Here is a 72,089-nt window from a genome sequence, read left to right on the forward strand (position 1 = left end):
TTCCCATGTTGTTGGATATTTGGTTCTTTCATACGGGGTAACATGTTATAAAATTTCCAAGAAGGCACAGGTCTGGAACATTAACAGTTTCTGGAGTTCAGCTGTGTGGGAAGCAGCCTGGGATGCGGGGTTCAAGATTCACGAGTTCTCTCACACTGAGACATAACCTAGCATCTCTTAGTCTTAACTTCTTCCCCTGAATTCTAATACCCCAGTTAACATTTACCCTTGGCTATCCCCCAGCACCCCAAATTTGATTTGTGTAACTTACAGGGGTAATAATAGCATGCTCTTAGAACAATTGTGAGAAGCCAGCAGGTTAAATAATGAAATAATACTTTGCAGATTATTCTTAGCTATTATTACTACATACAGACACACATGCCTGTCAGGTTATGCCAACACCCTAAGTTACATTGATCAAAGACAGCAGGTAGGATGAATAATGGGAAGAGAGGGGTATGATTATCCTGTATGAGTAAACCTTATAAACTCTTAGATTTAGCTATAACACAGCCTGTGATATTTTGACTTTTTATTCAGACTTTCTTCCCCAGAACTTTCCTGTTCCTTTAAAAGAAAACTAAAATCTCATTAGTGTAACTGATTTAGTCTGCAATATCAGTTGCTGGGTATTTTGTGAACTTCTTGGTGGAGGGGGAGCTCCATAATCAGGTAAGCATCACCAGATTGATACATGGTGGTTTTGCTATGGTGGGAAGGAATAACGAACCCCCCACAAATAGAATGACCATCCGTGAGGTCTATGTCAGCCAGCCCTCTGATGCTATCTGACTACTTAATGTAACTAGAGGATTACACACACCTGCCTTCATCTCTTTCAGTCACTCCTACAAAATGGTGCAGAATTTCTTCCTCTAAATGTTAGCAGGGTACAAGATTCCCAAAGACTAAACTATGCTGCAAACATTTTAGATATAACATAATGGTGTGCTAATATAAGAATAAAAATTCAAAATACCTACATACAAATCAGATTGGCACCTTGAAAAACAAATTACTTGGGGATATTTTTCTTACTTTTACCTCAGTTACCTTACAACCTATTTTGAAGATGGCAGAAATTCATCAAGGAATACAGAATCAGCAAAATAATGCAGATTGAGACATCAAAGGTGTAATGAAGTCGTGTAAATGTTTCATGAAAGAAGGTAGACAGTTTGTTAATTTCACTCCATTCATTCACTTGGTATATACATCCCATTATTTGCCAGGCACTTGTGCAGCTGCTGGGGTTATAATGGTGAAAAAGACAAAGTCCTGCTTTGGGAGGTTACATTTTCTGACAAGAAGGGAGAAGACAGAAAGTACAACTAGTTAGCCCTGCTGGTGTGGCTCACTGGATTGAGCACAGGCCTGTGAACTAAAGGGTCGCTGGTTCAACTTCCAGTCAGGGCACATGCCTGGGTTGCGGGCCAGGTCCCCATTAGGGGGCACATGAAAGGCAACCATACACTGATGTTTCTCTCCCTCTCTTTCTCCTCCCCCTGATCAAAAATAAAATAAACTCTTAAAAAAAAAAGTACAAGTAGTTCAGTAAGAACGTTAGGCAGTGATATATGCTATGAAGAACACACTGATAAAAAGCACCTGGAAGGACTAAGAGCATGGATCTGGAGCTACCATGTCCATGTACAAACCCGGGCTCTACCACTCAACAGGCATATGATGTGATATTTATCTTCAGAGAGAGGGGAAAGGAGGGAGAAAGAGAGGAAGAAAAACATCGATATGTGATCAATTGCAAGCCCCCAACCAGGGACTTGACCCATAGCCTAGGCATGTGTACTGACTAGGGATTGAACTGGTGACCTTTTGGTTTGCAGGAAGACACCCAACCCATTGAGTTGGCTATGGGTTTTCAAATACTGTTTTCCTTTCTGAGAAACTCACGTTGAGCTAAGACCTAAATATTAGGAAGGCGTTCAAACTAATATGGATGAGTTAAAACAACTCTAGACCAAATGAAGAAGAATTAGACTGAAATGCAGCTCTGTTCTTTATATTTCCAAGTTACACAGTAATAGAAATATGTGAAGATGAGACCACAGCAGCATCTTTCATCACCCGTCTTCACATTCGTCCGAGCTTCCTTCACTTAGCTCCTCGCTGCTTTCTCCTTCACTCTCACCGCTACTGTCTTCTTCACTATCTTTATCATCTTCCTCAAGATTTGGAGATTTCTCTGCCACAGAAAGAAAGAAAATTGCTTAATACATTTCTTAATATTTCTACTCTTTGAAAAGTTGTAATTCTCCTTGCTTCTCCCTCTACTGAGAAATATGTATTTTTGGAACATGAGAACCAAGCTGAATTTTGTTAACTGTATATAGGGTTAAATTAGCAGCACAAATAAAAACATCTTACTGGCACAAAGATGTTTGAGATTTAAAGTAAACTTAAAACTAGGTCTATGAAAATATTTTTATTGTTGTGAATGTAATTCTTAATAGAATAGGATAATTTAACGGGTACTGGCTTTCCCTGGAATTGTGGGATAGTCCCTTAACACAGGGGGCAATTAGCATGTTCTGTTCCCTCTGAAGACTATGGTACGAGATGCCCAGGTCCAGGGAGCCTGCTTTGTCTAGGAGTTCCACCCCCAGAAGACAGGAAGTCATCCTGACCACCCACAAAGGCCAAGCTGGTTTCATTAAACCATCCAAGATAACCATTTAGACTTCTCTTAACCACTTCCTGAGGATGTACTTGGCCAATCTCCTGGGATAATGGGTTTTTAAATAGTGACTGCTCATAGTTCCATGAGAAAGAAGGAATTTCAATTTTTAAATTTACCCATCAGCAACATTTCTTCAATAAGTGACAAAAACTCCTTGGCCTCAGGATTTTCTGGTTCATAAATTAGGACTGAAAATGGACAACAGAAGGTGTGTTATTAACATTCAAAGTGTTTCAGCAAACAGGCTCCTCAGAATGAGGATGAAACTGCCAATCAGAGTAAGTGAAAATGCACAAAGCAATAAACATCAACAATTATACCATGGGTATATTTAAGTGCAAAGAGAAAGTACTCTACTTACCTTAGGTGATTTGTAAGAGAAATCTCATTCTATTTTCTACCTCCTGCCCAAAGAGTCACTATGAGGCTTCCCTCATAGGCCTGAAACCAAGGTGTTTCGTAACTAATTCTGCAAACAAGGCACACATACTGCAAAATATGGATACTTCACTACTAGGAATGTGTGCCTAGAGTCTGTTAATCCCTCATTCCTCTCAGCCTCCCAAAGTTTGCACAACATCCTTTACTAAAGGCCTCGTCAGAACACCCTGAACACAAAGGAACAGGGTTGGTTTGTTTTGTTTCATTTTTTTGTTTTTGTTTTTAGTTCAAGCTCTTCCAGGGTAGAGATGTCATTTCTAAAAACCCATTTTTCAAATAGGAAAACTGATGTTTCTTCTTTGTCTTCATCCTTACAACTTTTACCCTAGTTTGCATCCCAGTCATTGCCTCCCCTATTCATCAGACCCATTGTTTTCAGCACTGTTTATTCCTTTTTGTTTATCCTTTATGTGAACATGTATGCAAATGTGTCATCTTTCCTTTGGACTATACCAATAGATTTTTTAAGGCTTATTGGTATGTTACCAATGTTCTAGAGAGCAGGACGATTTACACCTTTTGTTTGTGAGTTTTCTGGGCTATTTTATTTTTCAGATCTCTCTCTACCGTCTTCCTGCCTACCTTGAGGAGTATTCATAATTCTGCATCATCTATTAAGTTGTGGCTCCTGTGCAATATCTTGATGGCACCCAGGGGGCACTGAAACATCAAGTGTGCTATCCGCCTGGCTAATAGTAAGAGAGAACTGTGGATGATTCAGCCAAGCCCCTCGGCCCCAGATAACCACCCCATATGGCATTCATCCTGACACACCAAACCAGTGTCTTTATTTCTTAACCCACTACTGTAACAAGCTACCAGCAATCTGTGTTAGCATGGCTGTGTACCTGCTCAGAGCTGCTTCTGAGGATCCTATAGGTATTTATACATCTTTCAATGTTTCTAATAAAAGTAACTTTTTATACATTTTAACTTGGACTAAATCTTTCTCTGAGGCTAAGCCTCTTTCTAGAGCAGGGGTTCTCCAACCCACTCCTTGAGAGCTAGTTTCTTAAGATGTGAACACACACTTGGAAAACTAGGTTAAATAAAGTTAACCAGGGAATGTTTACAGTAAGAGGCAGTTGAAGAACTTTATAGAAATATAAACATGCTCATAACTACTATGAATCTTAGGAGAATGTGGTTTCCCCAATTTATTATTCCCATGGGATCCTTTTTGGTAGGACATTTATTAAAAAGTGTTATTAATTTCCTAGTAACACACTTTAGAAAATTTCTCATTGCAATTAGGATTATTCCATGGGATTAGAGTATGACATCAGCTACTCTCATGGTTCAACAAAAACTGCTGGCAGCTGTTAATTTTCAGAGTGAGAGAAAGGTGTCTGCGTTGAAGCTTAGCTCAGCAGTATCCATTCCAGGTGACGAATCAAACATTCTTCTTACTCTTAGACAGGTTAGTAGAGTTTGAAAAAAAGTATGAGAAGCTTCTAGTACATGCAGATGGTATTCTGGGGGCTGTTTCCTAACCTGGGCAAATAAGCAGAGCCCAGTGTGGGCCTTGAAGAAAGACTGTCAGATGTGAATCCAGGCTCTGCCACTGTCTAGCAGTGTTACCTTTAAAAAGTATTTAAAATCTTGCATTTCAGTTTCTTTATCTGTAATAATACCATTGGCCACTTTGGGCTACTTGAATGAATCAATGAGATAATGCAGATAAAGTATTGATAAGATAAAAGTGCATGACAAGAATAAATGTTGATTATTATTAGTTTTCCTGGAACGGTCTGGGTCTAGAAAAAGGCTTGGTTCCTTCCTAAGAATTCAATGGATACTTTCTCCTGGCTGAAGCTGGGGCAGGGAGCCGGGGCTCTGCTGCTGGTGGGGACCTAAGTCCCCCAGGCTGCAGGCTGTTCTAGGGTAGAGCGAATGTTGGTCTTGTTCACCGTTTACATCCCTGGGGTGCCCAGAACAGAGCTATAACCCTCAAAACACTAATAAGTGAAATAAATGAATATAGATAACTGAATAGAAAGCAGTCCTTTTTTTGCCTAGATAAAATTATATCTAGGCTAGTGGGACAGAATGATTTTACTCAAAAAGAAAAAAAAAGTTATAGGAACTATGTTTTCTGAAGATACATCTGTATTTGTGTTAGACTTATAATAATGAGAGCCGTTTTGGCTTTTGGGCCATTTTTCTTAAACGTTTACAGGTATTACAGTAGATGAAATAGGTGCTCCAGGCTGACAGAATCCAGGGCTGCCTGTGAGCAGAAATGTGGTACCTGAGAAGACTGAGTTGCGGATTCCTTCCTACAGGTGAAAAGACCAAGAAATAGGGAGACTGGCACAAAATCTCACAGTCATTCATGAGATGAACTAAGATAAGTACTTGGGACTCTAGACTTTCAGCTCCATTTAAAAACCACGTTTCCAGGCTGCCGCCAGCGCCTGGCAGGAAATGGCAGGAGCAGAGATGCCAGTTCTGCATGAGACAGCAGAAAAATGGGTGTGGAAATATTAGGGCCGCATAAAAACTGAGCGTGGAAGACAGATAAGATTCAAGCCTTCACCAACAGGTAAAATTTCTTGCAGGGAACCCAATACAAATTTTTAAAAGGCAGGACAGAGAAAAGAACCCATGGGTATGTGGGACGCCAGATGGGAAGCTCTTCAGCCAAACAAGATGTAAATGATTGTGCTGTAATCGGACAAGAAGAAAACGCACTAGGACCCCAAGGCTTTGTTCAAGAAAGTAAATCTGTAAAGCATTTCTGAAGGGATAAGCTGCATTATTTCATATAAATTATTTCACACAATAAATACATTTACTAATAAAATAAATATATTAGTCAACCATAGGAGCCATTTCAAACCTGATTGGTCCATAACAGTGTCTCTTTTCCAAGTCTTTGCCTATTTGACCAGAAATAGAAGCTTATTAATAAAATGAGAAAGTGGAAATATGGTAGGAAATCACAGGCTTTCAAGCCAGACCTGGGATCTCATCCAAACTTTACCACTCAGCAGCTGTGTGACTTTGTGTGAACTAGTTCTCTTTGCTAGCCTGTTTCCTCATCTGTAAAGAAGGTTTAATAATATCAGCCTCACAGAATTATCTGAAGAATTAAACAATGTAATATGAATGCCTCCCTAGTGGGTGCTCAGTCCATACATGCATAAATATATAAATACATAATGTATGTTAACATACACAAATATATAAATATCTATAGAAAGGGGGGATGTCTAGAAAAGAGCTAGGAGCAGGAAAAAAGAGACAAAAGACTATCTACACTGTAAGAATGTATATATATATTTTGGGGTCCACGCCATGTGAAAAATTTCGTTTGTCTGTTACTGTGAACACAGAGAGGGGCTGTGGCAGCCCTCGGCCAAGGTTCCTTTGGCACCACAGCACACTAGGACTTCCTTCCCCCCGAGGCAGTCTGCCTTCAGCTCTCCCATCTTCCTTGAACTTGCTTGGCAATGCTAAACCTGGGTCTCCCTACCTTCCTATCAATAGCTACTCCCTGCCCCAAACCCCCACCTCTGGGCCTCTTTCCCCATGTTTCCCATGAGCCTCTTCTTTCTCTTGGGAGCAGTATTCTTTCCCAATTTGCTTCTGGGGTCATGGGGCCTATCTTAGGGCCCTGCGTAACTCCTTTTCCGAAAGCCTAGTCCTTAGTTTTAGAGGCCCACATTTGACACAGAAAGAGTGCGCAGTGGTACTAGATGAGCCAGTAAAGGTGAAAACCAAACCAAATCATGTCTATGTCAATCCCAGAGGGTTTTGAGTATGTGGGCTCTAATTTCTGCTTTCTTTGTAACTCCCAGAACACTGTCTGGTACAGATATGGTGGTCAACATGTACTTGTTGGAAGGAAGGAACGATGGGAGTGAGTGACTTTTTAAAGGGGTATGACCCCATTAAGATAGATCATTCTGACTTTTCATCCCCATTTACCTGGCACTTAATGTGTATTCACTGGCTGCAGTCGGGTCAATAAGCATTTTATTAAGCACCTGCTGTTTATGCAGCACACTGCCGGGCTAACAGCCAAAACTGACCGAGAGACGGGATTATCAGTGCACATATTTTGTAAGCCTCAGCCAGAGGCCTTCTAAAACTGACTGATGAATACTGAAACATGATATATAAATTTTCCCATAATTAGACTCCACAGGAAACTCAGAGAACTGGGAGCTAGAGCTACAGTCACTCACTCCTGCCCTAGCCCCGCAGAGAAGAGAGGTGCCGTGGGAGGAGGGGGCTTGGGTTCCAGGCCGTGCCACCCACTCCGAGTGGGGCTGATGAGGCAGCTTAACCTCTCCTGCTTCAGTTTCATTATTTGTAAAAATAGAGGATTGGACATGATTCTTTCTAAGGATTCCTTCTGATCAGAAATTCTACGTATGAGCCACCAAAAATAGTTTTGATCAAAATATTTTATTCAATGGCTTGTCCAAAGTGTGAAATATGGCTTATTATTTTGGATATAAAATAGGTAGTGTTAAAGCATTCAAGAAACCCATTTTAAAAATTGGCCAATGAGCCCTGGCTGGGTGGCTCAGCTGGTTGGAGCATTGTTCCATACACCAAATGGTTTCAGGTTTGAACAGTGGCCAGGACACATACCTAGGTTGCAGTGTCAATCCCTGGTTGGGGCATGTAGGAGAGGCAACCAACTGATGTTTCTCTCTCCTCCTTCTCTCTTTAAAAATCAATACACATTTCCTTGGGTGAGAATAAAAAAAATTGCCAATGAGTCCAGAAGTACTGTATCCATAGTGGGGACTCTGTGAGGCAAATGAGAGTAGATGCTCACAATTCCTATACTACATATTCACTTCATGGACTTTTACCACGAGACTGAAGTCTAACACCAGTTGATACTTTGAGTCCTATTATCAATAAAGTTTATTGGAGAGTTGCCATTTCATTTTGAAAATTACTATGACAAATGTATTCAAGAAAAAGGTGGGTAAAATAGTTGAAAACATTGTGGACTTCAACAGGGAGCAGGAATCTTTCAAAGTTGTTTAATGGACTTTCTAAAACTGGAAAATACAATCTTTGAAATTAAGAATTCACTGGATATCAGTAAAAAAACTCACCGGATAGTTTTAACAGCAGATGGGACACAGCAGAAGATAGTATAAGTCAACTCAAGTATAGACAAATAGAAAATATCCCAACTGAAGCAGAGAAAAAAAAAGGAAAAACAAAACCCAATACTGACTATCAGATATACATGGGACACCATGAAAAAATGTCTAGTTTATGTGTAACCGAAGATCCAGGAAGAAAAGAGAGAAAGAGAATGGGGCATAAATGACATTTGAAAAGGTAATGGCCAAGAATTGTTTGAAGTTGTTGAAAACAACAACCCACAGAATTAGGAAACCCTGAAAACCTCTCAAACCTCCCTTTGTGTAAAGACAAAAAAACTGTAACTATGTTGAACATCAGGTCAAACCACTATAAATCAAAGATAGAAAGAAAAAAAGGAGAAGTATATTCTTCTACTCAAATGCATCCAACAGTTTCCCACTCAGAAAAACTGAAGACCCTTAAACTGTGGAAAGGTGCAATGCAATCTGCACAACCCCCAACCCAAACCTCTGTGACCTCACCTCCCATCACACTTCCCACTGCTTATTCTGCTCCCATCACACTGTCCTCCTTGTTCACCAGACACTCTCATCTCAGCACATTTCCTCTTAGACCTCCCTGGAACTCACTTCTTCCAGATACCCACTGACTAGTTCTTCAACCTCAGGTCTTTGCTCAAGTCTTTTCATGAGGCCTTCTGGGACCATCTTATCTGAAGTGCTTTGCCTCCTCCAGGTTCTTCCTATTCATTCTTCCCTACTTCATTTTCCTAGATAGCACCTATCTCTCTATATATGAGTTTATCATCTGTCTGAGGTGAGATCATTATCTGTCTTGTTGGCTGCTGTATTTCCAGTGTCTAGAACAGTGCCCAACACATGTAGGCACTCAAATACTTTTGGAACAACTGTATGTTAAGTAAGGGTTGTTGCACTACCTGACATTTCTTTGAAACTAAAGGCACAGATCCTTATCATAAAGGTAAGGATTCTGACTTACTTTCATGGTAAGTAGTGGTAATTAACTAGTCTCTTTCACTTGATCTCACTCAAAGTTAGTCTAGAAGTCTAAATTTGTTCTTATACCAATCAGTCTAATTTACTGTCAAGAGATAACTATTAGAGAAATTCACTTGGCTTATGAACACCAAACTATCTTATATACTATGGAATGTATTTAGAAACAAAGAGAAGATTGGAAAACAAGGTATTTTGTACTTACTCATCTGACATAATTTTTTAGCCAAATGGTAGTCTTGGCACATTTCTGCTCTTAGGAACTGGAAAACATTAAATTTTTCCAATAAGCAGTTGCAGAGAATTTAAGTGTCAATTATAAACTTTCAAGAAAATATTCCATTATTGATTATTTCCCTTTTAACATTACATGTTTTTCCAGGAATGAGTCTATCAATCTCAATTAAAAATATTTAAGGACTTTTCATGGCAAGGCAACATGTAAGTATGATAATTCTACTTTGCTGCCACCACATGATACATGTACTACGGAACAATTTGAGAATACATAGGTTGATTCAACTGGCAGAGATGGTGGACATTAGCCACTTTAATATCCTTTTGATTCAGATTCAGCTTCCATTTGTGAGCTTCGTCCATAATTACATGATAATTCTTAGTTAAAAATGTAGATTTACAATTACATATGTATAGTCACTATTTTCCAGTATTGCTCTCATACATCCTTTTACTATTCCTTTATATTTTTATTACAAATACACGTCTTTGTACATAGAAAATTTAAAAGCTAAATAAATACCTTCTGTCCTGAATTTAAAGGACTCTGTATCTCTACTACCCAGAGATGTTTATTATTACATCTTCATGTACATTGTTTCCATAAATGACCACATATTTACAAAAACTAGGATTGTTCAGTAACATTTTAAAAATAAAAATCATGTTCATGTTCATATATCATAGTTTTCTCCCATGGAATTAACTATTCTTATATGTTTTTATTTATCTAGGCTGCAATTTACCAAACTAATATTTTATTATTATTTAAATTATGATTCCATTGCAAAAATTAGCCTACACTTAGATGATTGTTTTTGCTTCTGTGTGACATATTCTGAAACATATGTAGATACACTAGTTCCACTACATCTGTTCTCTAAGAGACATGAGCATGAGTCATACACAACAACAAAAAAAAACAAACAGCCCTGGCTGGCGTAGCTCAGTGATTTGAGCGCGGGCTGGGAACCAAAGTGTCGTAGGTTTGATTCCCAGTCAGGGCACATGCCTGGGTTGCAGGCCACAGCCCCCAGCAACCACACATTGATGTTTCTCTCTCTCTTTCTCCCTCCCTTCACTCTCTAAAAATAAATAAATAAAATCTTAAAAAAAAACCAAAAAAACAAACAAACAACACTTCTCACACATTTCGATATTTGATAAATACTCAGGGGCCATTTTAAAAAGCAGTTCCCTACCAGTTTTCTAAACTTTTCACAGGAGTATTAGATTTAGTTTTCTAATGTAAACAAAACTCTTCTAGAGGTTTTTCTATAATTTCATCACAATTCCCATTTACTCACATATTAATAATTCTCTTGTATTAAAAAAATCTATTCTTGGCCCTGGCTGGTGTAGCTCAGTGGACTGAGCGTGGGCTGCAAACCAAAGTATTGCAGGTTTGATTCCCAGTCAGGGCACATGCCTGGGTTGCAGGCCATGACCCCCAGCAACTGCACATTGATGTTTCTCTCTCTCTCTTTCTCCCTCCCTTCCCTAAGAAATAAATAAAATCTTAAAAAAAATCTATTCTTGTCTAAGGTTAATTCTTATTTGTAGATTTCTTCTATTTAATTATATCTATGATCTACATTTTTCAAATATCTAGCTCTTAAATTGATTTATTAATTTGATTTTACTTGAATTATTAATTTGTTCCTTTAATTCTTTGTACTTCCCTTATGCTTATGTTGCTTTTCTGGTTTTTGGCACTAATATTTAGTTCATTAACTGTCATTCTTTCTTGAATCATCATCATCATCAAAGCATTTGAAATTAAGCACTTTTTAAATGTTTTCATATTTAGTGTTATGGTTATCGCTACTTTCTAAGTAGGTTATAAGTTTAGATTTTTACTTTTAATTCATGAATTACCTAAAAGACTATCTTTTAGTCTTAAGTAATTTTGTTAATTCAATTATCTTTGTATCTTTAAACTCTTTATAGAAAACTTAAATATACACACAAGTAGAGAAAATTGTGAAAGAAATACATTCTCCCGATTCTCACCTTTAAAAATTAACATTTTACCAATCTGGTTTTATCAATATCACCACAAACTTTCCCCCACTCTGCCTAGATTATTTAAGCAGTGTTATATATGTCACCTCATGTTAAATTAAAAACCCAATCACATTATTGCTATCACACCTAACAAAATTAACAAGAATTCCTTAACATCAACTAGTATCTAGCCTTTTAAATAAAGTATTATATTAATAATACTAATCTCAGAAAATGAAATGGTGCATAGAATCCATTTCAAAGCCTCCTATGCATTGACTTATTTATTTGCATTGATTTTATGTTGTTAACATAAAATATATTTACTCTCAATAGTTGAAAAGCCAGTGAAATTAAGCAATTTGTGCAATGGATATTTGAATAAAGACTTCCATGAGAATTATTTAAGACTTCAAAATTAAGTTGAAGGCAAGTCTTTTAAAAATCGATCTTCTATTAAGTTACTTGTGACATCCAAAATAAATGCTCAAAACCTAAACTCAAAACATGAGTTTTGACAGGACCCTGACTGGAAAATAACCCAGTTATAAGTCATTTTAAAGACAATTGGGAAGTCTCAATTTTAATATAATATACTTTATTACAGAACTGTTGTTAATTTTCTTAGATGTGATAAGGGTATGATGTTACTTTGAAGAATGAACTTATTCTTAGGAGACCCATTCTCACATTTTAGGGGTGAAGTTTTATGATGTCTGCATCTTACTTTCAAACATTCCTTCTATTTCCACTTTGCTGAGAGTTTTTATCATAAATGGGTGCTGAATTTTATCAAATTTTCTACATCTACTGTTATGATCATGTGGTTTTTATCCTTCATTTTGTCATGAATCTCATTTGATCATGGTGTATGATCTCTTTGATGTATTGCTGTATTCAATTTCAATATTTTTAAAATATTTAATTAATTAGTTTTTTTAGAGAGAAGGGAAGGAAGAAAGAGGAGAGAAACATCAATGTGTGGTTGCCTTTCAGGGACCCCTAATGGGCACCTGGACCACAACCCAGGCTTGTGCCCTGACTGGGAATTGAACTGGCATCCTTTGGTTCAGAGGCTGGCACTCCACTGAGCAACACCAGCCAGGGCCAATTTTAATATTTGTTGAGGATTTTAGTGTCAATGTTCATCAGGCATATTGGCCTGTACTTTCTTTTTTTCGGTAGTGTCTTCATCTATTTTTGGAATTAGGATAATTGTGTCCTTGTAAAATGAGCTTGGGAGCTTCCCCTTCTCTTGAATTTTTTGAAATAGTTTGAGGTGTTAGGTCTTCTCAGAATGTTTGGAAAAATTCACCTATGAAGCCAACTGGTCCAGGGCTTTTGTTTGTTGGGTTTTCTGATTACTGCTTCAATTTTGCTAGTCTATTCAGATTCTCTGATTCTTCCTGATTTAGTTTTGGAAAATTGTATAGATTTCTAGAATTTTACTCATTCTGTCTATTCAGATTCTCTGATTCTTCCTGATTTAGTTTTGGAAAATTGTATAGATTTCTAGAATTTCACTCATTCTGTCCAGGTTGTCCAATTTGTTGGCATATAGTTGTTCATAATATTTTCCTACAATCTTTGTTTTTTTTTTTTATGTCAGTTATTATTTCTCCTTTTATTTCTGATTTTATTTATTTGGGTTCTTTATTTTTTTTTTCTTGATTAGACTGGTTAAAGGCTTGCCAGTCTTGTCTTTTTAAAGAACCAGCTCTTTAAAAAATAGATTTTATTCATTTATTTTCAGAGAAAGGGGAAAGGAGGGAGAAAGAGACAGAAACATCAATGTGTGGCTGTCTCTCATGAACCCCCTACTGGGGACCTGGCCTGCAACTCAAGCATATATGGCCTTTACTGGGAATCAAACCAGTGACCCTTTGGTTTGCCAGTGCTCAATCCACTGAGCCACACCAGCCAGGGCAGACCCATCTCTTGGATTCATTGATCTTGTGTATTGTTTAAGACTGTATGTCATTTATTTCTGCTCCAATCTTTATTATTTCCTTCTTCCTGCTCACTTTAGGGTTTATTGTTCTTTTTCAAGATTGTTTAAGTGTAAAGTTAGATTTTTTGTTGTCTTTTTGCTTTAAATATATTTTTTGATTATTAGATAACCATTGTCCAACTCTTTTTCCCATTTGACACCCTCCACTAAGTACCACACATTCCCTTTGGCTTCCCTCTCCCTGCTTAGTTCATGTCCATGGGTAATGCATATTTTTTTTAAGATTTTATTTATTTGGCCCTGGCTGGCATAGCTTAGTGGATTGAGCGTGGGCTGCAAACCAAAGCATCGTAGGTTCGATTCCCAGTCAGGGCACACGCCTGGGTTGCAGGCCATGGCCCCCAACAACCGCACATTGATGTTTCTCTCTTTCTCCCTCCCTTCCCTCTCTGAAAATAAATAAATAAAATAATAAAAAAATATTTTATTTATTTGTAGAGAGAAGGGAAGGAGAAAGAGAGGGAGAGAAACATCAATGTGTGGTTGCCTCTTGTGTGCTCCATACTGGGCACCTGGCCCGAAACCCAGGCATGTGCCTTGACTGGGAATAGAACCCACAACCCTTTGGTTTGCAGGCCGGCACTCAATCCACTGAGCCACACCAGCCAAGGCTGCGTATGAATTCTTTAGCTACTCCATTTCCCGTACTGTTCTTAACATCATTGTATATTCTATACCTACCAATTGGTTCTTCTTACTCCCTGCATCTTTCCCTCCATCTTCCTTTTCCCCTTCCCCCTCCCAACTGATAATCCTCCAAATGATTTCCATATTTGTTTCATTTTTTGTTTACTTAGTTTTTTAGATTCAATTGTTGATAGTTGTGAATTTATTGTCATTTTAATGTTCATAGTTTTGATCTTCTTTTTCTTAAATAAGTCCCTTTAACATTTCATATAAAAATGGCTTGGTGATGATGAACTCCTTTAGCTTTTCCTTGTCTGGGAAGCACTTTATTTGTCATTAAATCTAGCTTTGCTGGATAATCTGGGTCGTAGGTCTTTGCTTTTCATTAGTTTGAATATTTCTTGTCAGTCCCTTCTTGCCTGCAAAATTTTTGTTGAGAAATCAGCTGATGGTCTTATGGGAACTCCTTTGCCAGTAACTCTGCTTTTCTCTTGCTGCTGTTAAGATTCTTTATCCTTAACCTCCAACATTTTAACTATGATGTGTCTTGGTGTGGTCCTCTTTGTGTCCATCTTGTTTGGGACTCTCTGTGCCTCCTGGACTTCTGTGTCTATTTCCTTCACCAAATTAGTGAAGTTTTCTTTCATTATTTTTTTTCAAATAAGCTTTAAATCTCTTGCTCTTTTCCTTCTTCTTCTGGCACCCCTATGGTTTGAATGTTGGTATGTTTGAAGATGTCCCACAGGCTCCTTAGCCTATCCTTGTTTCTTTCTTTTTTGGGGGGTGGGGGGGGATTCTTTACTCTTCTTGTTCTGATTGAATATTTTTTTAATCCTCCTTATGTTCCATATCATTGATTTGATTTCTCAGCTTCATCCACTCCACTGTTGATTCCCTGTACTTTTTATCACTTAATGTAACCTTCATATCTCCCTGGGTCTTTTTTAAGCTGTTGAAGTAGCCAGTGAGTTCCTTGAGCATTCTAATAACCAATGTTTCTTTACTCTGCATCTGATACATTGCTTATCTTCATGTTGTTTAGTTCTTTTTCTGGAGTTCTGTTCTGTTCTTTAATTTGAGCGATGTTCCTTTATCTCTTCATTTTGGCAGCCTCCCTGTGTTTTTCTCTATGTATTAGGCAGAGCTGCTTTGATTCCATCTTAGGAAAGTGGCCTGTAGAAAAGAGCACCCATAACTTGGATGGGGTGGAGCCTTAAGTAATCTTAGTTGGGCAACCATGTGAACCAGGGTGATGGGAGTCTCAGATATGGTGTCATGCTCTGTGGCTCTGTGTGGCGAAAGGCTCAGAAAAGGGACAATGGCTGCTGCCTAGCCTCCAGAGTTTTGTCCTAGAGGAAGCTGTCCCTTGGCACTCTCCCTGATGCCAGATACCTGTCTTCCCATATGCCACTGGTGCCCTTCTAGCTGCTATCCTGCCACTGGAGTGCAGAGGGAGTGAGTCTGTATAATTTCTATTATGCTTGTGGGCCCTATAAGTGATGCCTGATAATCCCACAGATTCTTCTGACCCCCTCCACCCCCAGTATTTTACAGCCAAAAGTTATGGGGACTTAGCTTCCTGGCACTAGAACCCTGGCCTGGGTGGTCTGGTATCAGGGGCATCCCTTGATCCTGAGGTATCCCTCCTGATTTTTGTCTACCACAGGTGAGTGTGGGACCACCCATTCCAGGGCTCCACCTCTCCACCCCTCCTACCCATACTGAAGACTGTGACTTCTTTAAGTCCTTGGTTGTCTGCCTTCCATACAGCTAGATCTTCTGATGATTCTGGGTGATAGTTGTCTTGTATTTAGTTGTAACTTTTTTGTGGTTGTGTGAAGAGATGAGCTGTGTTTACTTATGCCTCCATCTTGACTAGATAAAGTTAGATTGTTTTTTAGCTTTTTCTTGTTTGTTTGGATAGGCTTGTAATGCTATGAATTTCCCTCTTAGGCTTGGTGTCCATGTCCCAGATTTTGGATTGTTGTGTCTCATTCTCAATTGTTTCAAGGTATCTTTTGATTTTTTTCCTTTATCTGGTTGTTGACCCATTCATGGGTTAAAAACATGTTATTTAGCTTCTGTCCTTGTGCATTTTTCAGTATTCTTGTGATTGATTTCAAGTTTCTTAGCATTGTGGTCAGAGAAGATGCTTGATATGATTTCAATGTTAAATTTATTGAGACTTGTCCTGTGTCCTAACATGTGGTCTATCTTAGAAAACATCCTATGTGCATTGGGGTGAAATGCTCTGAAGTTATCAATTAAATCCATCTAATCTAGTATGTTAAGGCACACTATCTCCTTGTTGATTTTGTCTGGAAGATCTATCTATTGAAGCAATTTGGTGTTAAAATCCCCTACTATGACTGTATTTCTCTTGATCACTCCTCTTATGTCCATCAAGATTTGCTTTACATATTTAGGTGCTCCTGTGTTGAGTGCATAAATGTTTACTAGGGTTATACCCTCTTGTTGGATTGTTCCCTTTATCATTATGTAGTATCCTTCTGTGTCTCTTACTATAGCCTGGGTTTTAAAGTCTATTTTGTTGGATATAAGTATTGCTTCCCCAGAGCTTTTTTCCTCTTTCCATTTGCATGAAATATCTTTTTCCATACCTTTACTTTTAGTCTGTAAGTATCTTTTGAGATGAGGTAGGTCTCTTAGAGACAGCATATATATGAATCTTGTTTTGTTATCCATTCAGCTACCTTATCTTTTTGTTGGATAATTTAATCCATTTACACTTAAGGTGATTATTGATAGATATGTATTCATTACCATTTTATTTTTAAACTATTTTCCTCTATTTTCTTCTTCTTCTTAAAGCAAGCCCTTTAACATTTGTTGTAGTACTAGTTTGGTATTAACAAACTCCTTTAGCTTTTTTGGGGGGAAGCTCTTTATTTCTTCTTGAATTTCAAATGATAGCCTTGATGGGTAAAGTAGTCTTGGTTTGTAGGTCCTTGCTTTTCATCACCTTGAGTATCTCATGCCAATCCTTTCTTACCTGAAATGTCTCTTAAGAAATCATATGACATCTAATCGGAGCTCCCGTATATGTAATTCCCTGCTTTGCTCATGAGGCTTTTAGGATTCTCTCCTTGTCTTTTAAGCTTGCCATTTTAATTATGTATTTTAGCATGGTCCTGTTCGGATCCATCTTGTTTGGGACTCTGCACTTCCTGGATTTGTATGTCTTTTTTTTTTTTTTTCATCACACCAGGGAAGTTTTTAGTCATTATTTCTTCAAATAAATTCTTGATCCCCTGCTCACTCTTTTCTTCTTTTGGTAGTCCCATGATGTAGATGTTGTTATGCTTCATGTTGTCCTAAAGTTTTCTTAAGAGTTCTTCATTCTTTTAAATTCTTTTTGTTGCTCTGCTCAGGAATTTTCTACCTTGTCTTCTAGACCAGTGATTCAATCCCCTGCTTCATCTAACCTGCTGCTTATTCCTTCCAGTGTATTATTTATTTTAGATACTGTGTTTTTTAGTTTTGACTAGTCATTTTTTATTGTTTCTGGTGTCTTTTTCATGCTGTTGAGTATCCTTATAATCCTTACTCTAAACTCTGTATCTAATAAATTGCTTGCCTCCATTTCATTCAGCTCTTCTGGAGGATTCTCTTGTTCTTTCATTTGGGGCCTGTTTCTTTGTCTTCCATTTTGGCTGTTTGTTTTTTGTTTCTATGTATTAGGTAGATCCACAAAGACTCTGGTGTAGACCTATGTCAAATGCTGCATGTAACTGGCCCTGGGCAACCTGTTTGGATCTATCAGTGACCTAGAGTGTGTGGGTCCCTCTGCTGTGCCTGATGGTGTGCAGAAAGAACAGGATGCACAGCATGGCTGGCTTTTACCAGCATGTGGCCCAGCTGGTTTCAGAGCTTCAAGAGATCTGCTTTAGTTGTTAAACTTAATCACTGAGATAACCTCCAGGTACATTCCTCAGCAGCCCAGCTTAAGCACCATAGGGTAGGTGGAATAATTCCTATGCACAGGGCTTCTACTTCCTCTCAGGCTGATGTCACTTGGAGGGGAGTGCTCTGCCTGAGAAAGGTATCCTCTGCAGTACAGGGGATGATTCAGCACAGGGATCCTGGCAGGTGTTCCTTCAGTTCTCTCCCCAGAGCCACCATCCCCAGACTCTCCTCACATGTCTCTAGTTCATTCTGCCCTCCCTCTGCCAGGTTAAGGTCCAGGTTAAGTCCAGGTTAAGGGGCTGCAAAGTCCAGGTTAAGAGGCTGCAAATGGAATTTTGTGTGTTGGTCCTCTGATAGTCTCCAGCCATTGATCCCTGGTAAACAAAAACTCCACAGCTTTTCATAGCTGTAGGTTATCTGGGTTCCTTTTCTGACAATGCTGCCATAGGCTGGGGAGCCCAGCTTGGGGTTTGGATTCAAAACTTCTCAGGGGGAACCTGCTAGCCACTTAAATATCCTTCCAGAACTTCAGCTGCTCTCTGTAGGAGCCCAGCCATCCCTTTTGCTCCTCCTCCACATTTCCTACCAGTGTCGTTGTGGTGAACTGGTTTCTTCTGTCTGTCCTTGGTTATAAGGCTTCTCTCCAGCTATGGTTCAGCTGGTTATTCAGAATGATTTCTCTACAATTTAGTTGTTTTTCCAGTTTGATCCTGGGAAGAGGTTTGTGCAACTTCCACTTAATACTCTTCCATTTTGGATTTCCAGACACCTTTTCTGAAACTATTTGACAATGTAGCAACCTTTCAAATATAGGAAATAACCTGGCAACCTAGAACTCTCCAACTAACACATCTTGATTTCACCTTTGAAAAAATAAGGTGAAATTAAGACTTTTTTAAACAAAGGTGAGATAACTCACAGCCAGCAGAATTACACTGTAAAATATACTAAAGGGGTTTTTCACGTAAAGGAAAATAGTATCAGGTGATAGTTGGATCCTCACAAAACTATAAAGAACACCAGAAATGTGTTCCAAAAAAGTTATCTTCCAATTAAAAGAAACTCACAGGGGTGTCCGACCTGCAGCCTGTGGGGCCACAAACATCCCAGGATGGCTATGAATGCAACCCAACAGAAAATCATAAACTTACTTAAAACATTATGACATTTTTTTGTGATTGTGTCACAATGTTTTTGACATGTGGCCTATGACAACTCTTCTTCCAGTGTGGTTCAGAGATGCCAAAAGGTTGGAAACCCCTGTGATAATTATTTAAAACAAAAAGAGAGTATTGTGGAGCTTCTAACATAGGTAGAAATTAAATGTACAACAACAATAATACAAAGGATGAGAAGGGGAAATGAAAATGTACAATTATGAAGTTTGTACAACGTACATGAAGTTGTGTAATATTAAGATAGACTGCGATACCACAATAAGTGAGGTAAAACAGTTTTGTTCTCCCCTGGCTGGTGTAGCTCAGTGGATTGAGCTTGGGCTGCAAACCAAAGTGTCGCAAGTTCGATTCCCAGTCAGGGTACATGCCTGGGTTGCAGGCCATGACCCCCAGCAACTGCACATTGATGTTTCTCTCTCTCTCTTTCTCCCTCCCTTCCCTCTCTAAAAATAATAAATAAAATCTTTAAAACAAAAAACAAAAAAACCAAACAGTTTTGTTCTCCATAGATTATCAGTTAATGTTTATGTACAGTTTTTGCACATGACATTTCAGGGTTCAATGCCTTTGCACATGCTGCTTCCTAAGTCAGGAATGCCATCAACTCTTGTTTACCAGATGAATGTCTACCCTTCCCTCTGCAAGTTTCTAAAATTTTTATCCCATTTCTCTGGTTTCTCTTCTTCATTACTCACTTAATCCTCCCTGTTCCAAGAGAACTTCATAAATACTGCAACTAGCACATATTTCATTTTGTTATAAATTGTTATATATAAATAATATGTGCCTATTAGCTCTCAAAGGTAGGACATGTCTTTCTTATTTATTTCTATATATTCCCAGTAACTAGCACAGTCCCCATGCTTCATGTGGAAAGCATTCCTTTAAACAGTTCTTGAAGGGTTTTATACCAAAACTTCTTATTCCTGCTTCTGCCTGTTCCAGACTACTCTAAGTCACTTGCAGAATCTCCTCTCACCCCTACCTTGGTAAGAGCCATAAGAGAGATGAGTAGCCTGGTAAGCATCTATCTGTACATGGGCAAGGATCTTTTTACAATTTTTTTAAACTTCAAGGTTAATTAAAATGCACAGTAAAGCTTACTTCTGCCATTAATTCTAATGGGGCATGAGTATCACTATTTGGGTTACTGTCTTCATTATCTTCATCACTTATGTCATCTTCACCATCATCATCTGTTGATTCAGACAATTTATCATCTATATCCCGAAGGCAATATTCATTATTTTTCTCATGCTTTGCAATGACTTCATCTTTTCCCACTTCACCTAAAACAAAGTACAAAATTAATAAATGTTTACAAGTTCAGAAATTTTCAATTGTTACTCCTAATTTATAATGTAACTAGTGTACATGTTTCCTATATGGCTTCCTGTTCTGGAGTTTTGTTTTTCATGACTAAACAGCACTGATTTCCATTTTCAAAAAAAGGTAATAAAACTGTCAGGTGAAAGAGGAAACAACACAAACCAATAGCACTGGGCTAATATTAATGTTCTGGGGTGCTTGAAATTTTAATGTAAAAGTCTTACTTATAATTTCAAGAAAAAAAATTAATGCTATTCTATCTCTAGAAATATGTTTCGTAAATTGTTCTTGTAGGAAGGTAAATACAAAATAAAGAGCTTAGAGAGCAAAAGACTGGAGAGGCTAAGAAGCGAATAATCCTTCTTATGTCATGTCACTCTTGAATATTTAAGAATAAAGTTCTTTCTCTCCCAATACACACACACACAAATTAGGAAGAAATACATGTGGAGTACTGTAAATATAACATTAATGATTTTCCTTAATGTCAAGTCACAGTACCTATGACTAAACATAGATGATGAAAAAGAAAAATTAGCCCTGGCTGGCGTAGCTCAGTGGATTGAGCACAGGCTGCGAACCAGGCATCGCAGGTGTGATTCCCAGTTAGGGCACATGCCTAGGTTGCAGGCCATGGCTCCCAGCAACCCCACATTGATGTTTCTCTCTCTCTCTTCTCTCTTTCCCTTCCCTCTCTAAAAATAAATAAATAAAATCTAAAAAAAATAAAAATAAAAATAAAAATTAAGCAACACTGACAGACTACCCATTCAGTACCTACCACTAGCTGAGTCCCAGGAGCACAAAAATGAATAGTCCTTGATCTCAAAGTACTTGCAACTCTAACTGGGGAGTCATAAACAAAATGGATAATTATAAAACAGTATAGAAAGGCAGTGATGAAGATGTGTCTTAGGTAAACAGGAGAGCAAAGGAGGGACGTATCCCAGTCTCGGGAGTGGTCAGGAACTGTCCAGTCTGAGTGGATCAGTTTTTCCAGGGAGAGGGGACACCATGGGCCAAAGAAGAAGCAAGAATATGTGTGGACTATAGCACTTTGATGCTGCTTTAGGGTCAAGGCTGAAGCTGAAATGGTGACAGATGTGGCATGAAGTGTAGGTAGGAGCTAGATGAATAATAGAGTCTTGTGGGCTGGAAGCCTTGGGGTTTATCTTAAGAATGAAGGAGCTACTAATGAAAGATTTTATGTAAGAAAACAAGTATGATCAATTTTGCATTTCTGAAGAAAACCCTGGAGAGTAGGGTGAAAAGTGTATTTGAGGGGAGACAAAAAAAGAGTAAGGGGAGAGATTATAGTTCTCTTTTAAATATCCAGGTGGGAGAGATGATAAGGCACTGGTAAAACAGAGATGAAGAAGTGATAGAAAAATATTTAAGAGGTATAATCTCCATAGTACAACCTATTAGAACATTTTCCAAACTTCAGTGATTCTTATGCCTTCTCCATCCATTTTGCCATATGAGTGCTACTTATACTAATTACTTAATATTTTGATTTGAATCTACTTTTTTTAACATACAAATTTTGTCGGTTCATAAATACCATCCTCCATGAAGCTGATGGATATATTAAAAATAACCTAATAACCACAACACATTAAATGCCATTGCTCTTCTGAACACTATATATATTAACTCATGTTTAATTCTCTCAACATCCCAAAGAGGTATGTTTTGCTTTTATTCCATTCATAGAAGAAATGGAGGGACAGAGAGGTTATAACCTGCCCAACTTCCCACTGCTAATTAAGTGGTACATCTATCTGGGAGTCAGTTTGGCTCTCGAGTCCATATTCTTCACCACATCTTATATTATTTTTTTCTACATATCAAAATATACTACTATTAAAGTAATCATTTAAAAAGTTTACCATGTTTCTTAAACTCATCTCTTTGGGAAACACTACTGAATGAGCTTACAGAACTCCCTTGGCTCCATGGATCTCTCTCTCAGCTTCAAACTAACTTGTGCTATACCATCCTTTTCTTGTAAGATTTTGAGTATCAGGGAAGTTTTGTGAGATACCTTCTTTCATGGGAGTGTGCCAGGGGCTACTCTAAATAATGCAGAAATGCCTGGGTTAGAAGAAAATGAGCAAATCCAGGAGAGCTCTAGAGAAAACAATGTTAAAAGAACACAGACCAAAAGAATTAAAAAATTGGTAAAACTCTTCAACCTAAAGCAAATTCGTGACTCTAAAAAAAAAACTGCTACCCTGAAAAGGGATACCAAGTCCTTTCCAGAATAGGATGGTTGGGCTATGTGAGCCATCTACCTGCTCCTGTTTCCTTTACAGTCTCCATCAGCTCACAGCTGCTCACTCTGATCTTCCAGTGTGGACCCAGCCTATTCACTGGTTCATCACACTGAGGTCATCAGGGGAAGGGCTGTACGTGATGTCACAGAAACTGCTAATTCACAAACACAGAGCTTCATGAGAGATCTCCTGATCCCTAGATCTAAGGCAGTCCTCTCCCAGGTACCTTTATTAACATTATAACACCTATCACAACTGATATTGTATTGCTTTTTTGTTTGCATTTATTTTATATTATTTGTTTATTTATTTATAATAGTTGGTTGTCTATCTACCACTAGAATGTGAATGTCATAAGGGCAAGGACCTTGCTCATTTGCTAACTATTGTATCCAGTGCCTGGTACTCAATAAACTGCTGTTGAATGAATGGGACTTGTTAACGTTTTCATTAGGTATTTTAATTCATTCTAAAATTTAATGCTCTATCATTATCATTTCATGTAATTTTTCCCCACGGGTCCTACACCTGACTGCATATCAGAATTATCTGATATGAATTAGAAAAAGTACCAATTCCCATGATCCTCTCCAGATCTACAGAGTTGTTAAAAACCACAAAGGCTCTGGTGAAAGAGGGCTGAATTAGAAGCAACAATTAAATGAACAAATGAAAAACCAAACAAAACCAGGAGTTATTACCTGTGCTTTCTTTTAAGAAGGAAGATGACCATAGCTTAGATTGTAGATTTGTTTCTGTATCTTTATTTTCAATACACTTTGAAGACACTCTATTTTCAGTATTCTTTAAAGAGACCTTATTTTCAATATTTTTTGAAGAGACTTCCTTCCTAAATGTTAAAATTGATAGTCAAAAAATACTTCCCTAGGTCACAATTCTGTTTAAGGCTTTATATAGGTACATGCACATTTAATATCAACATACAGTATAATACACCAAGAATAAGCTAAATAGCTAAACTGTAGTATCTTTTTTGTGGCAAAACATTAAAAAGAATTTTTACTGGTGATTAAAATTCTATCCCTGTCTGGCATTTGTCATTGTATTATGATTCTTAGAATCTTTCTGCGTTCTTTAACACAGAGCATATAAGCAATCAATTCTATGAATGTCTTTGGCACATCATTGTGACATATATAATAGACTAAAGGAATCTGAGAAATACTAGCCTTTTTTTTAAGTTTGTAAATCAATTCTCACCATTGTTAAATTCTTCACTTCTGGAGAGTGCAACACTGATATTAACCTTTGGTCTATTGACTTCCATTTGTCAAAGTGAAGTTATTTATGGTAATTATGCCTCTAACCATTTTTAAAAATAGTAACTAGTATACTCTAAAAGATCTGTTATTTAAATACAGTTACAATTAAGGAAAGATTCAAATTTTTTACTTTATGTAATACCCTTTGGAAATGGAAGATATTTAATTTAGTATCTGCTGAGGTTAGAGAGTTAGTCAAGTTAGATAGATATCTCACTGGCATGTATTTATGCTACAGGGTTTTAGGATTAAGCACTGGGCATATTTATGAAATGCCCCCAAATGTCTACTGGAATTAAACAAGTCTTTCAGGAAGTTTGTATTTTAAACTTTGTTTTAAAGTGATTTATAAATTTGTCAAACATGGGCCTAAAAATTAATTAAAATTTACTTTTCCAAGAATGTGTTAGCTCCATTTATAGAAACTTGTGTTGCTGACATAAAAAGTTTGCTGGCCATCCTTGGTCTTCATCCAAAGAGGCATTTATTTAAAGTGTAAAAGTGAGAATAAAAAAATAACTTCTCATTCATTTTAGAAAAGATAAAACATATGCTTACGTGACAACATACAGACAAAATTTTTCCAGCCTCAGAGTATTAAGTGCTGTGGGGCCGCTTCAGTCACTCCCCCCTCACACCTTTAGGTATGTATGCTCAAAAACTTGACCAAAGCACCTAACAAACCAAAGGTCCAAGATCCATAGAATTTTGTCCAGCATTAAAGATATATTTTACCTTTACTACTGAAAAGTTTGTTAATTAAGTGCAGTTTGTTGGGTGGACAAAATCTTTCCCACACGGATCTATGGGGAAAACGATAAATGTGAGTTTTGCGTGCACAGCAGTGCGAAACTCATGGTTTATAAAATCCTTGTGGCTTGGACTAGAATGAAGAACCAATCAGAAAATTAAGGCAAAGAACTGGTGGGAAAAGGAAACTTCTAGTTTTCCTGTAACCAAAGGTTAATAGGACCTTTTGGCAAATTGCACTTCCAGTCAGACTATGGAGCCTACAAGGGAGTAAAACGTGGAGTGTGAAGCTAATTGAGAAAATTCATCAACTTTGCAGGTCACACTAGTCCCCAAACAAAGGTCCCCCATGATTTTCTATTTTCTTACTTCATCATTTTTTTTTCCAGGACTGGCCCTGTTTGCCTCTAACTATGGGTAAAAGTACCAATGCCACACAACAATGAAGCTTTTTGGCTACACGAACCACCCACTTCAAACATCCAAACCACACCCAAACTCCTCCCTGCAAGCACATTAAAGAGAACAGGATCACCTTACCCTTTCAAAAAGTAGTTTGATAAGAAGATGCTATTATTAATGAGATCAGGAGAAAAAGTAGGCACTACACTTTTCTTTTCTATTTTGGCCCATGCTTGCTCTTGATTTATCTCTGAGATGTAACTACCTCAGGATATATATATATAGAGAGAGAGAGAGAGTGTGTGTGTGTGTGTCTCAATCAATCAACAGAGAATTTATTTTTTCTGGTTGTATATAATATTTAGTCTGCAATAAATAAATTCTCATCACTGATCTGTTATATATTAGTCTCCCTTTAATATAAAAATAAGTATTTAATAAATAATTTACAACAAAGCCAAGGTGGATTCTAATTTTAATTTTTAGGTTTGACAGTATAAAATTAAAATACAGGGTCTGACACAATGTAACACCCCCTTTTTATTACAAAATCATCAGCATGTAACTCCATAACATAACAGTGTGACACTCAAGCACACCATATATTTTAGCTGAAATGTTCAAATTCAAACTATAAATTATTTTTAATATTTACTTTAAAACTATTTTATTGATTACGTTATAGTTGTCCCATGTTTTCCGCTCTGCCCTGCTCCACCCCTCCTACCAGCATTCCCCTCTCCTTTAATTCATGTCCATGGGTCATACATAGAAGTTCTTTTGTCTATTTCCTATACTATTCTTAACCTCCCCCTGTCTATTTTGTACCATTTATGCTTCTTATCCCTGTACCTTTTTCTTCACTCTCCCTCCTCTACCTCCCTGCTGATGACCTTCCATGTGATCTCTATTTCTGTGATTCTGTTCCTGCTCTAGTTGTTTGCTTAGTTTTTATTTTTATTTCTTAGGTTCAGTTGTTGATAGTTGTAGGTTTGTTATCATTTTACTGTTTATAATTTTTGACCATCATCTTTTTCTCAGATAAGTCCCTCTAACAATTCATTGCTAAGGGCTTGGTGATAATGAGCTCCTTTAACCTGACCTTATCTAGGAAGCACTTTATCTGCCCTTCCACTCTAAATGATGGCTTTGCTGGATAGAGTAATCTTGGATGTAGGTCCTTGCCTTTCATGATTTTGAATACTTCTTTCCAGCCCCTTCTTGCCTGCAAGGTTTCTTTGGAAAAATCAGCTCATAGTCCTATGGGGACTCCTTTGTAGGTAACTGTCTCCTTGTCTCTTGCTGCTTTTAGGATTCTGTCCTTACCTTTAAGCTTGGGTAATGTAATTATGATGTGCCTTGGTGTGTGCTTCCTTGGTCTAACTTCTTTGGGACTCTCTGAGCTTCCAGGACTTCCTGGAAGTCTATTTCCTTTGCCAGATTAGGGAAGTTCTCCTGCATTATTTTTTCAAATGATTTTTCAATTTCTTGTTCTTCCTCTTCTCCTTCTGGCATCCCTAGAATTCAGATGTTGGAATGTTTAAAGTTGTCCCAGAGGTTCCTCAGCCTCTCCTCATTTTTTGAATTCTTGTTTCTTCATTCTGTTCTGGTTGAATGTTTATTTCTTCCTTTTGTTTCAAATTATTGATTTGAGTACCAGTTTCCTTCCCTTCACTGTTGGTTCCCTATCTATTTTTCTTTATTTCACTTTTCATACCCTTCACTTTTCCCTCTATTTTGCAACCACTCTCAACAATTTCTGTGAGCACCCTGATTGCTAGTGTTTTGAACTCTGCATCTGGTAGGTTGTCTATCTCCTCATCACTTAGTTGTTTTTCTGGAGTTCTGACCTGTTCTTTCATTTGGGACATATTTCTTTGTCTTGTCACAGCTGTTACATTGTAAGGGGCGGAGTCTTAGGTATTTACCAGGGCGGGGCAACCCAAGTCACTGCATTGTGGTGCTGTGTGGGGGAGGGGTTCGAGAGGGAACAATGCTGCTTGTTTAGCTCTTGGCCAGCTCTCAGTCACTTCCCCCATTACCCACAAGCAAACTGGGCCCTTCTGATGCTGATTCCCGGGTGGGTGGGATTGTGTGCATTCTAGTACCCTGTGGCTCTCTCCAAAAAACTCTCTGGTGAGACTTGGAGTTTCTCCTGCCACCACAGCCCCCACAGGTCTTTACCACCAGAGGATTGAGGCTTTATTTCGCCACACTGGAACCGTGGGTTGTGCGGTCTGTCTCACTCCTCAGTTGCTCCTTCTGGTTTATCTGCATGCAAATGTGGGACTAGGTGGTCCGCCAGGTGCTGCCTCACCCACCCAGCTGCTGCCTTGACTCCCCTCTGCTCCGCTCTGGCTGCCAATGTCCACCCTTCCTACCAGTCTGAATGAATGTTTCTTCTTTAACTCCTTAGTTGTAAGACTTTCCTACAGTTTGATTTTCTGGCAGGTCTGGTTATTTTTTGCTTTTAAATTTGTTTTTGTCCTTCTTTTGGTTGTGCAAGGAGGCAAAGTGCATCTACCTATGACCGTATCATTATACCCGTAATATTACCCTACCAACCTCACTCAAACAGGCGTTACTTCTGTCAGACCCTGTATATGTTGCATTAGGTGAAAATTTTCCTACCCAGTAATATTCACAATAAGCCAAAATAATATTAATTTCAGTAGAATTCCACCAGAAGAATACCTACCAACTTGTCAATAATTTGTCTCTATGAATATGTTTTGTGATCAACTTTCAAAATGTAATTTTCATGGAAGAAATGCTAGAATTACTTTTCAGGTGGTAGGAGATGATCATATCAGGAAGGGCTTTGATGAATTATCATAATCAGTGCCTTAAACAAACCATGTACTTAATATATACCTAAATTTAAACTGAACTATGATTCTTTTTAACACTAATTTCTTCAACTACTTGGGGTGATTATGAATTTTCCTTATTTAGTAGTAACAAATCATCACATAGTAAATAAAGAATCTGTTTATAAATATTCATTTAAAGAGATACTCTGAAAGAAATTAGCAAGTATCAAAGAGAAACAGAAATGAACAATGAAAATTTTATAAGTAAAATACAGAATACTTGGTGTTTAAGCATTTAAAAGTAGAAGTCAGTATTACCCATCTCTACATTTTTATTAAAGTTCATTTTTCATTTTAAATGTCCTTTTATCTAGTAACAATTGCTTTGACTGAAGCAAAAGCTAAAGTGCCAATCCATGCATTTCTAGCCTTTCAAATTTAATTGGGTGACAAATGATTGCACTATCTAGTTCTAATTGCTCAGAAGGATGTGATAGATCAGTTGCACAACCAGAGACATTTTCTTACTCTGACATGGTTTCATTTGGTTTAATCACCACTTTTTCTGAAAGAGAAGAAAAAAAACCCCTCAGTATTTTGTCAATGGTGATGTTCATAACAGAAATTCCTGACTGGCAAATATTTAGGCATTTTTTGAATGACAGACAACATCATAAAGGATTTAATTGCTAAATCTTTCAACCACACTCATCCACCCCAGCATACTATCTTCTTCATATTTAGGACAAAATGGTATTCAAACATATTCTTTTTAAGTAATAAATCATTTACCCTTTGGATCAAACACTAGCAGTTTGCCATTCTGAAAATAGTTTTGTGCCTAAAATAGAAGCAGAAATAAAAACTAGCATTATTGTTATTATTTTCATGTAAGGTATTTGAAATAACTTACACATAATCTTTATATAAACATTTGTTATTGAGGTTTAAAGGTAATTTTATCCTAAAGTAATTATTCAGAAACTATATAAATTGATGGTAAGATAACTACAAGTGTCCTAAAAAAGTTTATGTACTCTTACCTTTACAACATCTGTCTTTTCTAGATAATTTCTGCAAAAAACAAAATATGTACTTCATAAGTCTTTAAACACTTATATAAATTTAGAATACAAATAAAGTAGAATGCAGAGCTTGTTTTGTCAGTAGAGTATTAAGTATGTGCTTTATTTTTGTATTTGGTAGCATTATTTCCATCCTAACTAAAAAACCTCAATCTTTTGGATTATGAAATTAGGTTTAAAAGAATTCTAGAGAAATTAGCCCCTTCTCCCCATTTTACCTTGGAGTCTATGTAAAATTAACTATAGGAATAAGCATGTTGGAAAAGTGATGTACAACTTCCAGCCAAGATGGAGGTGTAGGTAGAAATGCTTCACTTCCTTGTACAACCAAAAGAAGGATAACAACCAATTAACAAAAAAACCCAACCAGAACTGCCAGAAAATCAAACTGCATGGAACTCTGACAACCAAGGAGTTAAAGAAACATTCATGCAGACTGACAGCATCACAATGCAGCCAAGAGGATTGCTCTGCTCAGGTGAATACCTAAGACTCCGCCCCTTACAATGTAACAGCTGTGACAAGACAAAGAAATATGTCCCAAATGAAAGAACAGGTCAGAACTCCAGAAAAACAACTAAGTGATGAGGAGATAGACAACCTACCAGATGCAGAGTTCAAAACACTAGCAATCAGGGTGCTCACAGAAATTGTTGAGAGTGGTTGCAAAATAGAGGGAAAAGTGAAGGGTATGAAAAGTGAAATAAAGAAAAATAGATAGGGAACCAACAGTGAAGGGAAGGAAACTGGTACTCAAATCAATAATTTGAAACAAAAGGAAGAAATAAACATTCAACCAGAACAGAATGAAGAAACAAGAATTCAAAAAATGAGGAGAGGCTGAGGAACCTCTGGGACAACTTTAAACATTCCAACATCTGAATTCTAGGGATGCCAGAAGGAGAAGAGGAAGAACAAGAAATTGAAAAATCATTTGAAAAAATAATGCAGGAGAACTTCCCTAATCTGGCAAAGGAAATAGACTTCCAGGAAGTCCTGGAAGCTCAGAGAGTCCCAAAGAAGTTAGACCAAGGAAGCACACACCAAGGCACATCATAATTACATTACCCAAGCTTAAAGGTAAGGACAGAATCCTAAAAGCAGCAAGAGACAAGGAGACAGTTACCTACAAAGGAGTCCCCATAGGACTATGAGCTGATTTTTCCAAAGAAACCTTGCAGGCAAGAAGGGGCTGGAAAGAAGTATTCAAAATCATGAAAGGCAAGGACCTACATCCAAGATTACTCTATCCAGCAAAGCCATCATTTAGAGTGGAAGGGCAGATAAAGTGCTTCCTAGATAAGGTCAGGTTAAAGGAGCTCATTATCACCAAGCCCTTAGCAATGAATTGTTAGAGGGACTTATCTGAGAAAAAGATGATGGTCAAAAATTATAAACAGTAAAATGACAACAAACCATCAACTATCTGATGACAACTATCAACAACTGAACCTAAGAAATAAAAATAAAAACTAAGCAAACAACTAGAGCAGGAACAGAATCACAGAAATAGAGATCACATGGAGGGTTATCTTTGGGAGGGGGAGCAGGGATAATTGGGAGAAAGGTACAGGGAATAAAGCATAATAGGTAGACATAAAATAGACAGGGGGAGGTTAAGAATAGTGTAGGAAATGGAGAAGCCAAGGAACTTATATATGTAACCCATGGACATGAACCATGGGGGGAGGGAATGCTTGAGTGTGAGGGGATGGCAGAGGGGGATAAAGAGGAGAAAAAAATTGGGATAACTGTAATAGTATAATCAATAAAATATACTATTATTTAAAAAATAAAAAATTTAAAAAGAAAAACAAGCGATGTATCAAGTTAGCTTCCAACTCTGTTATTATTTTGGTTTTATATAACTTGGTCTCTAAATCTAGATACAAATCAGTAGACAGCAGGTTAAGGAATCACTTTTCCTAATGAGCTAACCGTAAAAATCATAAATTTGATGTGGCTCATGTTTACACCACCCTTTTTCTCTCCCACTTCAACAAAACAAGATGTAAGCCAAAGTATATCACACATTCCAGATCATCCATGTTATGAAAAATGCCTTTATAGAGTGCATATAAGCCAGAATAACAGACAGTATTTTTAATAAAATATTATTTCAACAAACACATTTAGAAATTAACCTCCAGACACATTTAAGAATATAATTCTTACCTTAAAAATGCCCTTACGTGTTTATTGATACTTATTAGTTAAATGTTCTCTCTGTGAACTTTTACCTTTCCTAAGCTACCCCCTGATGGACTGATTTTCCTAGAAGTTAGCACTTTATATATTTGCTTAAATTTCATTCTAATTGCAAGAGGGAAAATCAGCTCATAAGGTTTTTAATGTATGAGAGAGGCCACACTTAAACTTTCCACAGGTAAGAATTTACTTGTCCCTACATCCCAAGCCAATAATAACTTTTCAAATTATTATTAGTAATACGTACCTAGGGATTTCTGGAAAACAAAACTTAGGGCCAAATCTGTGGGCAATAAAAGAGAAGCTTCATTATTTTGTATTAAGTTTTTCTCTTTTTAAATCCAGCTCCCTCACATTGATCTGCACTCCTGAATAAGCAGTAGCATGTAAACTTTTGCCTCAGGCTTTGTTTCTTGAGCAACCCTAACCAAGCCAGACATTATGTATGTTATTATTATTTTATTTTTAAAAATATGTTTATTGATTTTAGAGAGAGAGATGTTGAGAGAGCAGGCGAGAGAGAAACACTGATGTGAGAGAGAAACATAGATTGGTTGCCTCCCATAAGTGCCCCGACCAGGGAATGAACCACAAGCTACATGTGTGCCCTGACTGGTAATCAAACCCCAAGTCCTTCGGTGTACAGGACGATGCTCTAACCAATTGAGCCACACCAGCATGGGCTGTATATTATTAACTTGATTATCCCTCTGAGAAGTTCACAGAGAGCTAAAGTCCATCAGAAAAGCAAGGCATCATTTTAGGAAAAACAGTAGAAGACCAAACTCAAGAATAAATGACTTTACTCCTAATTCTCTAGGGCAGTAGACAGAGCTCAGAAGCTAAAAACAATGCAAAAATGAACCAAATAAGGCCCCGAACAAAGAAATCTCGGATGACCTCTCTGGAGAAACACTTCCACTCCATGGATTTCCACAATCCTGTGTGCTGCCATAACACTGCCTGGGTAGGCATCTCCTTAGGTTTAGCGCCTTCCTCTCCTTGCTAGCTCTAGGATCTTTATGGATTGCTAGTCCACCCTTTTCCTCGAAGAAACATCAGTGCATATAATTCCTATTCCATTTCACCTGGTAATAGAAAAACCTAGGGCAGATCCTAGCTCCTGATGGAAACATAGGCTCTGCTAGGTCTGACTATTATTGCCTAGGAAGTGTCCATTTAATCTCCTTACTTAAAATTGAATCCCTATGAGGCAGTGCATGAGGCAGTGCAGAGTAACACTGAAGAGTTGGGGCTCTTGAGTGACAGAGACTGGATTCACATCCCAGCAAGCATGGGTTAGTTACTTTTTTCTCTAGGCCTCAACTCTTCCAACTGTAAAACAGGGATCACAATGGTGCCAACCTCATTGGATCATTGTAAGGATTATATAGGATGATCTGGGTAAAGTGTTTAGCACAGTGCATGGCACACAGAAGGGACACTGTAGAAACTATCTAAAAAACTGGGAAGATGTTCTATGGGGCTGATTAAGATTGCTTAGGGAAACAAAAAGGAAGCTTTATTGTGATCGAGACAAGCAAATTAGCTTTGAAGACTTTTAATGAATTAGTTTAAAAATCACACAAGCGTAAAAGTAATGATACTTGTTTAGAAAGATCTTTTGACTCCAGGAAAAAAGCAGAGTTATGAGAACACAGATAAAGGTAAAGCAGTGGCTGACAGGCTGAGCAGAATGAGGTACAGCCACTGTATAGGCAATATGCATTTTTTCAAATACCCATCAATATGCAAACCATCTCTGAAAGGGAATGCTTTCAGGTAAGAAATAATAACACTGGCTCTGGGGATGGCTGAAGGACTAGGGTGGGAGGTTTTTACTTTATGAGCATTTGTACCTCTTAAACTTTGAACAAAATTGTATTATCTATTTTTAAAAATACAATTTAAATTTTGCAACATCATTTGTATCTCTGTTTACCTATCTCTTACAGGAATGTGAGCTATATGTTGGCCAGGTGCTGCTTCAATTCTCTCCTCCACCCAGTGGCACCTGTTCAAATTGGGGTCATGGTATCCAGAAAGAACAGCACACAGGGGCACACCTTGTATATTTATTACTATTGATTATGGTTAATGTTAACATCACAACATTCATTTAGTAAGCCTTTTGAGTTTCTACCAAGCGCACCCAGACGCTCAAAAGCGTCTGGCTTTTAGAACATGGGTGGACTCTCCTTATGACTTTCAACAGTCCCCGTGGTAATGGGAACAACAGCGATGATAGTTCTCAATTTTCAAGTAATATTCAAAGTCTGTGTGACACAAACATTTGATGAGCACCTGCTATATATCATATATCCCTGTGATAAACCCTGGGGATACAAGAGAAGCTCATAATTCTATAAGTACTGCATGCTAACCAATTGCGCCACTGGAGATATGAGAAGTTCATAATTTTAGAGGGGAAAGAGGTACTAAGTCCCTATATATATGGGACACACCAAGCTTCAGAGTTCTGTATTAAATCTTTTCCTCTAAAAAGCTCCAATGTATGTTTCTACACTACCCAGACAGGATCGATCAAATTGCTTCTTTTAAGCTCATGGACTGGACATAACCAAGGAGAGTCTAAAGGCAGTGGAGGCAGAACTGGAGACAGAGAAGGAGAAAGTCTATAATCACCTGAGCTGTCCCTGAACAACTTCCCAGTTCCAGAATCAAGCTTGAGGTCTCTTCTCCAGGTTTGCCATATTATTCCAGGTTAAATTCCTATAAGTATCTCTATAATAAGTTATTGTCTATTTATAACTCCTTTTTCCTAATGTGGTTAAAAGATCCAGCCCACCTGAACACAAGAGTACTACTGTCCAAAGGTAGCAGCCACAGCAATTCATAAGCTAACACAGTGACTGGACAAAGGGGTGAGCCAAGCTAAGCCCATCACAACCTTCCTCTGAGACTTCTCTGAGTGGAATTATCATAGAGTTTGAAGAATATGAGTCTAGGATGGAGGTGTAGGTGAAAAAGGTCACCTCCTCACACAAGCTCAGCAAAAATTACAACTAAATTACAAAACAACTCTCACCCAGAATCACCCGAAAACCAAGCTCTATGGAAGTCCGACAACCAAGAAATTAAAGAAGTCACATTCATCAAGACAAGCAGGAGGGGTGGAGAGCTGGGGATGTGGAATGGGTAGTCCCATGCCCATGTGTGGTGGATGAAAGTTGAGAGGGATCAAGGAATTGCAGCCCCATACCAGACTACCCAGGCCAGGGTTCCAGTGCCAGGAAGCTGAGTCTCCATAACTTCTGTAAAAATCAGTGGGGGTTGCAGTGGCAGAATAATCTGTGGGATTCCCAGGTGTCACCTCTTAAAAGGCCTGCAACAGTCTTAGGATTTACATAGACTTACTCCCTGTGGGCTCCAACACCAGGGCAGTAGCTAGAAGGGCACCAGTAGCATATGAGAAGAAACAGAAGGGTCTAGCATCAGGGTGAGTGCTGGGGGGATAGCTGTCTCCAGGACAAAACTCCAGAGGCCAGGCAGTGACCACTGTCCCCTTTCTGAGCCCTCCCCTACACAGAGCCACTGAGTGTGACATCATATCTGAGACTCCATCAACCTGGTTCAAACGGGTTGCCTGCCCTGGAGATTACTTAAGGCTCTGCCCCATCCAACTTACAAGTGCTCTGTTCTATAACAGGCCATGCTAGTAAGACAGGGAGTCAAAGCAGCTCTGCCTAATACATAGAAACAAACACAGGGAGGCTGCCAAAATGAGGAGACAAAGAGGCATGGCCCAAATGAAAGAACAGAACAAAACTTCAGAAAAAGAACTAAACAAAATGGAGATAAGCGATCTATCAGAGGCAGAGTCCAAAACACTGGTATTAGGATGCTCAAGGAACTCACCAGATATTTCAGCAGCATAAAAAAGACCCAGGCAGAAATGTAGGTTACATTATGCGAAATAAAGAAAAATTTACAGGGAATCAATGGTGGAGCAGATGAAGCTGAGAATTAAATCAATGATTTGGAACACAAGGAAGACTACAAATAATCAGAAGAACAAGAAGAGAAAAGAATCCAAAAAAACAAGGATAGGCTAAGGAGCCTGTGGGACAACTTCAAATGTACCAACATTCAAATCATAGGGGTGCCAGAAGAAGAGAAAGAGCAAGAAATAAAAAACTTATTTGAAAAAATAATAAAAGAAAACTTCCCTAATTTGGTGAAGGAAATAAATATAGAAGTCCAGGAAACACCAAGTCCCAAACAAGATAGACACAAAGCAGACCACAAGACACATCATAATTAAAATGTCGAAGGTTAAAAATAAAGAGAGAAACAAAGGCAGCAAAAGCAAAGCAGATAGTTACCCATAAGACTATTAGCTGATATCTCAAAAGAAACTTTGCAGGCTAAATGGGACTGGCAAGAAGTATTCAAAGTGATGAAAAGCAAAGACCTACAACCTAGATAACTCTATCCAGCAAAACTATCATTTAGAACTGAAGGGGAGGTAATGTTTCCCAGACAAGGTAAAGCTAAAGGAATTTCATCATCACTAAGCCATTATTATATGAAATATAATAATGGGGACTTATTTAAGAAAAAGAAGACCAAAGCTATGAACATTAAAATGGCAATAAATTCACAACTATCAACAATTGAATCTAAAAAACAAACTAGCAAACAAGCAGAACAGGAATAGAATCATAAATATGGAGATCATTTAGAGGGTTATCAGTTGGGAGGGGGATGAGGGAAGATGGGGGGAAGATGTAGGGATTAAGAAGTACAAATCAGTAGTTACAGAACAGACAGGGGAATGTTAAGAACAGTATAGGAAATAGAGTAGCCAAAGAACTTATATGCATGACCCATGGCCATGAACTAAGGAGGGGATTGTTGGAGGGAATGGTGGGTACTGGATGGAGGGGGCAAAAGGGGAAAAACTGGGACAATTGTAATAGTATAATAAATAAAAATAAAATGTATTTTTAAAAAATGAATATGAGTCTAGAGCTTCCAGTAATTATGGTTCTAGCCTTCGGGGAAAAAAAGTGGCCTGAGAGTGAAGCAGAATATACAAAAGAATCAGGGATGAGAGATGAATGATGAGAGATGAGAGATGAGAGAGAGAGAGAGAGAGAGAGAAAGAGGCAGATGAGACAGATGATGTTTGAGTCCTTTCTTCCAGCTCAATCTCTGCCTTTGTGACGAGCCAATTAACTTCTCTTTTTGCTAAAATAAACTAGAGTTGATTTTTGACATTTCAAATCAAATGAGACCTTGATAAATATGATTTCTACTCCTTAAAACCAAAAGAGGCTAACATACCTGATACCATGTAATAAGAGCTATGTATTGGAATTAAGATGGCCTGAGGGAGCACAGTGAAAAGTGGTGAATTCTATGTGCTATCAGAAGAAAGACTGAATAAGGCTTCATCATGAAGCTGACATTTACTTAACCAAGTCAAGACTAATAGTCAGTCAACAAACAGGGAAGAGAAGTCCAGTATTGTATTAGAGAATGGCAATAAGTGAAATCAGAATGTATGTGGAAGCAAATTTTAAAAGTCAATTACCAGGTGCTAAGGATTTTTGGCTTTAATCAGTAAGCGATGGAAAGCAAACCAAGCCTTTGAAATTTTGTGGAGGATAACCCTGAGATAGAATGTAAGAGCTCATTTCTAAAAGGTAGGTCTTGGTTCTTCTCTTTTTAGCTATATTAGTGTAGACTTGTTTTCAAGTTACAGGCACCATACTCCAGTTAGTTTAGGCCACAGATGGCAAACACAAGGCCCATGGGCGGAATCAGCCCTCCACCTTGTTTTATCCCGCCCAGCACCTTGTTTCTACCCGGCAGCAGTGCAGAACTCTTGATTAACAGTTAAGAAGTAGTTATATTTATACAATCCTAAAATTACATGCGGCCCTTTGAAGATAACTGCGAGGCTGATGTGGTCACCAGTGAAAATGAGTTTGACACCCCTGGTTTAGGCAAAAAAATCAAAAAGGGTTGGCTCATAGAATTCAAGAGTTGAATACCCAGGCTGTGCAGAATTCAAGACACAGTGGATACAGCTGTGTTCAAGCAGGGAGAGGGGGTAGGGTTGGCACTTTCCCTTGTTCATTTCAGCTTCTCCCTGCACATAGGCCTTATTCTCTCTCACTGCAGACAGGTTTTCTACACATGGTACAAAACTCCCGGCAATGCTTGAGTTATATGCGATGTAATGCCAGCCTTTAAGGAAAAGTTGACTTTCAAAAATCAAAAACCCCAGTCTAGGGCCTAATTAGTTTAGATAAGTGGGGCTTTTTGTTTTGTTTTTGTTTTTGGCTATAAGAACAGATAAACTCAAGTCAACTTTAAAAAAAATCTCTAGTATCCAGTGCACTCCATGCCATAATCTGGTGCTCAATAAATACGTGTTGAATGAATGTACTGGGAAGGAAAAAAACCGAGAAAGCAAAGGCAAAGACCATATTAAACTAGAGCTTCACTGTCCAGTATGGTAACCACTAGCCGCAAGTAGCTCAAGGACACTTAAAATGTGTTCAATATGAGATACGCACACTGGACAATAAAGACTCAGTAGCAAAAAGAGAATGTAAAATATCTCGTACCTTCCATTCTCTAAGTAAGTAAGTGTTCACTAACCAGAAGTTTTTAGAGCTAAATGGGTTTTACTTGGATTCTACAGGTTTCAAATAGAAACTTTTATAAAATGAGTCACCAATATTTAAAATCAGATTTCACAAAATTCTTAATTTTCTCTTGTAATATTGGAACACATTTTTTTCTTCACTTACACAATTATTTTATCCTTTTGTGCTATTTGCTTTTATAAGCTAGCTTGTATTCTAACAGGTGAAGAATGGATTACTAAATATGCAGCTATACACTCAGGCCCTACAGTTGTGGTGAGAAGGAGAGACGGAGCGGACTAAGCACCATCTCCATCAGAGAGGAAGATAATGGGGAAACATGAAGGGACATGGGGGCAATATTTCATTGCACAGTTAAATGTGTATAAAATGACTTCAGTGATCATCTATTACTTACATTCTTATTTAAAAATAGCCACATATAAACTTTGTATATTTCCTTTATAGCATAAGATAGTGACCCGACTCTGAAGTCAGATTGCCTATGTTCAAATCCCAGCAAATCATGACTTTGAACAAATTCCTTAACCTCTCTATGATTCACTTTCCTTAACTGTAAAATGATTATAAAAATACCACCTATCTCATAGAGTTATTGTGAGGGTTAATATAAATAACTAATAAGCAATAATAGCAGCACCTATCTTCTACTATTATACTTATTACAACTCCTCCTCTTCCTGTTAGTATTGTTGTTATTACCTACAGCCTAGCAGGGAAAGTGCTGAACATAAACTCTGACTTAAGGAGACCAGATCTAAATGCACAATGAGATTGGATGGGGCACAGGAAGAGGAAAAAAACTGGAGTTTTAGTTCCAAGGTGGTAGTAGGAAGCTCTGGAATTCTGGAGTGGGCAGTGGAATTCCTACGAAGGCAATGGAATTCAGCTCTGGTAAACTCTTAATACTTAAAGAGCTGTGTTGTTGTTTTCCTGAGATTAAAAGAAAAAACTTCAATTAGCAAAAAATTAAAATTAAAAAATTAACACTCATTTGGGGAACACTGTATTTGGTTCTCAGAATGAAACAAATAAAAAAAATTGTCTTTTTCAGATTTATCTTTTTTTTAAACTAACCACGTGAATTCTTTTTTTTTTTAAAGATTTTATTTATTTATAGGGAGGGAGAAAGAGAGAGAGAGAGAAACATCAATGTGCGGTTGCTGGGGGCCGTGGCCTGCAACCCAGGCATGTGCCCTGACTGGGAATCAAACGTGCGATGCTTTAGCTTGCAAGCCTGGGCTCAATCCACTGAGCTACACCAGCCAGGGCCAGATTTATTTTTTAAAAAATAACTTCCAGGGGTCTCTTGGGGTAAGAACAATTCAGTTCACCTATGCCCTCTAGAAAGTCAAAGGACAAGTTTATAATTATGCCATGAGTTAGTTTAAATGCTACTAAAGCAGAGTAAAGTAGTCTCAATACCACACTATGAATTTACAAATCTCAGGTCATCTCAAGGCTGAAGACTGAACTTTACAAGTGATCCGTTGTCCAAGCCCCTCATTTTATGAAAGGATGAAAATAAAACCCACAGAGGTTAAATAATTTGTCCAAATTCCACCGCAATTTTTTATGGCTGAGCAAGTTGTGTCAAGCAGGAGTGTCCAACTTTTTGGTGTCTGTGGGCCACACATTAAAAACTTTGTGAAATGTAATCACAAAAAATCTCAATGTTTTAAGTAAATTTAAGATTTTGTGTTGGGCCACATTCATAGCCATCCTGGGCTGCATTTGGCCCTGCGGCCCAGGGTTGGACACCCCTGGAAGAGAGTAACGACTAACTATAGCCAAAGAATGCTTGCTCCCATTGACCATTAAGCTGTTTTGAAAAAAGAAAAAAAGAAGAAGAAGAAAAGGAAAGAAAAAGAAAAAATGTTAAAGTGGAGGGAGTGGGAGAAGGACCGAGAGAAGTAGCGGAAGCCCTCGGATGGAACGCGGCAATTTTCACTTGAGGGGGCGCGGAGAGGAGGAGTTGGCACGTGGGAATCGTAGGTTGGAGCATGTGGCCTGTCTAGCCCATCAGAACTGCCCCGTTATCACGCAAAAACGCAGACACTAATATCCTTTCTCCATGCCCAACTACAGCCAAAGGAGGAAACCAAGTGCGAGGTGCACCTCCAGCCACGCGGATCCTACCTTCTCTCTCGCTACCTCGGCAGCCGCGAGGCCCTAGAGCCCAAACCTGGAGGGTCCAGAGATGTCTCCGGGTTCAGGCGTTGGGCCTGGGTGGTCTGAGGTGAGAGATGAGTCCGGCTGCACGCAGGGATGGGGAGAGGGAGACCCGCAGTCGCCGCGGCCCCTCTTACCCGCTTGTGGCCTTCTCACATGGATCATCTGAAAGGCACTTAGCGAAGGCCAGGCGTTTAGCTGGCGTTTCCGTCGGCTTTCGGTGCAAAGAGTGTCGCCATGGAGACGATACCGCTTGCTGCTGAAGCTCCGGGAGCCGCGGAGGTAGGCGGTGGAAGGGGCGGGGCTGAGGTGGAGCGAGCTCAGGGAACTGGGGAGGGGCGTGGAGGGGGCGGGCCAAGCCTGGGGAGCGGTGGCGGGCGCTAGACGGAGGGGGCGGGGCGGGGCGGGCTATGGAAAGGCCTGAGAAGTGAGCCTGAGGGGGCGGGGCGGGGAGAGCTCGGGTTTGAGCTGAAGACCTGGGGGACAGAGGGGCAGGGGCGGAGTAAGCTCGCAGACTTTCGGCGGGTTCTTGGCGCGCGACCGGGTTCCGAGAGAGCCCCGCGGTTCTAGGGGTCTCGAGGCGCAGCGAATTGGGTGCAGAGGCCTTCAGAGGCAGGTCCGCAGGCGCACGGGTTGCTTTGAGAAGAACAGAAGGGAGGGGGATTGAAATACCTTTGTCCATACCTGGTCCAGTTCTTGGCGGGGAGAGAGAAAAGGGTAGGGTGGCCTCGGTAGTGTTTTAAACTTGTTAGTGACAGGAGAAGCCTTGATTTGGGAGAGAGGGTTGTTCCTGGATGTGAATGAACAAATGTCCCCTGAAGGACTTGGTCCCTCAACCTGAGGTCGCCCTAAAAAGATTATAGGTTTCTTGCGAAATCTCTGGATGCCAGTTTCCCCAGAAATTAGATTGGAGGAATTAGAACCAGGGACTCTGCCACGAGCCGGGGCCAAGTCCCGGGTGAAATCGACATTGGCCAGTGGAAGGTTATACTGCTTAAATCACTGTTTTGGTCACAGAAGGGGGTGGGGAAGAATATCTATTAGAAAATTCTAACTGTCAAGCTTGGCTTCTAGGAAGGAATTGGCTATTTTTTTCACTTGGTTGGGGGAAGTTACTAGGATCGATTTGTTGCTAGGCAACGTGTTTCGAAGGAAGTGGGGTTTGTTGGAATCAAATCTGGATTCGATTTCATTGAGTAACCCTGATACGAGTTATAATTGCTATTTAACTTTTTGGCTTAGGTACCCGCTGGGAATACGTACCTTGGCAGACGGTTGTGGGCTTCAAATGACACGAAATGTATAAAGCTCTGACACGTAGAAGATGCTTACTAAGTGGCAATTTTTAATTTATTATTAATACTATTATTAAAATAGAACCAGTTGGACCATTTCAGGAGCCAAAAGTATGCAAAGATTCTTGCTATTTAAATTTTTTTTAATGTTTATATTTTTAATAGAGAGAGAGAAACAGAAACATGGATGTGTTGTGTCCTGACCAGGGATCAAATCCTTAACCTTGGTGTTTCCCATTGACACTAACCAACTGAGCTGCCTTGCTAAGGCTCAGTTATTTTTACATTTTCTTAGTCATCTCCCCACATTCACTCTAAATCTCCTTGGAACCTTAATGGAAGGAAGAAGGCAAAGGAATAAAGCTGGAATGGAAGTTTTGTAAAGAACTCAATGAAGTCATTGAAAAATACATCCCTCCTTTGGTAAGGACATAGTAAACCACTATCTCCTTCCTCTATTATAAAAACACCCTTACATAGCTGATGTCGGAAGTTTAAAGATTTTTCATTCAAATAAAGCAAGGGAAATTCATTATATTTCTTGACCAATATTTTAAAAAACATTTGTTTTGATGTATTTGCTTTGTACTGATGAATGGATAATGTCTGATTGGCTATTCCCACTGTCTCACTCCAAGGAAGTAAGAAAATCCCAGCTCTAACTGATGAAACTTCCTCTTCTTACCTCTCTTCCTCCCAACAGAAGATTAAGTCCATTTGTAGAATGCAGTGTTTTCAGTGTTTATTTTTTGTTCCTGAAAAAAGGGGCAAAAATGGTTTAATGACCTTTGAGCATAAAAATATTTTCTCCACATGGAGGGTGGTTAGATCAGGTTTCCACTTTGGGCCTCAGGGTCTTCAAGTGCAAAGTGGGGGTAATATATACTACCTTCCCGGACAGCTCAAAACATGAAATGAGAGAAAATAAGCCCCTGACACAGACCCTGGAACATGACACTTGATCAATAACTTAGCTATTCTTACTATTTCTACTATAATATTATGTATATGAATAAAGAATAGCTGTAAGGATTAAAGATTGTTTAGGTGAAGTGCCTGTCTCAGTGCCTATTTGAATGCATGGTGGTTATTTTCTCATTGAAGAAAAAACATCTCATCTTTGTATAACTTTGGAAATAATTCGCTAATCTTTGTAACTTTTATACAGAAGTTTTTGATGTAATACCCAAAAGTAGAGTACAATTTAGCTCTGGCTCATCCATTCAGGTCACTGGATAAATTACAGCAAGTATGTATCTAGTGAGGGCTTGTTCTAACAAAACGATAGGGAAAAGCCAAACACCCTTATACAAATATTGAATTGCCCTATAATAAGTACCTTTTATTAAACTCCACAGTTTTTAATGGATAAATTTTTATTACATATCTGATAGCAGAGCATCATAAAAATGTTTAAATAACATTTAGTGTTCTGATTATAAATGCAGTACATACCTATGATAGACAATTTTCAACACACAGAAAAACAGAAAAAATAAAAACCATAATCAATAATTTTACCCTTTTTTGTGTTCACTTGTAAGATTCATATTAGATAGTGTATACATTGTTATCATGCCTTTTTGCTTAACATTCTCTCTAATGTCTTAACATTTCCCCAATGTGTTTAAAAAGTCTTCAAAACATTTTAACGGTCATATGTAATATGTGTAAACCATAGTCTACTCATAATTATTCAACCAGTTGCCAATTTGGAAAGTTCCAAGTTTTCTCCTGTAATTCATTCTTTCAAGAATATTTATTGAGTTCTTACTGCATAGTAGGTGCTAGAATAAGTAGGTGCTAGGAATAAGACTTAAGTGGTGAACAGTAACTGTAAATGTAAGGTTTTGATGAACATCTTTGTAAATAAATTTTTGATGGCATCTTTCATTCTTAGCCTGAATTCCTGGGACTATGACAACTTCAAAAAAGGATTTTTTTTTTCTGGTTCAAAGGCAAACTTAAATAAAATTCTGAACTGTAAAATATTAACTTTTGGAAAATTGCCAACAGACTTAATATTTATTTTGTGCCAAGTGTGAACTTACCCAGAAGATGCTTTCTCCTTTAGTGACTGTGAAACATCAAGGGTGGTTGAAGTGTATTGACTTTGGCTTTTATCTCTAATTCTTTCCAGGATTTGCAGGTTTTCTCAATAGTGTGAGATTGTTTGAAGTCTATGCAAATTGCTCTACTTCCTCCTCTCACTCAGAGTTAAAATGTCAACTATTTTATTTCTAGCTTTACTCTTGTAAACATAAGGCTTTTCTACATTTTTTCCATTTACCTTCCTGTGTGAAACATTTTGTATCTTCACACTTTTTAACTTTCAAACCCAAGTTATAATATACACATTCCTATATGGTACTGATATACCCTGCAGTTAATTTTGGTCAAGAAACATCATTTAAATTAACCAGTGTATTTAGGGAATTTCATCATAAAGATTATTAAAAGTAATAACTACTCCCAATATACACCCTCCCTATTATTGTTTGGCAATTAAATATTTATATATAAGGTTGAACCATAAAAATTGTCACTTGTGGATTAAAAATAGTCAAATAACAACTTCATGTGGTTCTATCTATATCATTAACTAGTTTATGATTTCTCAACTTTCTCCAAATATTGAACTTCCTGATTATTATACTAACAATTCTTTTATTGTTATACACAGTTGTGTTTGCTTTGACTTTCTTAAAGTCTGGAATCTAGTCAGCAGAGTACCATAAAGTGTTTATTTATTATTTCAGAGACAGTAGAGGGAGCCTGTAGCCAAAACGTTGTTATATCAGGCTTCACATAAATGATGATTGCCTTTCAATTCTTGGTTTGTGAATGAATTTAAATATTAAGAGTACACACACACACACACACACACACACTCACACATATATGAAATGGCAGTCTTTAAAAAAAAGTTGGTTGTATCTTTAATATGGTAGGAAGGGAAAGGTTGGCTGTCAGTTCAAGCTAGACCCTATCAGGGTTCTGCTGGGACCGGCCTGACCCCCACTGTCCTCTGAGTAGTGCTCGAGACAGCACACCGCCACCGTGATGTGTTTATGCTCCCCAGTTTTCCTCTTTCAACCCATAATGTAGGTCACCCATTTCCATGGGCGTTACCTCATGATTCTTTTATCAGAACTTCAAAAATGCTGCCATCCCCAATTATCTTATTCAAGTGTCTGTGGTTTAGTTGACTGCTTCCTCCAAAAATGTAAGGAGATATTTAGATCCTGTCTTGAACTCACATCCTTCCAGGAAGGAATAAATTACCATTCCTTTCACAAAGCAGGGGATTTTTGTTGGCCTTAGTTAAAGGTGTCATTTTTTTTGCTGACCTCTCCTCAACCATCTTTATCCTCATTTTTTTTTTTTGTTAATTGCTCTGGTCCTAGTGTTATAAAGAGGTCCCCAAGGTACTTGGTGGTCCCCATTATTCTTCACTGTGTAGGGAGGGCTCCAAATCCCGGAAGTAACATGAATCCTGAATCTAGCGGTAGGATGGAGAACCTCTCTATTTAAAACCAAACAGCCCACACAACATAGGTAGAATCAATTTGCTGCAGCAGGGTTTCCTAAGCTGGTGTTAAGGGGAAATTCTTCTGGAATGTTAATAACATGCAGAGAAAAAAATGCATCCTGGGGAGGAAATGAGTTTGTAAACTTTTAAACAGAGTTTTGTTGTTGTTTAACTGGGAACTCTCAGAGGCTTTAATATGCTAATGTACTTGGTCAGTCTCTCAGAGGGAGATTTTAAATGTATAGCCTTTCTCAAATTTATTTGGCCAGAAAATTTCACTTCTTTTCCTAGGGTCATTTGGGAACATCCTAGAATACCTCCTCTGTCTGTGATTTGAAGCTAGCTCCAAGCGAGGAAAATGCCCTGTCAGTCTCTGGCTTAATTGGGAACCTAAAATTGTAATGGAAAGAGCAAACAACTCTGGGAATTTTAACCAACTATATATCGAGGTGAAGGGTCATAATGAAAAAACTGAATACAAGTAGAAGGATTTTTCATGGAAGCTGGAAAAGAAAATGTTAGGAAAAAATATCCCTTGAGAATATAACCCTCTTTTTTTTTCTTTTTGGTTTTCTTTTACTACCTCTTTTCCCTCAATTACTAAATAAGCCTTAAGTCACATTGCCTTAAAACAAAACAAAATCAATAAAAATACCTGAAATGCTTGGCACTGGAAAGTGCCCTCCTTCTCTTTTCCCCAAGGATTCTCTGTGTACGCCGGCACCTATTCCAGTTCTCAGCCATTGCTCAGCACGGCTCTGCTGGCTCTGCAAAGGTGCCGCTAACACATTTCCCCTGGCAAATGGTGTCAGATTCAATGGAAGGACTTTCTGGTTCTTGCCTTACTAAGTTCTCTGCTGCATTTGACAGACTTCTTACCCCCAACCCTTTTTTTCCTTTTTCGTTTACAGTTGGTATTCAAGATTATATTGGTTTTAGGTGTGCACCATAGTGTACATTTATATATCTTATGAAGTGATTCTCTTGATAAGTCTAGTACCCATTTGGCACCATACATAGACTTTTCACCCCTTTTGGAAACAGGTTTTTTAAAAGCTTTTGTGCACCTCTTTCTCCCAGTTCTAATTCATGGGCTTCTTTGTGGAGTGTCTGCCAATTCACACCTTCTAAAATCTTGGTGCACCCCAAGACCCCCTTGCCATCACACTTAACATTGTCTTCCCGGGGGTGCATCCAGGCTTCATCACCAATATGCCTACTGGGGTTAAACTTTACCCTGAGCTTCAGGTTCATATAATCCAACTACCTGCTGGACAGACACACTCCCTTAGAAGCTCTGCAGGCATATCAGACTGTCTAAGACTGAGCTTATCAATTTTCCCTTTGCCCCAAATGTCGCTGTGACCATACCTGCGTGTCATTAAATTCAACAGGAATTTCTCGTCTCATCTCATTTAACGTTTCAGTCGTATTTGACACGGTTGGCATTCCTATGTTCTTGAAACACTCCTTGATTTCTGTGGGTCAGGCCCTTGTTCCTTCCTCCCTCCCCCCACCCCTTTCTTTTTTTTTCTTTTTTGCCAGCTTGTTTCTCTACCCAATATTTAAATATTGGAGTTTCTTAAGACTCTTCCCTGGGCTTCTATATCAGTGGTCTCTTGCTGCATGTCAAAACTTAGTGGCTTAACAATAGCAAATATTTTATTTGTTCATGATTCTGATGTTCAGCAAGTTGAATTTGGCTTGGCCGAGGGGTTCCTGCTGCTCTTGCATATGGTTGCTCAGGCAGCCACAGTTATCTGATGATAAACTGATGCCTGGATGATCTAAAATGACCTTACCCATAAGTACAGTGGTTAGTGATGGCTGTCCCTCTCATTGTCACTTACCTTCAAGAAAGCTAATCTAGGCTTCTTAACATAATCTCAAGGGCAAGAGCAGAGCTGCAAGGCCTCTTGGTATCTAGGCTCAGATTCCCACAATATTACTTTTACCATAATCTATTGGTCAAAGCAACTCACAAGTCTGGTCCAGACTTAAGAGGCAGAAGAAAGAAACTCCACCTCTTAATGAGAGACAAAATCATGTAAACAGTCATGTAAACCAGGATGAGAGAAATATGTGCCCATTTGTTTAACTATATCTTGTATTACTATCTCCTTTGCTTCTTATTCTGTATTCACTTCTAAACAGATTTCATCCATTCTTTTGGCTCATTGTCCATTGATATACTATCAGTGACTCCCTAATATGTCTTCTTCTCAGACCGCACCTCTAAACTCAAACAGCACGTGCCTCCTTGACCTCCTGCTTGGATATGTCGATGACACTTCAAGCTCAATAGCTCTACAAATAATTAATGACCTTCCACCAGAATTGTCATCCTGTTTCAGCGTTCCCTATCTTAGTGAATACAACCATTGACAAGAAGACCAAACAAATCTCTCTTCTTTATTCCTTGTCTTCATTCCATAACCCCGTGAGGTCATTATAAGTACTGAATAACTCTCCACACCATGTGCTTTTTTCCATTTCCATTTCCACCACTTTATACCAACCTACCAGCACCCTTTCCTTGGATGACAGCAACTCTCTCCTAAAACCACTGCATCCACTCTTACCTCCTCACCAAATCCCATCTCAAAGAGCAGGCATTATCTTTTAAACTGCAATTTAAGAACTTTTTGCTGAAGATGACAAACTAGGCACGTATATTTATCACCTCATCCTCTCAATACCTTTTTAAGATAATACAAGAATGAAAAAGGTCTAAATCTACGACAGAAAGGATGGGAGTGGAGCAGTGACCTTCAGACTACATTTACTTGGAGAGTATGATGAATCAGGAGCTAAAAAATACATATAAAAGTGCATTACTCTAGAATCTAGTAGTGCACTATTACTATGTTTCCTTTCTTTCTCATCTTTAAATTCTTAAAACCACTTGCTTGGTTAAATCCACGATGCTGGTTAAATCCAGTTCTCCACCTTCTTCCTGCCTGTATCAGCCCAGCAGGCTGTGACTAATGGAAAACAAGTGACTAGTTTCATTTTAAATTCATTATGGTTAACCCCAAGGGGGTCATCAGTGTATCACTGAGCCACATGTCCTTGGTCCACCTGCTCTCCCTCTCTCCTGTGCCAGTGGTCTTCAAATGGGGGTTACATTCCAAAGAAGTTGCTTAAAGGAACCAGCTACCAGATCCTCACATCTTTATGGATTCTTTTCTAAAACTCCCCTGCACCTCCTCACACTTTATAAAAGAAAAGCACACGTCTCACCCACCTCAGATCCAGAGGTGACCCCATTATGTAAGAACCTCATGGGCCAAGTCAAATGGCACTTGCTTTTTGTGAGGGATCAAGATATATTTTGGGTTTCTTTCTCTACTCTAAATGTATTTCAGTGAAAGTAAAACCAGCACTAGAAATAGGGGGTTTTGACCCACACTGAAATGTTTTCAGTTGTGATACATTGTAGAGTGAGGTGGTGGAAGTAATGATGTTTTTGTTGGAAGACCCAGCCTGCTCTGTCCCCAGACTGTTGTCAAGAACATTGAGCATTCCTGGACAGAATCCAGGAGACCAAAGAGGATTGGTGAAAAAGTATCAAATGCTAAAAATAGCTTCCTAAATTCACTTACACATGAACAAATCTTTTTTTTAAATTAAGCTATTCTCAGTATTTATCTTTAGGACCATGTTATTAACTAGAAAGAAAAAATGTATACAGCAAATCAGTGTAAGTTAGTAACAATGATGCTTCTTAGGGACTTATTTTTAAAAGATACATCAGATAAAAGTTATAGATAAAAGTTTTATGTGGTTTCTTTCAGATTGGGTGTACATTATTAAATAAACTAGTCAGTACCTGTTATTAGGCTGGCCAAAAAGTTTGTTTAGTTTTTTCCATTCTATGGTTCTAATAGTGCTTAGTTGTCTTCAACTTCATTTCAAAAATTTTGTTAGATTGTATTGTGACAGCTGTAATATCAGCATGCATTTAAGAAAAATTATCAAAATCGGTGAATTTTCATGCAGCCATTTTAGTATTGAAGATGGAAGAAAATATGCAACATTTTCAGTGTATTAGGCTTTATTATTTCAAGAAAGGTAAAAACAGAACTGAAATGCAAAAAAAGATCTGTGCAGTGTTTAGAGAAGGTGCTGTGACTGATTGAACATGTCAAAAGTGGTTTGCAAAGTTTCTTGGTACTATTGACATTTTGGCCAGATAATTCTTTGCTATGGGGCTGTCTTTATGCATTGGAAGATATTTAGCAGCACCACTGGCCTCTACCCCCTAGAAGCCAATAGCAGGAGATAGCCAACATACTCAAAATATCCAAATCAATAAAGTTATTGGTGAAAATGAAAAATTTGTCTTTTATTTTATGGAAAAAACTAAATGGACTTTGGCCAACCCAATATTAGATAATATCATAAAATATTTCAGTTATAGTTAATCCTTATCTTATAAAATGTTAAATATTGTTTACCTTCTATTAAAAATGTAGTTGCTAACTTCAAATTAGTTTTTTTTTTTCAGCTGGCTATCCATTTCAATTTCATTAAATAAACAGAAAAATATGATTATATATTGTCTACTAAAATTAATGAAGTTATTTCTAATTTTTATTTTAAATCTATAGTAAGTTATTCTCAAAATCAGAATGCCAAAGGTCAATATATACACATAAATATAATGCTGTTATTTAAGTAAACAATAGAATAATAACAATGGCAACTAGAAGTCATTAATAGTAGGACTAATTAAGCAAATAACATGCATGAAAAAATATAACAATAATAATTTTCACCCTGGCTGGTGTGGCTCAGTGGATTGAGCGCCAGCCTGAGAACCAAAGGGTCACTAGTTCGATTCCCAGTCATGGCACATGTCTGGGTTGTGTGCCCAGACCCCAGAAGAGGGCACATGAGAGGCAACCACACTTTGATGTTTCTCTTTCTCTCTCCCTCCCCCTCTCTCTATAAATAAGTAAATAAATAAATACTTCTTGTTCTTTGATATAGCGATTTATCTTATCACTTTTTAAACTCTATGTTAGATGTTTAAATTTTGTTGGCTATGTTGTTGTATATTTTAAGATATGTAAACATAAGATATTTAAAGGCAACGTAAATACAGTAGTGCTAATTTAATAGATATTACCTATATTAATAAAAAATAACAACTGATTGCCACAGCCACCAGAAACTAGTAGAGAGCATGGAACAGATTCTTCCCTAGAACCTCAGAGGGAGCATGGGCCTGCTGACCACTTGATTTCAGACTTCTAGTCTCCAGAACTGTGAGGGAATAATTTTGTTTGTTTTGAGCCACCTGGTTTGTGGTACCTTGTTGTGGCAGCCCTAGCCACCTAATGCAGAGGCCAGCACAGCTGTTCCCAAATTTCCCCACAACACCTTTTAGTTCCAACCCGTAAATCAATAAATGTAACTTTACTCAGTTCCGTAGAACCATACCAGGAATGACAAGATAATGTCTGTTCATTAGTGTGGTATGCCTAAAATAATTCTGTGGTCACTGTTTTCAACTGAAGGTCGGTGTCTTTGGGAGACAAAATCTTTCAATTGATTTAGGAATCTTGTGAGGTTCAGTTTCCATGTGTGTTTTCACAATCTTCTTTTCTGCCATCTCCAACCCCAAACTGTTTTCTGTACATTGTCCAGCATGCTCTGTTTGGCTACATACCCATATAATCCATTTGTGTGTCTTCCTTCAGTCATTCAAGTAACAGTCACTCAGCCTCCTTTTCCAGTTATATCTGGGTTGTGTTTGTGATATCGCAGTTCCCATTTTCATGATCTGAACTTTTAGAAAACATTGTCACAATATTCACATTGTTAGAAATTAACCTAGCACTGCCTCTGTAATAAGCAGTCTGTCTCCATTTTTGATGTTTGACTACCAGCAGCTTCAGGCTTCATCCCTTTCCTCTCCCTGATGCCCTACATCTAGGAAAGCGAGCTGTGAACAAAGCCTGGGTGTGCTCTCCTTTGGTGTCCGTGGGAGACCCAAACCACACAAGCCTCTACCCACACTAGGAACCCTTACTCCTCCTCCTGTCCTCTTGCCACAGTAAAAACTCCAAGCCAGTCTGTCTCCTTTTCCTGCTGGAGAGGCCTGCCCTGCTCTCTCTGATGGACCTGAATGATACAAGTATATAGCCTTCCACAGCTTCTTGGTATGTGCATCAATTTCAACATCCAAACCGGAGTTTGGGTGGGGATCCATCCTGATCATTCCAGGTGGCCATGATAATGTTAATACAAAGAGCAACAGTGAATCCACAGTCCAAGTCAAACATGGACTGTTAATGCCATGACCACACATACTTAAGTGCACCCTAATGTAACTCAAAGTGATGCAATAAGAGATGGCACATTAGTGTGAATCGCAGATCACGGTTGCTCAGATCAGTGGTCGGGAAAATCAGAGACAGTGAATACTAAGGTAGACAGTCTATGGTCTATCCATTTGACACCCAAAACAGCGCTGCCTTTGGTCCCTGCTTTGTTTGTTTAGTCACTGTACGGTTTTGTACTCCCCAGCTTCCAAATTCTGCACCTATCACTGAAACCCAGAACTTTTTGTATCTTTGGGAAGGGTTTCCCAGGACACAGTACTTTCAGTGCTAAACTGGGACGTTATCATGAGAGAGCTTATACAAGAACTACTCAGCTGAACCCTCTCTAACTTCTAACAGACAGAAACCATGAGCAACGGTAATTAATTATTGTTGTTTTAAGCCACTAAGTCTTGGGATGATTTTGATACAATAATAGGTAACTAAAACAGCAACTCAATCAGCAAAATTTGTAACCCTGATTTTTTTTAACCTCAAAACCTGCTCTTTCCACTGGCTTTCCCATGTCTCCATGGGACGGCCGTGTTCTAACATGATCAGGACAATGAACTTACTGTCAATCTTGATTCCATTTTTTTTCCCACATCCTGTCGTTCACCAGTCATGTTGGTTCTACCTTCAAAATATATCCAGATTCTGACCACTTCTCATATACTTCATGCTGTCACTTTGCTTCAAGCCATCATCATCATCATCTCACGCTTAGATTATTACAACAATTAGTCTTCTTTCCTTGCCCCCTTCAGTCTCTTCTCAACAATATCCAGAGCGATCCTGTTAAAATGTATGTTAGGTCTTGCCACTCCCTGCCTCTAAACCCTCTCAAGGTTTCCTCCTACAGTCTAAGTCCTTACTGGGACTTATATGGCCCTATATAATGTCTCGCCATCACTTTCTTTCGTCCCCTCTGAGTCTCCCCCTTGGCCACTCTGCTCCAGCTACATAGGCTCCCTTGCCCTTGTTCAAGCACAGTAAGCACTCTCCTCTCTCAGCGCCTTTACTTGTGTTTCCCTTTGCCCAGATGTCTGTCTTGCACTCTCACTTCCTTAAGGTTACCTCCCTGGTGAAGCCTGGCCTGCCCAGACTACCTAGAGTTTCAGGTCTTCGGCCTGACTCCTCCTATTCTCTTTCCTTGCTTTATCTTAGTGCTTTTCATTATCTGTCATACCGTACACATTACATGTGTATCTTGTTTATTGTTTGTCTCCCTACCGAAATGAAAGCTCCATGAAAGCAAGGATTTCTGCCTGTTTTGTTCATTGTTTTATCCCCAGAGCTTAGAGGACAGTGCCTGAAACAAAGAAAACCCTCAATAAACATTATAGTTCAAGGATAGTTATCATAGTATATGCACTGCATGTTGATTTTCAAGGTCAGAATCAGCACTTAGGAAAATAATAAAAGATAGTCATGATTACAGAACAGATATAAGTGCTACCAACCCTAAAAATGTACAAGTATGATGTGGAAGTTTGCAGGTAAAAGGGGAGGAGAAGTGAAAAGAAGGGAAGGAAAACCGGTATCTTCATCCTGCCAAATATCAGAGTTAAGAGGTGCTTTCTCTGGTGGTTCAGGGAAATAGTAGTTATAAGCACAACATTGAAAGTTTCAGCATAACAGAACTCAGAACAATGAATTAACTGTAAGAATACAGGAGAAAGATATGAGTGATAATATTAAGTTGTAGTTGTAAGTCAATATTTAACATTAGCTTGTTTTAGCCTGAAAACAGCCTGAGGCAAAGCTTAAGGCTTTATTAGGTACAATCTCAGCTCTGCAACAGTTAGAGGAAAGGGGAGACAGGCAGGGAAGGACTGGTAGCAAATACAAGGTGATGAATTACTGCACTGGCCATCGGCTCTTCAGCAGGTGACACTCGGTCACAAAGGACCTCTTTGAATAGCCTGTCTGAAAATATTGTGCCTGGAACAATCCATCAGAAAGAGAAAGAAAGAGAAAATGTATCTGCTATCTCCCTTTATCTCCTGTGTTCCATTGGTCAAAATCTACTGTCTGGAGAGTGAACTCTCCTACACACCCAGGTGTGGTGTTACCTGGGCCCTTTGGTGGATCTGGGTATGTAGCCTGCTGACCTCCTGTGGTGGAATGGAAGCTCAGACTTAGTTGGTCGCCACTGGGATGACCTGGGCAGGGCAACCTGAGAGGCGGGAGAAAGGTGAGTCTGAGGAAGTCTAAGCAGGCACAAAAGTGTCCAGTACAGTGTCCAAACTTGGTAAATCAAGAGTGTGGCAATTAAAAAATATATATACACATTTAAATACATAATTTTATATTGTATACTTTTTTTTGGAGATAAGAGGGAAACTACCAGGAGAATACTAATGGAAAAGTGTTCAAGTGGTTGGCTCTGGGGGCGGGAAAGAGGTTGGTGAACAGCATTTGCATATTATTACTACCAGTCCTTCCATAGATTTTTTAGTGCATGGATTACATTGACAAAATAATTTTTTAAAACCTCAAAAACTAGGTTTCATCATTCCCTTTCCCAAATTCTTCAGTGATGTCCCATTGCTTTATGGATAATTAAAACATGTTGAACAACACTGTTTCCTATGGGAATTTTAATATTGCTGCAATCTATATAGTCTAAATTTATTCTATTACAAAGGTACTACTCAAATACCAGTGATTTTTGTACTAACGTTCCACAGGTACAGTATTTAAGGGGGAAAAAAGTGCAATGTCTCATTTTGATTTTTGGAGGTCTTGGTTCTGTACTAAGGCGTCTCAATATTAAGGCCTCCTGGCTCACTGCAAGCAACCCCATCGCACTTTCTGCTCAAGCCATATTGGCCATTTTTCTGTTTCTTAGATCCTCTACTTTCCCACGTCAGAGCTTTTGCATCATGATGCTCCCTTCATTTCCCATGTCTCCTCTCCCCGCCCTCGTTCCCTGACACACCAAGTCCAGGATTTACTAAACTTCAGGTATCTGCATATTACCTATGCAGTGTCTGCCTTTTGTGTGTGTGTAATGTCTACCCTATTACTTCACTTACAATCTATTTTTTTAAGTTGATAGCTTTGCTAACCTTAAAGACATTTATTTAATAAGTAAACTTTGTCTGCTAACAAAGATGGAAAACCATTGTCACTTGTCCTAAATTGCAGAAAATAAATACATAAAATGGACAGTAACAATATATCTCTGTACCACCAGTCATTCATGTAACATGCTTTGCAACGCCCTGGTTTAGTTACCTGACTTTTTCTCATCTTTGCATTAATAGTTTAAAAGTCACTTTTTTTTCAGGGAAATCTCTAATTCTTTGGAAACAAGCTCCTGCACTGCTTCTAGACTATTGCTGCATATCCCTTTGAGATGAGTGTACTTGTAGTTAGATATTTATGAAATTTTTAAAGTGTCTTCCTCCCCAACTGGGTTTAAGCTTCATGAAAACAGGGCCTGTGCTAATTTTGCTCACTTCGTGTCTCCTGAGCTGATCACAGTGCATGACCCATTGTTAATGCTTAAAAAATACTTACAGAATGAATGGATGAATACCTGTATTAGATTATCATCTGAGATCAACCAACTTCCTTTGTTTTTTTTTCCATGCCCACCAACCCATCTTCTTACTACAACGGAGCATCCTCAAATTATTTTTGAAGGGAAGCAGAGGACAAATAAGTGAAATAGGAATGAATGAGTAGATGGATGCCACAAAGGGGCTGCCTGGAGTAGTAAATCACAGTTACCAGAAACGGCTGCCATGGTATCTGCTATTCCATGTGTACCTGTGCAGAGGGACTTTGTCACTCACAGTAAAAGGTGTCTGATTCCCTCCCCTTGAATCTAGGTTAGCTTAGGGATGCTCTTGAACCAACAAATATGACTTCTTTTTTATAAAAAAATTATTTATTTATTGCATGCATCCAAACCCAAAACCCAGGCATGTGCCATGACCAGGAATTGGACCAGTGACTTTTTGATTCAAGGGACAACACCCAACCAACTGAGCCACACCAGTCAGGGCACAAATGTGACTTCTAAGGCATCAATAAGGGTGTGCAGCTCCCACCTTTCCTTAGACACTCATTGTCTGGCTGCACCTCCCAGGATACTCCCTCACAGAGCCTGGCCTCCATGCTGGGAAAAGCCCGAGTCCATGGTTGCCAAACCCAGTTGAGCCCAGTCTCCAAGTGACCCCAGCCCAGGCATCAGTATCTGTGAGTAAGGCAGCCTCCTGGTGAGCCCCTCCCCTGGGTATTCGAGTTTTCCAGCCAAGGCCCCAGACATGGTGTGTCAGAGACAAGGCATTCTGGTTTGCCCTGTCTGAATTCCTGACCCACAGGATCTGTGAGAATAAGATATCTGTTGTTTTATGCCACTAAGCTTTGGGGTGGTTTTTATGCAGCAACATAACCAGCACAGAATTTGGTGCCTAGAAGTGGGATTCTTCCATAACAAAAACAACAACAACAAAAAAACATTAATCACTGGCTTTTGACTCAGTAGCAGGAAGAAGATTGTGGAAATAAAGGAAGACTAACCAAATGAGGACAATGAAAAGCTATTCAGAACTTGCTATAGGAAGGGAATCAGCCACCATCACTGAGTTTTGGCAGACACTCAAAGGCAAGGAAGGAGAGGAGTGGGATAGTGGAAAGAAGGGAAGACTTATGTGTGCCCTGATTGGACAGTGCTGGCCTGGGGAAGCTGTAGGTGGGCTAATTAGAAGCGGGATGTCCTATGTGATTGGTTAGGATGTATATTTGGCTTTCTCTGGTTTGTCCTAAATTGGAAGCAGGGATAAAATTGGGGAAACTGTCTGTTGTTAATTATTAACCGGTCATTTTGGGTTGATTGTCACAGGGAGTCTTGTTTGGTTCCTGGATTGTTGCTAAAGGTAGCAGCCTGGCTTCCTCTAAGTCCTACTTACAGCAGGTGAGCTTTCTGGGCTGGTTACTGAGGATAATGGGTTGGTTTCATAGGCTGGTTGCAGCAGACTGTGGGTCACAGTTCCATTTTTATATGTTTTCTGTTCATTATCTCTTGCATATGCTGACTCTCGAGGTCAAATGGCCCCTAGAAGTTACTGAAATCAGTCTGGACTTGGGAAGACTGTCAATGAAGGCCTGGAGGAGAAAATTACTATTGGAGGGTGGAAATAAGGGGAACTTGCTAAGTAGTAGCAAAATGTTTATCAACACTGTTGCCTTCAGTAAGGAGAAAAATAGCAAATATACCAAATGGAAGAGGATTAGGCTAAGAAGATTTCCTGGCAAAAAGCCAAAAGGGACAACTGGTTTATCTTAGTAACTGGTGATAAAATATGGCTAGAGAAAGAGGAATGGTTCAACTTTCCAGCAAAATTTAGAGGAAGTATAAAAGGCTTAAGTCAGTCTTTCCAGCCAGCAAAGCATTCTCAAAGGAAGGAAGGTCCTCAGTGCAAAGGTCGCATCCTGGGTGCGGTCAGGAAGACAGTCTCAGAGTAAAGATAAAGCCAATGATGTGACTTTAAAAACCTCAGAAAGATTTCAGATTGTTCTCATGAGCCCTTTCAGACAGATAATAGGCACTTTAAGGAGCTTAAGATACCACTTGTCTTTTTAGTACACAGGTCTTCAAATTACAAGGAGATGTGCTCATGGGGCTGTACCTGAGAAAGGCACCTGAGAAAACTTATCAGCACAAGAGCTTAACTAAATAGCAAGATCTTGGACTCTGAGTGGAAGCAAACTTTAAATATCTTGTGCATGAGGCTTTGGAGATCTTGAGGGAGGGGTGGGAACTGTTGTTGCCAGGGCAGAGACTGCGGCAGGGGGTGCTTTTCCAAAACAGGCAGCAGCATGGCTCTTTTGCAATGTGAACTTGCTAAGCCCCTGACAATGAATTTGCCTTTCTACTTTTCCTTCCCTTGAACCTCAGTGCTTTGCTTACAACCAATAAAATATAGTAGAATTGTTACCAAGGGACTTCTGAGTCTAGGTCTGAAAAGGCCATGGAACTTCTGCCTGTTTTGAAATCCTCCCTAATGAGATGGATGGTCAGTCTCAAGACATTCCCTCTGGGAATCCAGTTGCCAAGTTCTGTGAAGCCCACGCCACGTGAGGAGGTCAGGTGCTCTGCTTGACAAACTCTTCTTGAGTCAGACCTTGAGTCTTCTAGCTTAGGCACCAGGCACGTCACTGAGACAGTCTCCAGGGGCATTGAGCCAAGCCCACCTGAGTCATTCCCACCTGAGATCAAAGACCGTGTGACACAAGCCACCCCCATTGTGTTCTGTGTGAATTCCTGTCCTGCAGAATATGGAAGCGTAATAGGATGGTTGCTATTTTATGGCATTAAGTGTTGGGGTGGTTCCACTTAGTAACAGGTAATAAACTAGAGCACTTGGCTATATACACCAGTGTTGATAAGAATCACGCCATTTTCAAACAGGAAAGCACCTCAAGAGATCATCCAGTCCTAGTCCCTCATTTTCTAGATAAAGAAACTGACCCTCATAGAGTTACACAACTTGTCTAAAGTCATGCCACTAGTTGGTAACAGATCAAGAGTCTGAATTTCTCTTCCATACACATAGATGTGTCGAGCGTGTTTGGCAGTCTCCTATGAACTGGAACAGCATCCGCTGTTTGGCTAGGGACAATCTTCCCTGAAATTCCAGCTCTCTTTGACTTGGGGTAAACCTTTAAGCTGAAAGCTCCCCATGGGACCAGCCTACAGAGGAAGCCCTCTACATGGGTCACTTTATAAGACTGGCCAACTTGTTTCTTCCTTTCCCAATCTTCCCCAGTCTCTATCCTTCTCTTCCCAGTGGCTTCTCTCACTCTACTATTTTCCTCCATTTTCCATTTTCAACACTGTGTACTGAAACCTTGTGTATCAACCAGTGGGCCTGAGAGGCAGTGGATTATGCTTGTAATTCACCAGCTGCTGACTCATAGCAGAAGTGAAAGGGATCATCAGTTGGTGGGTGATTATCAGAGAATGCCAGGATATGAAACAGAGACAGAGTGCCCAACCAACAAGGAGACTCCTAAGGCATCAGTTACCAGGGGTTCAAAGTAGTTACATTTGGAAACTTCTTCATCTCCCACCCATTTATAAATGGGGAACATGATCTCTGAGAAGCGATTTGTCTGAGATCATCCAGGCCTTTGTGCCTCTGTGTGGCTCTCAGAACTGAAATCCCCCCAAATCAAAATGGGTAGTTGAATTTTTCCCCTTAAAGATCTTATCTGTGCCAGTCAAATATAAAAAATCAGTGGCATTCAGCTTTGGCTGGGTAGCTCAGTTGGTTAGAGCATCGCCCTGATACACGGAGCTTGTGGGTTCAATCCCCAGTCAGGGCACATATACAAGGACCCAAGGCAGTTAAGAGACAAGGATTATTGGGGACCATCTTTGAGGCTGCATACCACAGAGACTAGCAATGTGGTTGAGACTGAGTTTACCTGTGTGACTTTATAGAGCAAATAAAGAGAAATTTCAAGTTGTCTTATTTTATAATTCCATGAAATTATCTTATTTATTTTGTTATATTGTATCTTTACTGCCCTACTAGAATGTCAGCCTCTTGAGAACATAAAACTTATCTGTTCTGTTCACTGCCATATCCCTGGTGTCTAAAGCAGGGACTGCCACATGAGAAGAGCCCCATAAATAGTGAAATAAATGAATAATGGAATGCATGAAGCCTTCTAGGTGCCTGAGCATGGGCAAAGCCGGAAGGCAGAGATGGCATTTTCCATAGCAGCCTCCTAAGTGGGTTCCCGTTCAGCAGTGAGAACTCATTTTGAGGACTCCAGCAGACAGGGCCTAGGAGGAGGTGGAAAGGTGACACCATGTAAAATCTTTTAAAGGGGTGTAATTCACAGCTGACACAGGAAGACTCAGCAGGAGCACTGCTAATAACTGTTTCTAGAAGCATTGTGTGATTTATTAGTTAGGATATTGGTTAAGATACTGTAACAGATGCCAAGTAACAATGGCTTAAACTAAATGGTTTCTTTCTCATATAAAAGGCCAGCTGGTAGGCAACCTAGGAAGGTTTGGTTTAGGAATTTAGCCTGGGAGCTTGCATTTACATAAACATCCCAGGTAATTTTCATGTACATAAAAGGTTGAGAGCCAACCCTTGGGCAGCTTGGGGCCAAAGTATCTCTTGATGCTGCTTCCTGAGTCTCTTCCCATTCTTCCTGATCCTCCACCTTTTCTCCTTGCTAGGTGGCCGGGAGTTCCCATCGAGGGTGTTCACTCTTTAATGCACCATGGATAATGACCGCTTCATTGATCACTCATGCCCTGTTTCTCTTCTGTTAAACCAGAGGGTCAGACTGAATGGTTTTTAACTTCTCTGCCAACTCCAAAGTGTTAAATTCTATTTCTAAAAATTTTGGTTGGGGAGATTTACCAGGTTGTAAAAAGCTCCTTTAGCTTTTAGGGTTCTGGGGAACTTTGGAAATATGCCATAGTCACCATCAAGCTAACTTCATGTTTTCATTCACTAAGGGTCCTCCTAAAGTACCCCAAATCAATGACTGATTAGACCTGGAGGCAGAAGGGCCTGATAAAATTGTGGAGCTATTCACATTTATGTAACAAGCTTCCCTGGTCCTGGTAACTCCCAGCAGTTTTCTATAATTCCAATGGTCAGAACTCAACTGCTTTTCAAAGAAACTTTACCAGATCATATTCTGGTTTGAGAAACAGCCCCAAGAAGCACCGTAAGCAAGAAAGATTTGGTGGAGAAGAGGGTGGGCTGATGCCTGTGGTGAAAGCAGAGGAAGTGAAGTTTGGCCTCTCTAGAGAAGCCCTGGGGTTCTGCACTTCTCTCTCGGAAGTTTTAAAGGGTTATGTTAGCACCAGGGGCCTGAATCAACTGTGCTTGCATTTCAGAAGTGCCATCATTACATTTCTGCAGCATGGAGTGTCCATGCATTTTTCATTCTTAGTGGTGTATATACGTGCCTTATGAGAATTAGTTGGTAATCATCCAATGACACTAAAAAATCAAACTGCTCAGTTAGCTCAGTATTCCTCTTAAGAACACAGATGTTGTTGAAGTCAGTGTTCTCCTTCATGGGGAAAATTCCACTAACATATAAAATATGATTTATGGTACACAAATGTCAATCTGTGTGTGTTAAAAACAAAACAGGACAATTATATAATTGTATAACATGCACGTAAAAATCACTAATTAAGACTATTCTCATTGGCAGCTAGAAAACTTTCAACTGAGTTTCTCAGTTGGGTGAGGATTTTAGCCAAGTGGCCTAGACAGTCTTCATTTCCCCAGAGTAACTTGTAAGTGTTTTAGGCTCAAATTTGCTTATTTGCTATAGTCTTACACATTATTAAATATGCAATTTCCAAAACCAGTGGTTCTCAAACTGTAGTGTGCATCAGAATCGCTTATTAAAATACAGAACTTATTAAAACACAGATTGCACCCTGACTGGTGTATCTCAGTGGGTTGAGTGTGGGCTGCGAACCAAAGGGTTGCCAGTTTGATTCCCAGTCGGGGCACATGCCTGGGTTGTGGGCCAGGTCCCCAGTAGGGGCCATGTGAGAAGCAACCACACATTGATGTTTCTCTCTCTCTTTCTCCCTCCCTTCCCCTTTCTCTAAAAATAAACAAATAAATAAATATTTAAAAAAAGGAAAGAAAAAAAAACAGATTGCTGAGTCCCATTCCCAGGGTTTAGTAACTTCGAACTGGACCTGAGAATTTGCATTTCTAACAAGTTCCCAAGTGATGGGAATTTGGTCTAAGGCTGCTGGTCTGGGGACCACATTGCCTGGACCTCTCAGCTGCAGGTAAAAACCTAATTGATTTCTGAATGCTGTAGGTGAAGTTTGTGGGTTGTTGTTTTTGAAAGCAGAAGACCCATTTATGGTATAAAATAGTTTATCATTGTTTTACCTGAAGCACTTTCTCTTTCCTTGTGCTTTAATTAAAGGAATTTCGTTCATTGCTTTTTCAGTTAGGCCTTGTGCTACATTAATTGGTATGTATATCAATCTCCTTTATGATGACCAATTCTTTGAAGGACTGTGTTCACTTTTGAATCTTCATTGTACTTTATATCTTATAGCTATCAAATCATTGTTTGGTCAATTAAATTTAGTTATGTACACGTGCTTTGAATTTGTTTTGTATCTAGTTTTCTACATCTAATCATTGTATAACTAACAAGTACTAAATTACTAAGTATGCAGTTTACATATTCTTAATTGTACATCTTGACTTGACTGACATTGAGGGCGTGGGGAAATAATGGTTACTTACCTTAAACTTAACTAGGCCGGAGTCTGTAAATTTAAATAAGTCTACTTAATTATTGCAAAGTTATCTATACTCTTCAATCCTGTCACCTTACTGTGAAATTTCCCTCCGTAGAAACAGGATGTGGGGGTGTGGATTAACAGTACAGCACTTACAAAGATTGACATACCCAGAGTGCTATCTCCAAAAGCTAATGTTAAGATCATGTGACTAAATTCTGATATTACTTGCAGAGAGGTTCACTGATTTATCCACAAATTGTCTTTGTTCCTCTTTAATAATTTTAACTATTTAAGAACAAACTATTTAAAAAAACTAGATTTCTAAAATCAGATGCCAGAATGCCAGGAATATTCATACTACTGTTGCTTTTTTGGTAGGTATAATAAAATGTACTTGAATTTTGATTTATAGATTTTATATTTGAAGCTTTACAGCTTTGGAAGAAACCACAAAGATCATCCAAGTCCAAATGCCCCCAGTTAAAGCCCACATCTCCATACACTGGTAAAACCCACACTCACTTTTGGTTTTAAAAAACCACATTAAGCTGGGGTGAGGGAGGGGGTGCTTTCCTTCCAGGGGCCCATTCCAGCTTCCAAAAGTGCTCAAACCTTTCCCTTCAACTTCTACCCAGCGGCTCTATTTAAACTCCTTTATGAATAGCCTATCTAAACAGCATACTCCAAGTGGCTGTTATTCCTCACAGTCATGGGATTCCCCAAAGATCAGTTAGTTGTTCTTTTCACTACTGCTGGATCTCTTCACTCCAGAAGCCAGGGAGCAGCTACAGCTCCCAGCTCCCACCTGCTCAGGGTGCACAGGTTTGCTGTTGCCAAGCCTGAATGGTGATTGATGGAGGGAGTTCTTTCTGCTTAGAAAACTTAGCAACTTTCTACTCCAGACCCAGACTCAGCACACAATTTGTTACCACAATGACTTCTTAGTAGTTACTTGCAGTACTATGGAAAGATGACATGGACTTTATCAGGATCTAATAGGAGAAGAAAAGCTTTCAGAGAAAAAGAAATCACCATCAGACATAATAACCTTATTAAGGAATACAAATAGCTAAATGCTTACAGGTTAATGGTTAAAACTTTGGCTCAATAAAGGGCTATGTTTATAGGTTAGGTAATCTATTTTTGGGGGGTATGCTTTTTATTAATTAAGTGTATCCAACTTGAGAGTACTTCAAACCATAATATTTTATCTACCATATTTTAAACGTTTACTTTCAATTGTGATGGAAATATTTTTCTCACCAATGTTCACAAATCCACAGTAGACACTAGCCATGTACATACTACATGTACATACTATAAATAAAATATGACTTGAATCTACAAATAGATTAAATTAACTCACATGTAAAATTTAGACCAAGGAATATAAATGTCTATTAAAAATACAACAGATTTTAAATAACTAGAGTTTAGAATTCTGTCAAATTCTGCATAATAAGGAGCAAAATCAAATATGGGCATAGCTGTATCAAGAAAGGAAGAAAGACACATAACACAAAAGACATTTGACATCCATAAGTAAAGAGACATACAGAATGCAAAAACAGTACACAAAATATAAGAATAAAACTCCCAAAGACAGAAATAAGAGAAATAAGCTTTCATGGTACCTTATGTAGACTTTTAGGAAATTGCCACCAAATACTTTTCAAATTAGGACACATTTTCCAAACTATAAGCATAAATGGGGATTTAGCTTTGATACTTGCCTTGTAAATTGGATGAAATTAAGCAGAGAGCCAGATGTTTTCCATCCATGTTTTAGATTATGCTAAACAAAATAATTAGAAAGCACCCATGTGACTGGACCATTTAACTTTATATTTAAAAATTAGGTGACATCTAGCTACTGCCTTAGACTTTAGAAAATTTTAGTATATTTTTGATGTCAGAAGTTTGACAGGTGATAAAAAATAGAGTTTTGCTGTAAAACAAACTTTCATTTTATAATACAGATTGAATCTCCATAATGGTGAAACAATTTTATGTAAAGTGAAAGCTGCATATTTTTAATATATCAAATTAGAAACTGGATTGTTTCCCCTAAATTGAATTTTGATATCAGGTAGACAACCAAAATATCTAATATAGTTTATTAGGCATTGTGTAGGAACTACTGCACTTCACATGCTAGGACTGAATTATGAATTAAGTGTCAAATACCCCACTGGTATTCTGCTTCAGCATAATCACTAAGGACATGAAAGGAAAAGCATATAAAGATTAGAAAGATAAACCATCAAAGTCAGCAGGAAAATGTCTAGTATATCAATCATCATGTGAAAATCTTTAACTGGTAATAGATGTAATAGTAAACTCTGAAACTATCAGAAAAGTTGAAAAATGACAGATTCTTTAAAAATAATCAAGGAAGGAGTTAATTGACACAAAGATCTTTATGCAAAGATGTGTTGAGCCTGAATAGCACCAGAGGAAAATGTATTGTGTACAGATGTTGAATGCCACATTAATCAGATTACCATTATAGTGGCTCAATAATGAAACATGCCCTTTTGGGTATTAATGTAAATACATATCTCCTTGCTAACATACATTTCTCTGGGTTTTCCCCTCAGTTTATCAAACTGCTGGCACATACACTCATTTCAAAGCTGCCGTCGGTGTCAAACTTTAGATGTCCCCTCCACCATGCCAACCAAAGGGAGGTAACAGTGTATAATAGAATGTTAGTATGTCCTGCCTTGAGTGCCCCTCAGTCTGAGAGGTTAGAAAACCTTAATTACATTTCCTACGGGGTCGAATTGGATTCCACAGCAGACCATTTCCCAGTGAGATATTTACCTCAACTGGTCCATATTTCATGTGGTATGCTGATGTGAGTGAAGTGGTTTACAACTTTAGAGCTCTAAACAACTTAGTAGGTGTTTATGGAATTGGATGTCATAGCTGCGGGCCTAGTAACATTGTGAAACTCACAGCAGAATCAAAACAATAGGAAACACAGAAGTTGCTGCTTTAAACTGATTACTTAAAACCCCACAGTATTAGCATAGAAACATAGTACAAACTGGGGTGAAAATCTGCCTTTTCTGTAAATATTGTTTCAGAAAGGTTTCTGCAATAAGCATGCTCAAGATTAATTTTTAAAAATGGGTATGTCTTGTTTGATTGATTTACAGCAAAAAATAATTTCACAATATACACAATGTAGTGGTAAGATTTAAACCCTAACCAAAACTAGAAAAGACTAATATAATAGTGAATAATCTAGTGGTATTTACTTTAACACAATTTACTTTCATTCATTATCAGAACTGCCACAAATTAGTGGTCAGTCAAAGGTAAATTTGCACAATTTTCCTATGAAAAAAGCAGAAAACTATGGATTATTAACGAGTTCAGAAACACACAATTTCAAATTACCTAGATTATTGATAACTCAGTTTCTCTATGTTTCTAAGTTCTTGGTAAAAAATGGCTGTTTGTCAATTGAGTGTTAAATTTTAAATAACCACATCACACTAATTATAAAATTTTCTAAATTATGACACTTTACATATTATTAGCATACTATTAAAGCAGTTACTTAGAAATGTAAAATGTCTATTGACATTTTACAATATTTTCTTCAATTAGTTTTTAAAATTTAATGGCATTGGGTGCTGGGGTCTTTTAGTAAACCCTGAATACAGTTGGTAGCTTAAACTGTCTTTTTTGATGTGGACAAAACTCCAAATATAAATTTTAGTTTGTATTTAATAATAATTTGCTTTTGAACTTTTAAATTTGAATTTCATTAATTTTTCTGCTAAATGTGCTTAAATCCATCATTTGTGCATACAATTTCTTGCATATTTATTTCAAAATAATTTGCAGTTTTATGAAACAAAGCATGCAGCACCAGTTTAAATTTTAATAGCTTATGTAATCTAATACATGCTGCATACTCAAAATTGTATTTGAGCATTCATTAGCTTCTTTTTCAGCATAAGTATGAAATACTTTCCTACATTTGGACAATATCACATTATTGTGGCTTTCTGGCTTCCACTTGGATGATGGCATGAACTTTTTTCCCCTAAAGTAACTGGAGCACAGATTTTGCAGAGATACAGTAAGGAATAGTCAGCTGTGCAAAATTTGTTTGGAGACAACATTCAGCATACTTCTTTCAATGTACAGGTTCAGTTAAGTGAAAACATAATGAAGTTATGTCATCAAATGACTTTATTCTGCTTTTAAAATTAAATATACTGTATTTTTAGATACATTCCATATATTTTACCTGATTTCTTTTAACAATCACAAAGTTACAGTTATAAGGAAAACTATCTTCAACACCTCACCTATTTGGATACTAAATTTTATACATTTATCTATTTTTTTCTCTTAACTACAAAGTTGAACTTGTAAGGAAACCATCTTCAACACTTTATCTGTTTAGATACTAAATGTTCATAGCTGCCAATCACAGCTAGTAGACTCATTTCAAAATTGTCATTTTTCTTTCTCTACCAAGGGCATTCTCTTTCTCATGAAAGGATCACTTAGCTTCTCTGAGTCTCTAACAAGGACTCATCTTTCCCTGTCCGCCAAACAGACCTCCTCTGGCTCTGAAGGTGATCCCAGGACATGGTCCAGATGTGAGAGTTTCTGCAACTCTTCATAGAAATCATTCACGAGAATCTTGATTAAGATTGCACACTTAAATGTGTATTAATGTTACCCTCCAGCATCTTTCTTATTCCTATTGCTCATAAAACTGCCACATCCTTGAAAATTTAGTTAATGCAAACTGCCCTTCCCTGGTACAGAACCCTGAAGACTCCCAGTCTAATTTGTCATTAAATAGTTCAAAATCTCTCATGAGAATAACTGGGTCTAAGGCATATTTTCACAATGGTTCTAATATTTATTTACTACCTTGTCCCAAGTTAATAGAATAAAAATGCTATTTCTTAGGAGTGTAACAGTAATTTTAATCTCAATTATGTTGATGTTTGTGTTTTACTTAATATTGTCTCAAGTACAACCCTCACAACTTTTAAGAATTTACCCTTCACTTTGACTTCAGACAAAAGGCAAGGTGACAGCAGTTTGTAAACTGTGAAATCCTATCACTTTATACACATTTCTACTACCACGAGATTATTTGGTTCCACTGAAACTTGGCGTTAATGATGCTAGCTTAACATATTAACAAAATTTGGAATGTTTCTGTTCTTTGCTAATTCTATATCATAAGATTAAAGTTTCAGTTTCAGGTTTAAAAACTCAAATACCAGAAAACATCAATGAGCCAGTTGAGTTGAGCCATTTGGAAAAACACTTGTAAACTTTAAAACCTCAAATTTTAGAGTCAGGAGAAAGTTAGATGAGTATTCCTGGCCCCTCCCTGAGGAAATCTTAGTATACTTCAATGATTAAAAAGTAAAAATAATAAAATCCCAAGATACAAACTGAAACTAAACTTACAGGCCTAGACAGAAGTCCCTAAGTGGCCATTGTGCAACAAGATTTAAGATTTGCAAGCAAAATTATTAAGACAAAATAAGCAAGACAGCGTCGTATACTGTGATGAGGCGGAAGTGCAGGAGTGATGCCTTTTTCCTGGGCAGAGACCAACCTGAACAAGGACCCTCAGCTTCTCTGTAACTCTCCAAAATCTCTGTGAATAGATCCTTGAGTCGTAGGACCTCTCCAGACACCAGCATTCCCAGCTGCCAGGAGGAAGCGAAGCTCGAGTGTGACCTCCGTCTCTGGAGTAGCAACAAATGGAAAGCCACGGGGAATTCGCCAGATAAAAAGAACATGTGTTGTATGTGCAGCAACTTTCAAACTTTTCAGAGAAGCCCAGCAGTTTCCGGTCAAGTCCTAAGGCCGCTTAAGAGACTCCTAGTGTGATCAGAAAATTATGCCCTACCTTCTGTACCACCAAGCTGACCCTGCCCTACCTATGTCCTCCATCCATGCACCCAACATGCTTCCCCAGCACCTTCCACCAAAGAAGCCTCCAGGAAGCTCCAAATTCCTGGTGAAACCTGACCGCTTCGTAAAGCCTCCCGGAAGAATAAAAGATCAAATGAGACCGGCTCAGCGGGGTCTTCCAGAGGTGACCCCGGAGTTAAGAGTTAACGTATTTATTTTCACGCTGCAACTGCTGATTGCTTTACATAGACATTTCATGCTGTAGCTCTGCATGGAGCTGAGGACAAAAGTTAACATTTTTATTAATGTTGTAATTATTATAATTATTCTTTAACAAAGCTATTAAATAACCTGTACAAAGCCCGGCCCTGTCCTAACAAAAAACCCAGCACTGTTTGAACTCTGCCAAGGTTCTTCCGCTTTAATTCAGCAGCCTTTCTTATATACAAGATCAGCCCAGGGTGGTCTCTCACCCCAAAACTGTAGGTCTCCCAGATGGTGGGAATGGTTCAGAGCTTGAAACCACCCTTCCGCAAAGCTCCCAACCCTACCTCCCCTGCTCCTTCGGGGCACAGGGTCCCTGTCCGCGGGCCGGGCCAGGGAAACTGGGATCCTGGCATCGCTTTGGGAGGCAGACAGCTGGGACAAATGCATCTCTCGGGTCTCCCCTCAGGGCCTCAACACCTCCATGAAGAGGTGCTGGGGAGTCCGAGGCGGGGAGAGGCCTAGAGTTGCTCCCGGGTGGGCTCACAGGTCCCGCGCATCCTCCCGCTTGACCCCAGCCTCAGCGACTTTGAGCTTCTTATTCTGGTGCGTCTTGACGTGCTTGGCGAGATGGTCACTACGCATGAAGCGCTTCCCGCACTCAGGACAGGAGAAGCGTTTCTCGCCGGTGTGAGTCCGCAGGTGCCGCTGCAGCTCATCCGAGCGCGTGAAGCTTTTACCGCAGAAGAGCCAGTTGCATACGAAGGGCCGCTCGCCCGTGTGCCAGCGCAGGTGCGCCTTCAGGTGCGATGTCTTGCCATACACCTTGCCGCAGCCCGGCACGTGGCACACGTGCTGCTTCTTCTTGCCCGGCTCTGCCTCCGGGGCGCCGCCCGCCGCCTGGCAGTTGGGACAGCGGCAGCGGCGGCACCTCCTGGCCGTGGCCGCCAGGGGGGCCTTGGTCTGTAGCAGCGCCGCTATCTGGCTCTGGTACTGCGCGAAGTCCGACGGGCCCAACACCAGGCCCCGTTGCAGGGCTGCAGCAGCGGCGGCGGCGGCAGCGGCCGCTGATGCAGGGAAGCGGGGCGCGTGGGGTCCACCGGCACAGGCGCCGGACAGGCTGCCCCCCGGAACCCCGGAGGTCCCCGGACCGGAGCCCGCCTGCGGGATACTCCACCATGGGAGGTCGTCGGGGGCCGGGTTGGGGGACAGCTGGCGGCACGTGGGAGGCGGTGGGGGTGGCGGTGGGGGCAGCAAGTTGGAGTAGCCGGGCGGCAGCGCGGCCTGGGCCGCGTAGGGCACGTAGGCAGGCGCGCAGCTGGCGGGCAGCGCCGCCATACTGGAGGGCAGCATCTTGACCGGTGAGAACTCGTAGGGGTACGAGGGGTCAGCAGGGGGGGTGAGCGGCAGCTCGTGCGCCGCCCCGAAGGACGGCTGTAGGTGCGTTTTCTGCGGCGTCAGCCCCAGGCTGGGGTGTGGGGGCGGCAGTGCGCCCGGCGAGTGCGCTGGCATGTCGGCGGTCCACGGGTGAAAAAGCCTGGAGGGCGAGCCCAGCGTTGAGTCGTAGGGCACCTGCAGGAAGTCCGGGGGTGCAGCAGCGCCCGGCTGGCCGATACGGCTACAAGTGGCGGCTAGCAGCGCCAGGGGTGAGTGCTTGCCCAGGTCCGGGGAGGCGCTGGGGGTGCGGTCCTGCATGGGCGGCGGCGGGGGAGGGCGGAGAAGAGACAAAAGGTTAACGCTCCAAGCGCAGTCTCCAGGCCAGCCCGCTACCCCCACGCCAGCTATTATACCGCCGCCCCTCCCCCGTCTTGCTGCCCCTCCCCCGCCACCGCACCCCACGCACGCATCCACCAGTCCCAGGAAACTTTTGGTGCCTGCGCTACCTGCACAAGGAGCGTATGAGCGCTTCCCGCTAAAGTGCTGCACTTGGTTAAAAGACACGCTACCCAGTCTTAGAGGAAGCAGGCACAACTGGGAGGGGAGAGGGGTCCGACCGGGGACTCCCGGCTCCATGGTCAAAAAGGGCCTGAAAACACCCACAGCCGGACTGCGTATACGCTCCCCCCTCCCATCTTTTAAGCTCTGTTTCCACATTACTCTCCGGCTCCTCCTCCACCCACCCCAAGCTGAAATCAGCAGGAGGGTCCAGCTGGGTGAGCTCGGGCCTCGTTCTCAGCCAGACGCACCCCTGTACCACCCCAGGATCCGCGCGTCTCTCCCCCAAAGGCCTCACTTTGGACACCATGGTTAGGTGTGAAGTTGGTTTGGGCGCCCGTAAGTCCAACTTCTGCAGCATTCACTGAACAAGGCTCTCTTGGAGATTTAGGGTTCAGAGAGTACCAGGAGAGATCGAGACAGGACCCTTCCATCTTTCCCTCGCCCCCTCCGAGCCCAGCCCTGACCTGGAGGAAGGCTTGCAGAGAGTCGTTCCGGAGGACGGCAACGGCGGTCATGGCTACAGTTTGCGGGCAGTTGGCTGCGGACCAGGGCGCAGCCGAGGCATGGAGACCAGAAGGCGAGGACGGACAGCCGCCCAGAGTCCCTAGCTGGCACCCGATCCGCGAGCTGGGGCCTTCCCCGCCCGCGCTGCTCACGGTACCCCACTTGCTCGCCCTGCGCGCGGTCTGAGCGCTTCAGGATCACCTCCAAGAATTTGATAAGGACTTTGCTGGGCCGCCAGCCAGTCAGAGGGAAGATTTATGGCTTTGAAGTTTGCCGCTACCCAATCATCAAAGAATAGCGGCTCTTTCAGAAGCGAAAGCAAATCCTTTGAATCCACAAAGCTCCTATGGTGTGTTTGTTGGTCTGGATAAAAGAACTGATTATTAGGGGGGATGGGAAGGGAGGAGATAAAGGCGGGACAATTAATGAAGTAATCACTATGTGGGAAATGTATATACACAAATAATTGGATTTTCCTGATCAAAGGGGGCCTTGCCGCCTGGAGACCCGCGCTTGGTTGCTTGAGACACTCTATCCCCTCCCCCATTCCCTTGCAATTAAAGATTTGCATTGAGGCAGCGCCCAAAGTGACAAAGTGTCTTTGTTATCTTCAGAGAAATCTGTCTTCAGCTTCCAAGCTTGGACTTCGAGACGGAGATGAGCGTAATTCTCCCCTCCCCAGGACTTACACACCCCACACTGGAACAGCCTGTGTGCACCGCGAACCCAAGGGAATTCCCGGGGCGGGGCGTGGGACGCACCTCGCCTGCTCGCCGCGTGCCCCCCTGCCAGTGGCGGTGATCCCGCGGGCTAAGCTGTGACCCGGGGCGGGGCCGGGCTGCCGCCCAGGGTGGCAGTGGGTGGCGCGCACGCTTCAGGGCGGCCCGCCTGACAAGCTACTGGGGCTCTCTTGTGACGTTCCTGCTGGCAACTTGGAAGTTTTCTCGGGCCACAACTTTAGCAAATAGTGAGCCTGGGAAAAACACCCGCGCTGCATTTACCCCCAAAGCCGAGCTTGGCAGGACACCCAGAGCAACCCAGAATACACACCCTAGGGGAAGTAATGCTTGCTGTCTTCTCCCTCTTCTTTGTCCAGGCCTGCAGCCCCGGACCCCGGTAGAGGGAGGCGCTGACCGCTGTGAGGCCCCACTGAAAGCCCCCAGCGATGCTGGTGATTTCATCCCCTGGGCCGGGCAGGCGAATGCGCGCTCTGGTAAGCCGCACGGGCCTGCCTACCTGGGAACTACTCGAATTAAGGCCAGGCCAAGGAAGTCTTTTGTTGTTAACGAACTGCTTTAATACCTACCAGGACAAATAGTCCTCTAATCGGAAAGAAAAAATCAACAAAAACGGTTGTTCTCATCACCCCTGGAAAGAAAAGAAAGTTCTTCAGGAGCGGGGCGTTCTTCGCCTGAGTCAGGGAAATGCTCACCAGGGTGTGTCCCCTCCAAACCCTCGCTGGCCCTCCATGCCCAGTCCAGGAGGGACAGTCGGCCACCAGCCTTTCTCTGGCCAAGAGTGCTAAGGGGGTCCTACGGGAGCTGTAGGAACACCAGGATGGGGGGAGGGCTGGGGCAGGGTAAAGAAAGAGGCAGACGGAGCGCGGCGGGGTCCCTATGGCACTGGAGAGGATTAGGGGTCCGGAACAGCCTCTGAGGCCTCCCGCCAGCAGCCGCAGCTCTGGGGCCTCCAGTGCCTGGCCCACTGGGCTCCATATCCGGCCTCCCGGTGGACACAGTGTCCTTTCTCCTAGGCTGCGGGGTGGCGGGGGGGAGAGGGGTGCAGGGGTCTTTTGAGTCATCTAGCGCTTCCTGCACGTTGTCTTCCCAGGGACCGCACGGGGGTGGGACTGACATGAGAGGAAGGACCGGGTAACAGAACTCCAACGGGGTTC

General features: G+C 39.9%; 2 protein-coding genes across 16 annotated transcripts; both read right to left on the reverse strand.

Annotated features, from left to right (window-relative positions):
- Positions 1 to 1,892: 1,892 nt before the first annotated feature.
- Positions 1,893 to 40,506, reverse strand: ERICH2 (glutamate rich 2). 15 transcript variants are annotated; one of them, XM_028509544.2, is made up of 10 exons: positions 40,330 to 40,506; positions 31,624 to 31,659; positions 29,127 to 29,157; positions 28,876 to 28,924; positions 28,612 to 28,648; positions 23,537 to 23,685; positions 20,332 to 20,516; positions 9,446 to 9,503; positions 2,818 to 2,889; positions 1,893 to 2,206 (listed from the first exon to the last, which is right to left on the reverse strand). In XM_028509544.2, the coding sequence occupies exons 5-10, from the start codon at positions 28,617 to 28,619 to the stop codon at positions 2,085 to 2,087; spliced, it is 594 nt and encodes a 197-aa protein (XP_028365345.2). In that variant the 5' UTR covers positions 28,620 to 28,648; positions 28,876 to 28,924; positions 29,127 to 29,157; positions 31,624 to 31,659; positions 40,330 to 40,506; the 3' UTR covers positions 1,893 to 2,084. The 15 variants fall into 15 exon arrangements, with proteins under 15 accessions (XP_028365345.2, XP_035879197.1, XP_035879199.1 ...); XM_036023304.1 differs by having other exon boundaries at positions 40,206 to 40,505; XM_036023306.1 differs by having other exon boundaries at positions 40,160 to 40,353.
- A 27,202-nt stretch (positions 40,507 to 67,708) lies between these two features.
- SP5 (Sp5 transcription factor) lies at positions 67,709 to 70,979 on the reverse strand. The gene is made up of 2 exons (XM_028510011.2): positions 70,156 to 70,979; positions 67,709 to 69,442 (listed from the first exon to the last, which is right to left on the reverse strand). Exons 1-2 carry the CDS (start codon positions 70,204 to 70,206, stop codon positions 68,297 to 68,299), a joined length of 1,197 nt encoding a protein of 398 aa, XP_028365812.1. The 5' UTR covers positions 70,207 to 70,979; the 3' UTR covers positions 67,709 to 68,296.
- Between the last annotated feature and the right edge of the window lie 1,110 nt (positions 70,980 to 72,089).

The sequence above is a fragment of the Phyllostomus discolor genome, chromosome 4 (assembly GCF_004126475.2).
Source record: "Phyllostomus discolor isolate MPI-MPIP mPhyDis1 chromosome 4, mPhyDis1.pri.v3, whole genome shotgun sequence".
Lineage (NCBI taxonomy): Eukaryota > Metazoa > Chordata > Mammalia > Chiroptera > Phyllostomidae > Phyllostomus > Phyllostomus discolor.

Bases quoted from the DNA above. Each gene is read 5' to 3' on its own strand.
- SP5 (XM_028510011.2), bottom strand. From the start codon at position 70,206: ATGACCGCCGTTGCCGTCCTCCGGAACGACTCTCTGCAAGCCTTCCTC. The intron at 69,443-70,155 runs GTCAGGGCTGGG...CCGCCCATGCAG, and splicing joins CTCTGCAAGCCTTCCTCCAG to GACCGCACCCCCAGCGCCTC.
- ERICH2 (XM_036023304.1), bottom strand. From the start codon at position 40,357: ATGATCCATGTGAGAAGGCCACAAGCGGGTAAGAGGGGCCGCGGCGAC. The intron at 28,649-28,875 runs GTAAATGATTTA...CTTCTCTTTCAG, and splicing joins GCTAGTGTTTGATCCAAAGG to AAAAAGTGGTGATTAAACCA. The intron at 23,686-28,611 runs GTAAGAAAATGT...TTTAACATTTAG, and splicing joins CCAAATGAAACCATGTCAGA to GAAGGAAGTCTCTTCAAAAA.